The 63,505-nt window shown below is 44.6% G+C and overlaps 3 protein-coding genes across 4 annotated transcripts in view; 1 reads left to right on the plus strand and 2 right to left on the minus strand.

The window, feature by feature from the left end:
* Sycp2l (synaptonemal complex protein 2 like) overlaps nucleotides 1–4,105 on the plus strand; it is a 60,735-nt gene extending 56,630 nt beyond the window's left edge. Inside the window, 4 exon segments of the mRNA XM_021181021.1 lie at nucleotides 1,265–1,339; nucleotides 2,406–2,509; nucleotides 3,578–3,675; nucleotides 3,952–4,105. Of these exon segments, the coding sequence (XP_021036680.1) occupies nucleotides 1,265–1,339; nucleotides 2,406–2,509; nucleotides 3,578–3,675; nucleotides 3,952–4,105 (431 nt within the window).
* An 8,094-nt stretch (nucleotides 4,106–12,199) lies between these two features.
* Nucleotides 12,200–49,263, minus strand: Elovl2 (ELOVL fatty acid elongase 2). 2 transcript variants are annotated; one of them, XM_021180182.2, is made up of 8 exons: nucleotides 49,193–49,263; nucleotides 26,250–26,313; nucleotides 23,964–24,151; nucleotides 21,192–21,269; nucleotides 19,648–19,819; nucleotides 17,155–17,279; nucleotides 16,595–16,729; nucleotides 12,200–14,990 (listed from the first exon to the last, which is right to left on the minus strand). In XM_021180182.2, the coding sequence occupies exons 1-8, from the start codon at nucleotides 49,193–49,195 to the stop codon at nucleotides 14,877–14,879; spliced, it is 879 nt and encodes a 292-aa protein (XP_021035841.1). In that variant the 5' UTR covers nucleotides 49,196–49,263; the 3' UTR covers nucleotides 12,200–14,876. The 2 variants fall into 2 exon arrangements, with proteins under 2 accessions (XP_021035841.1, XP_021035842.1); XM_021180183.2 differs by lacking the exon at nucleotides 49,193–49,263 and adding an exon at nucleotides 48,875–49,035.
* Nucleotides 49,264–56,664: 7,401 nt separating this feature from the next.
* Nucleotides 56,665–63,505, minus strand: part of LOC110308505 (40S ribosomal protein S17-like) — a 9,144-nt gene continuing 2,303 nt past the window's right edge. Inside the window, exon 3 of the mRNA XM_021180948.2 lies at nucleotides 56,665–56,794. Coding sequence (XP_021036607.2) covers nucleotides 56,665–56,794 — 130 coding nt within the window. The remainder of the gene's footprint in view (nucleotides 56,795–63,505) is intronic.

Below are 63,505 nucleotides of genomic sequence, written 5' to 3' on the forward strand. Positions count from 1 at the left end.
ACAAACAAACAAAAACCAAAAACCAAAAGCCAAAACATAGAGGCCAAAGGAATAGAGGAATCCCAAACAAACCCATGGCTACAGCCATTTGGGGATATCTTTGTTGTCCAGTGCTCTGGCTTTATTTAGAATACTGTGTCTAGTGAGTCTGTCTATACCTTGTGAAGCAGAGAATTCCTAAATGTGTCTGAGCACATCAACGGGATGCCTGTGGCCATGGCTTCCTTCAGGCATCAGCAGACAGCATTGCTTTGAGTCTCAGGCAGTGCTCCATCCACCTGCCAACAGTACTTAGTAATGAGAAGGAGATGAGGTTCACTTGTGTTGTATCAAGGTTGGTTATTAACTGGCAAAAAAGAGGCCCATGGCCAGTGAAGTGCCATAAAACAAATGGCTGAAGGAGTGCCTGTCCCCAAATGTGACAGCTACAACACAATCCCTATATCTGAGACCAAAGCAACATCACAGAAGTGGAGAAGGAAATGTCTTTTAGGGGCCGAGGTCTGGGACTACCATCGCATAACAGTTTCTTCAAGATAGGACAGAGATGCTGTTCCCATGAACTCTCACAACATGGCTGTCTGCACCAAACCTGCATAGAGCACACTGACACCCAAGCATAGGTGCAGGAAAACCTTACAAGGTCCACCCCACGTGAAGAACTGCTGGCAATCAAAGGCTGCGGAGCAAGGGAGAAATGCTTTGTTTTTTCCTTCAGGAATGAGACTCCAAACCTAAGGAGTCAGCCCCAAAGGCATGAAAGTAGATGTAATACTAAATGGCCTCAGTAGGATGTGAATGTGTGTGTCTGTGTCTGTCTGTCTATGTGTCTGTGTGTCTATATGTGTGTGTGTCTGTGTTTGTGTCTGTATGTCTGCATATGTGTATGTAGGTGCATGTGTGCGTGTGTGTGTGTGTGTCTGTGTATGTATGTGTATGCATGTGTATGTGTGTGCATGTGCATGTATGTGTGTGTGTTTCTCTGTGTGCAAGTGTCTCTGTATATGTGTGTTTATGTGTATGTGTCTGTCCCTTTGTATGTGTGTATGTCTATCTGTAGATGTTTTGAGTGCAAGAGGGGATGGGTTGGGGAATGCAAGAAGAGCTGGTTGGGGAGAGGGATGTAGAAAGACCTATATCAATATAGGGTGATACAGATACGGTGGACATATATGTGAAGTCCACAGACCAAAGAGGACAAGATTCATTGGACACGAAAGAAGTACACATGCAAACGGTTCATGACAGTGCTGTTTATGTTTAGAGATGCCCGATGGGAGCGTTGCTGCCCTAAAGCAATCAAGATTAGAAGATGCTCCGGGATCCCCCGTCATGACAGGTAACTCCATGCATTCACCTAGCAGCTGAGGAGGGAGGGGTGTGATGATGGATGTGTCTGTTCTTAGTGTACTCATGTGAATTACAAGAGCTACGGTCTAAGATCACCGGGACGGCAGTCAGCCTACGTACTAAGCATTTTGTTCTTTCTGAGATGAACAAATTGTTGCACACATTGTGGATAAAAGCAAGCACTGTCTTCTTCTAGCACTTTGATTTCTGCTCTGTAGCTCTTCTTTAAGACCAGCAGGTTCTAAAATAGGAGGCTTCCGCTTAGCTGACAGTTATTATGTTTGTGTGCACACATAATTTATAATCGAAGCAAGTGATAGATCCTGTCTATGTGAGCTTGGCTAGATTTCTGATTGAATAGTACCATAGATCTTTAAACGAAGGGCTCCAAAAGAGACAGATTGGGATGCCTAGAGGCACAAGATTGTCATGATTTGAGAGAACCTGGGTTCTATTCCTGGAGCTGCTGGTGTGAAGCTTGCAGAAGTCAGATGGTATTAGTGTTTTGTGTGAATCCTAGAAGCACCTACGATGGTTTTTGTAAGGAATGAACAAGTTGGTGAAGGCAAATCCTTTAGAACACAGACCTTATATGCCTAGCTAGGTAAGTCTGAGATTCTGTGTCAGGCTATCCTCACTGACATACCCTGTTATATCCTTAGTATGTACACACATGTGCATGTCATGCATGTATGAAGGGTGGTTTTCTGGTGTCAGTTCTCTCCTTATATAAGACCCACAGATTGAACTCAGGTCATCATTAGTCATGGTAACAAGCACCCTTGCCCACTGAGCTTCCATGGCGTGTGTTCCTTACACCTTCCTGTAATGCCCAATCCTTCCTAGACACATTATCAATTGATGTGATTTAAGGTGGTCAGGGTCAGCCATTTTGCAGAATCAGATGCAGATAGACAGTTGGGGGAGTCTGTGGTTTACATTTATGCTTCTCACAAATTGTTGCATCCTCTGGTAAGCAGAGACCAAATGTGTCCACTTGAGTATTTATTTATTTATTTTTTAGTTATCGTTAATATTTCATTTTTGTTTATCAGACATTTCTACTCCATCTCAAGAAGACGTGCCAGAAGGTGTAAATGGTTCTGCTTTTAAAACGGCCTTTGAAAACTTCACTAGAGACCTGAAAAGAAAATTTGAGGTACCGGTCCACTAAAGCGGGAAATGTGGACCGGGCCAGACAGACACTGCATGACATTACCCATATACGTGAGATCTATGAGAGCTGAAGTAGAAGGCAGAGCATGGCGGTGGTTACTTGCGGCCAGGGAGAGGCGGGGAATGGACAAGTACTGGTCAGAGGGCACAAATGGACTGAGCAATCTCTCTAGTTCCCACATTTCTAACTTGTCAACTGTATCTCTCAACAGAGTTGGGTAGAAAGTACCAGAAAGAGAACTCAGCCCATTCTGACTTTGCTATACTCCTTTCATTCTCTAATGGTATAATATCCTACATGTATGAAGGTCTCCTGAGCACAAGGCAGGCACATTCCTCTTGACTCTGGACACTGACTTTATTGCCATTCTGATGGCAACTTTGAATGGATAAGACTGCTCCCTGTCCATTCTCTCCAGTGGGACCTAATGTTCTTGGCAGACCCACTGGTGACATTCTCAGAAGGCCATGGTTTGAGCACAGTGACAGGCAAATAGATGAGGAAGGAGGGAACCTTGTAAAGAAGATCAGAGTCTAAGATACAGCAGGAGGGGATGTGGAGGGCATCTGTTTAATAACAGCAGATCTTTGAGACATTGGGTGTGCAAGTCATCTTGGTCTTATCTCTGGGCTGCATAACATGGCAATTTCAGTCTTTTTTTTTTTTTCTGACTTTGCTTTATTATTGGAAAGTCCCTAATTCTGTTCAGTATCGGTACATTCAAGACAACTATCACACCCAGCCTACATCTATCTCCGGAGACATCCAGAGTATCGCTTTCAGCAATAAGCCAAAATATAATGGACGTGTGTCCCTACTACCTGATACATTATATCGATAGCATGAGTATAGGCTTTCCCGGTTTCTCTTGTTCTCTACAGCTCTTACCCAGAGATAATGCCTGAAGTGTACACAGGATGATGCTTTACTGGCCCCTCAAGAGTGCTTCCTGTGGGCCTCACTGTGTGTGGGGGTGGTGACTTTTGAAGACGGTAAACACTCAGTATCATGTTTGCCCCAAATGCCCTCACTTTGTTTCCGTGTCAATAGCTTGAGCTCAAGCAGAAAGAGATTTCATTCTCTTTAGAAAAGGCAGAGGAAGCGCCAGCTTGCCTAATAAGACTTTGGAATCAGACCCACATGTGCAGGTAACTACCTGAAAAGCCAAACTGTGGGGGGGAAGCAGCATCTGTGAGATCCAGGAGATAAGTGGGTGGAGACGTGAAACTTCCTGTATCTCTGAAACTTTATGGAGTCTGGTTCTCCATCTCCAAGATGAGCTCTGGAACTCAGTTCTCCCCTCCAGCCTCTTCATGAGCTACCAGTGCACGAGGCTAAAGGATGCCCATTGAAAATGAGAACCCATTTGCCAAGATGGGGCAAGCTTGTGGAGCTGTGAAAACAGACATTTTCTTGTTTGGCAGACTAGACACGCTCGAGAGGTTTCACAGCTCTGTCCTTCGGGAGCTGAGCGGCTTGGAGAAGGATCTTCAGACACTGAAATACCTCGAGAAGGATGCTCTGGCGAGTTTGCTGTTTGTGCTGTCTCTGGGACGAGAGAGGACTTTTTCTAGGTAAAAGAAGAAGTGTGGAGTGTTTAGTCAAAATCTCTGTTTCATTTCAGGAGTTTTGGGAGAGACAGCTGACTTGCAATCGTTCTGCAATCAGCAAGTGTGAAGGTACTATGCGACTATTCTTTCAAGAAATGTCTTTTGTTGTTGTTTTGCTGTCTCTCTGTTTGAGACAGGGTTTCTATGTGGAGTCCTAGCTGTCCTGGAACTTACTACATTTTCCAAGCTGGCCTCAAAGTCACAGAGACCTGCCAGCCCTGCGTCCTATGTGCTGGAGGGTTCAAAGTGTGTTGCCACCATATCTGGCTCATTGTGACATTTTGAAAATGTAAAATTTTTATTATGTGTGTATGTATGATAAGGGGGTGTGTTTGTGTGCTACCACACAGTGAGGGTTAATTTTGTGAGGACAGTTCTCCGACTTTGAAATGGGCTCCAGGGATCAAACTCAGGTTGTCAGGGTTACATAGCAAGCATCCTTATCCGCTGGACCATCCTACACCCCCGTGATGACATTTTCATGGAAGTCACCTTCTCTTGTCTGCCTCTTATTCCTATTGATCCTTCCCTCTCAAGAACTAGTCTCCCTTCTGCTTTCATGTCTTCTGACAGGAACGAGGGTGAGGTTGAGGGTGAGGAGGTTGTTCATGGAAGCACAGACACCTGCTCGGTGGCTCCCTGCTGTGTCTCGCCATCTTGTACCTGCCTTTGTGTAGCTGCTAGGAAACACCACTTTGTGGTGGTGACGTTACAATAATGAAAAAGGCAAATAATGTGTTAGTGTTATTCCCACGTTACCAAAGTTTTGGCCTCACAGGACCTCGGACTCCTTAAGGCACACCCCAGCCCACACTCTGAGAGCAACCAATTGAAAACAACTCTGCTTTGGGCTTCAGAGACGTCTTCTAAAACACAAAAGGTTCATTGATTTCAACTGCCCCCATTCCCAGGCCAGGTGACCATCTCTTCAGTTAACACTGCTAGACAGTAATGACGGTAGCAACGATTTTGAAGTTTGGCTTTCTTTTTAAAAGAAAGCCACAAATATTATGGGAATATGTTTTCATTTGGATCCCAGCTGTCAGCCACGGGGCTGCTTCAGACTGTTCACAGCAGCTGACCGTGATTTGCAGTGTGCTTTGGTGGGGTAGTGATTTTTGCCAGCTTCGGATAGCTTCCGTAATTGTTCGATGATTTGGAATTCTGGGGACTTTTCAGAGGGTGTATAAATTCTAAGACCCCAAGAGGTGGTTATTGGTTGTGGTTGGTCACAGTATGTCAAGTAGTTAAGAAATAGCAACAAGCAGAAATTAAATATCCTGATGGCAAACACCAACCTTGCCCCAAGGAACTCACCCCTAATCAGAGGAAGTAGGCTAATGATGTCGCCCCCTTCCAACCCCCTGACTTTATTCAGGGATCTCTTTCCTTCCCCTCCATTCTTTTTTCTCTAGTGTTAGGGGTTTGAAAGGGTGGAAGAGAAAAGAAACCCACAAAATAGCCAAAGATGGCTACAAAACACTCTACAGTTATCTCCCTTTGATTCAGCTCCTTGGTGAATTTAGGTCTCTTCCAAGTGTGCTTTCTTAAGCTGTAAAAATATAAATCCATTTCTCCTCTAGGTCAGTTAGTTCTCAACAGCAACAACTCTGAGACTAATTACTTATTATGAAATGCCTAAGCCATAAGCTTTGGCTCACTCCCTGACTAGCTCGTAACTTATTTAACCCATTCAAATCATTCTATGTCTTCCAGTTGGTTTGTTACCTCTTCTTCAGTTTCATGCTTCCAAGTCTCCTCTTCCTTCTATCCTGAGTTCAGCCACCTGCTGGTTTGCATCCCTCTCTCTTGAGTTCCTGGGCATTTCTTCCTTTTATTCTCTATTGCCCAGAATCCTCTCTCTTCCTGCTCATGTCCCACCTCCTATTTCCTGCCTCAGCTCATTGGCCATCGGCTTTTTTTACTGACAGGTGGTGCTGATAAGCGATTTGTTTTTCCACACTAAGCTTTTGCTTTTATTCTCTTTTCTTTCTGAGGTGTAAGAAAACCGCCCCCCCCCTCCACTTGCAAATGACAGAGAAGGACACTGCTTTTAGCTCACACTGAGTGATGACTGGGCTTCCTGTTCTAGACTGACTGTTCAGTGTTTAGTATCCATGTTAGAGGTTAGTTAGCTCAATCAAGATCACACAGGTAGCAGTGGCTGCCCCTCTGCCAGGTATTCATCTCGATAATAGCATTATCTCTCTTCCTAGGTCACCCTTAAACATGATTATTTCCACCTCTAGCCTACAGCTTCGAAGAGTTAGGGATTCCAGGCTTTGAGTGGTGCTTGTGAAATCCCCATGCATGCGGACTTGTAGTAGTTTTATAGATACAATTCCTAGAACAGACTTGAGTGGAAATATATGTAAAGCTTTTACGTTGATAACTTAGGTTGACAAACCCTCCTTGGGCATTGTCAGGGAGCAATCTACAGAATAACATAAACGTACATTCTTGTTTTTTAACATGCCTAATATGAACTTAATAAGTGATGGACCAATTGCTTCCAGGTTTGACTCAACTCATCCTTAATAAGGAGAGCCAAAGCTTGGCTTTGTGACCGCACCCTCAGGTAGGTACAGAAGTTGACATCATTCAGTCCTTGAGACCTGAGGTGGGAGGACGTAAGCACTGAAAAAAGCACTGATGCTTTATGTCGCCTTTCTGCTGTGAGCATCCTCTAACCACACAATTAGGCCTCGGGTTCAGCCATTCAGTTTTTAATAATTGAGTGCTTGCACCAAACATGTGGATACAGTGGCTGATCTATTCATATTCCTACCATATCAAAAAAGGAGTTCTAAGCTTACTGAGCCTGAAAACCAGAGCTCAATACCTGGAACCCACATGGTGGAAGGAGAGAATTCTAAAATGTTGTCCTCTCATCTAAACACACACAGATACACTTATATACACACATACACATATGCATATACATACATACAGATAATATACATACACATAGATACACATACACACACAAACACACATACACACATGCATATACATACACAGATACACATATACACACATGCATATACACACACAGACACACATACACACATGCATATACATATATACACATATACATACACATAGATACACATATATACACACATACATGCATATACATACATACACACTTATACACATACAATCCTGAAATTTAAGACAATAACAACATGGGATGAGACAGAACTAGAGAGATGGCTCAGTGGTTAAGAGCTCTTCTAGAGGACTTGGCTTCAATTCCCAGCACCCACAAGGAGGGCCACAACCCATCTGTACCTCCAGCTTCAGACTCTGATTCCTTCTTCTGGACTCCTTGGGCACTGCACACATACGGTCAAGCAAAACACCCATACATAAAAATATCTATGTAATTAAGGGGCCATCTACAAAATAACTTCGTGTTTGGATAAGTACATTAAATTTGGTAAGTTACAGCATATGGAACATATTTCATTTATAGCTTAGCTTGCCTAAGCATGCTAGTTGGTTTCCAGTCTTTCTGTTTTCTTAGTAATAGCTTAGCATAGAACCGAAGGGCTGTGTTTAAGCTTGTGATCCCCCAACATATCAAAGTCATGGATGTAGCTCTCAAAAAGAGTGATGGTCTTGTTGGCTATGAGTTTCAAGGGCCCAATATGTGTGCTGGTTGCGCCTTGACTCATGATCTTTTCCATTTCCTTTTTCACCAGGTGCAACAGCCTGGGAGGGAGATGGAGATGGAGTCTGGGGTGCCTTGGCCCAGGAGCTGTCCTTCAGAGCTCTGCTCAGCAGCAAACAGCCCTTAGTAGCTGCTGAGCCATGGTGGGATACAGCAGGATAGGGCGGGTTTGCAGCTTGTTCTGTTCTATCCAACTGTTCACAGAAACTAACCTTCCTATTCAAACTTCGGTCCAGTAATAGAAAGATTCAAGATGTTCATCAATTCCAAGTGGCTTACTTTTCGTGCAGTTTTTAATGTAAGCTTTATTTTATTTGAAGAATGCTTTCAAGTTTTGTAGAAACCAGAAATTCAGTAGCACCAGCATAGGGATTATTTCATAAACCCCCTTAGAGGAAAAGTAATCTGAAAAGAGAGTAGATGAAAACCACTGGGCATGAAATTATAAGGCAGGAGGCTCTTTTTTGCTCTTCAGATACCTCCATTTCTCCAGGCCCTCTACCCCAAAGCACAATGTCAACTGCGGAGAAATATTCCTCGTGAGGTCACTACTAAGTCTGTCCGCAGAGGGCTGCATGTACACTGGGACATTTGAATTCATATAATATAAATTACTTTGTAAGTAATTTAAGTGCACTTACAAAGTCAGAAAGGTGTGTGGTTGGATCAGTAGAGACCATTCACTGAGCAATATGTTCTCGTTATAACACGGTGAGCTATGTTATAGCTAGCATATTAGTTTGTAGTTTTTTCCCTAATACAAATATATGTAACCTTAATTGAATTGTTGATGGATTTTTTTAATAACATTTAACAAAATATGCTTTAGTGCGTTGCCAAGGTTTTGCTTATAAGAGCACACTTCACAATTGGAAATAAAATCTTTCAAAGGGGGTCAGTTAATGTGGTTAATTGATCTCACTTCAGTTAGACAAACCCAGTTCAAGGCTCACCTCTTCTGATGACACAATATTTTGTGGGTTTCACTGCTGTTCCTGATGGACATCTATGAGCACATGCGACTTCCTATAACTAGGGAGCACACATTTGAGCACTCTTTTCTAGAAAAAGCCTTGAGTTTAGCATATGAAGAAGCCAGAATATGTTGTAAGATGTGACTGTAGATGCTAATGACTTGTCTGAGGAGGACAAAAGAGCATCCAGATGACCCTGCGTGTGCCACACATTGTCAGGAATAACTGGCCCCTGGCAAAGTCACAAGAAAAGGGTGGTCATTTTTACTGGGTGGAAAAATCAGGAATGGTTTTCTAGAGGAGAGGTACTATTTGAAATAGATCTTTCAGGATAAGGACAGTTTTCTTAGGATGCAGAAGAGAGAAATGTGGCTCTAAGAACCACAGCAGGAAAAAAAAAACCCAAAACAACAAGAATTTGCTTAAGACCATAAAACTACAAGAGTATTCTAGGGAAGGGAGTTTTGTCTGGGCCCACACTAGCCTGCCTTCACTCATGTGACTGGGAGGACTGACTCTGTAGGTGAGAACATCTGGTAGGGAATGATGAAGTGAACTCAGTGGCTTGGGAAGTTGAGAAATTTTGCAGTGGAGAGGCTATTGGCAGGATGAAGGCTTTGACTGTGAAGCTCTTCCCGAGTATGTTAGCTGTGTTTGCACTGCTGTGAGTCAAGTGCATGACAGAAACAGGAAGGTTGACTTCAGCTATTGTTTTCCGGGAGTCAGTCCAGCCTGGTGGGAAGAGCATGGGAGAGTTCAGTGGCAGGTCTGCCCTTCATATCACATACAAGGGAGTAATAAACATCTAGATCATGAGCCAGGCTCAGTCCTTCAAAGGCCCAGGCCCAGTGGCTTACATCTATCAGATAGCTTCCGTCTCCTAAGGGTACCACAATGCCCTAAGACAGTGTTTCTCAACCTTTTCAGTGCTATGACCCTTTAAAATACAGTTCCTCATATTGTGGTAACCTCAATCATGAAATCATCTCATTGCTACCCTATCATTGTAATTTTGATAATTTATGAATCATAATACAAATGCCTGTATTTTTCAATGGTCTTAGGCCATCCCTGTGAAAAGGGTTCAGCTCCCAAGGGATCATGATCCACAGATTGAAAGCCACTGCCCTAAAATAGTGCCACCAGACAGAAGACAGGTGTTCAAAATGCGAGTCTGCGGGAACATTTGAGACTTAAGCCCACCAGAGGAATGGAAGAGCGACAGTGGTAGGCGAGGGAATTAAAGAGCTGATCTAGAGGCTGCTTAGATGAAAGATGGCTAATTAAACCGTGAGCTTGAGCACTGGGGACATGTCTTGGAAAAAGCCCACCGAGTCTTCTCTGAGCTTGGTCGAAGATGCAGTGTCGATGTTGCCCCGCTGGCAAGGGAATGCCATTCTGATGAGATCAATTGAATTAAACACTTATACCAATAACCAGGAGAAACAGCTTGTCAGGTGCAGCGTCTGACCTTTGATCTCCAGCAGCAGCTTTTCTAAGTATCAGCTCTGCCCTGGTAACTCTGCCCACTGCCTGGCATGTAGCATGTAGCATGTAGCATGTAGCATGGTGCCTCCTGGCTTTTGAGCATCTAAATGTAAGCCCAGCAGTTCAGCATGGAGGACCCTATCCTCTCGGAGACCCCCCCACCCCCAGCTCCTGCACCATCCCCTTTCTGTGGCTAGGAAGGAATAAAGACAGTCCTTCCCGGGGCTCAGGGCTCTTGGCAGATTTTCTGTGCATAAGGTTGGAGACAATAAATGAGCAGAGTGTTTTACAGGGAAGTACGTTTTGAGTTTATTTTCTGGGGTGACAGGAGCCCAAGCTGCCTCGGACCTCTCTTCAGACTTTGTTTCTGCCTCTCTAACTCGCCTGGTCCTTCCCTTTACCTTACCGTGAACAGTGATGCAGAATTGCCAGCTGAGTCCTGGTGTAAGTAAGGCGGGTGAGGCGAAATCCTGACACCGGCTGATGTCATAAAGGCACATAGTCATCTGGATAAGTTTGTCTCTACTACAGTGCATAACATTATATACAGTGTTGATTTTATTTTATTTGATAACCTTTTATTAAATATGACATTTTCAGAGTTAATCTAAAAATCTGTAAGTAAACTACGCTTGAAAAATAAAGGCTTCAGTATGACTTGGATGTAATGTCTCCCATAGGCTAATGTGTTTAAATAGTTGATGCTCAGCTTGAGACATGATTGGAGGAGGTTGTGGACTCTAAGAATTTGTGCCTTGTTGTAAAATGACTTATACTGCTCCACTCCATGACCAAGTCACATTTACTAAAGGCCAAGGAATATTTAGGTGACTAGAGTCTTAAGAGTGAATGTTTTCTTACCTGTCTCAGAAAGGAGCTCGAATATGTGAAGGTCATGTGACTTGGAAGAAGGCCTTCAACAATAAAAATATATGCTGAAGCTTCTCTTCAAATGGAGTGTTAAAGAGACGTTAGATGTTTATTACAAAACACTTTAATTTGTAGTAGCTAACTTATCACAGAAACATAGGGTATATTATATATTTTTGGAGACAGCCAAATTTTCTAGGAACCAACCTCCTGTATCCTAAAGTGGCTTTAACTCGGAGACATCTCCCTGCCTCAGCTTCCTTTGTGCTAGGATTGCAGGGATGGGTCACCCCTCCTTGCCTTTTAGTTTTAAAAACAAAGTTTGAATGAGATTTATCCCCCTCCTCCCACATCTTAAAAATCATGACGTGAAAAAAGGCTCTTCAAAATGTTCACCCTCTCCCTAAACTCTAGTCCCCACTCACTCCAAGTTCCCTCTGCCCTTCCCTGACCTTGTTTTCCTAACTCCCCTGCCCTCCTAACTCCCTTGCCCTTACCATTTCTACCTTGGAATGGAAGCAATTTTAAGTCAGATTTTGAGCATAACTATTGAGGCTACTTCCAGCCTTGGGGTCTTCATTGTGGTGGATCAATGTGGCCTCTGTGCTGACAAACACCAGACTGTGGCCCTGCTTCAGCTCCTGAGAAGAAATCGCCGCTGACACTGCAGGTGCCCAGGGTATTGGTAACCAATGTCACTTGTGCTCCCATTGCATAGTGTAGTGTGCTATGGTATAGTTACTGTACTATAATATATTTAGTGCATCACGATATATTTTTATTCTTTATAGTAAGTAGTTTCTAATAGTTGTAGCCTCTGCTTATCTGATTGCTATTAATTTTTCCTCCTGAGATAGTTTAACTGGGTATATAAATATTGCATTAATAATGTTACTTTAACATCCCACTGCTTGTTGAAATGAATTAAGAATCTAAGATTAATCACTAATATATCACTTTATTGGTAAATAATCTCTGAATAATAGGCCACTTGGAATACTGCACAGGCCCACATTTTAGTTTCTTTGAACCAAATAAGAAAAGTTGCAAGATGTTTTAGTGTAAAAATCAATTTATTATACAACAATCACACAGAATGCTTTTCATCTAAAAGAAAAATGGCTTCTGCCTCCCTTTCCACCCGAGTCATGATACTGTGTTCTTCAGATGCCATACTTTCGAAGGAAAAAAAAAAAGTCCTCAATTTCCAAAGAAGCGACCTCTACTAACATTCTTAAGTGACACAGGAATGTTTGGAAGGACTAGAAAAGAATGGTCTCTAACATACAAAATGCTATTCTGCCCATTTTGGTTAAAAAAAAAAAATTCTCTGATGTGGGAAGACAGGAACTTATCCACCAATATGTATAAATTTAATTCTGATGGGTTGACATTTTCTATGCTTAATTCATTCAGCAAATATTCCATTTTATTTTAAAAGTTGGGGAAATTAAGGTTTGATAGCATCTAAGAACTTTTGTTCTCATGAATAAAAGGGAATTCACTTGGGAAAAGACGGTTTTCTATCAGATTATAGAGACATTTCTTTAATACTTCTATTTTAGAAAATTCACACTAAGAATGAATGGGTTAAAAATCTTTCCAGATGGCATTTTCTCAGCACAGATTTCGTAGTTCTGCATGGTGTGTCAGCCCTTGGGTGGCTTAAGGCTTAGTGCTGCGCTGGGCTTTGCACTGGGAGGTCTAAAGCTGGCTGGTACTGTGAGCTGCCACTGTTGATCTGCTATAGGAGGATAACACCCTTTGTGCTACACAGATGTGAGGTCATGAAAACAGCCTAAACTGAAGGTACGATGCACAGCGCGACTTAAGCGCCTCTCACTGGTGAGCAGGAATAATCTGGTGCAATGGCCAGTGATGCCTCTTGAGTCTCATTTTTACCCAGAATTCATTTTACTAACAGATTTCAGATTGTGTTTGAAAACTAAAGCTGAACTCCAGATTCACCAAGGAGTTTGTTCCTTTGGTCTTGTCATAGAAGGACAATAACATACTCAAAGCTAACCCTTAAAATGAATTCTTGGGAAAGAATAACACTCCACTTTGAGTCTAAGTCACCAGAGATGGTGGTAATAAAGCACCTGGGAGCAGATCAGTTTGAGAAATTGTTTAGAAAATGCACTGAAGCATAGGTGGTCACCAGACAGGAGGAGTCTGTTCAACAGGAATGACAGAAATGGCACAGGACATCGGACTGTGGTGGTTTTCTAAATACACCAGCGAGAAGGGTGGAATAGTTACGAGTTGAAAACATCTGTACAATTTTTAACAGGGAAAAATTAAAATGGGAGCTTGCCCAGAAAGGAAGACAGGGGTGGGCAGGCCCCGCCGTTGGCACTCGAGGAACGCCTACCTGGTGCCCATGCGCTGGGTGCCAGTGCCATGAGCCAAGAATACATTTGCTAAAATGGAGGGGAAATAGAGTAAGTTGTGTTTTGTGTATGTTTTGGAAAATGCCCCTTTTCACGCCTGGTATAGTTTAACAGTGGTGATCCATGAGGAAAGGGAGGTGGTTCACTGCCTTGCTCAGGCTCTGTACTAGGTTCTCCACAGAGACCACAGTTCTGAGCATGGCTTAGTCCCACCCCACGAGATCTTTCCAAACGACTGCTATATGCTTTTCTCCTTTCTAAAACTTAACTTTAACTCATGAAGAAGCTTGATAGCAACTACTTGCAATGGTGCTCACGAGCAGGCTCAGCAGCAACAGTTGACAAATAGAATGTCTATTTTGCCCCTGGGGCTCTGTTGATTATGATTTGTAAATATTCCAATTGCGTTTCTGTGCCAAGAAGAACTGCAATTGGCCGACTCCAGCCTTTGTTCAGAAAGGGCATGGCAGCTGTATGTAGACACTGGCTTTGGACGTGGGGAACAGAACTCCAGGAATCCAGACTAACAAGGGAGGTAGACAGGAATGGATGAGCAAGGATGCCAATTGAAACAGAGACAGCTCTGTTCAAAGCCCCTGAGTTATGATTTGGCAAACACATTTTTCTTTTCTGGTTGAGACAGGGTCTTGTGCCTGTGTACCCTAGGCTGTCTCAATACCCAAATGCTGGACTCACAGATGGGTGCCACCATACCCAGCTCAAGAGGCTGTTCCTTCATGGAATGAAGACGAGCAAATTTCATTACCACATCACTAAGTTGGAAATCAGAGGTGGTTAAAAAAAAAATGTAGCAGATGAGACTCCTGGCTTTCGAGGGGAAGGGGTTTTGCTGGATTCTGTCTTGCTAAGGATCCCGTTTAAATGCTGCCTGGGGCTGCTGCCTTGAGCAACAGCAGACTAATCGATTTATGCACGGACAGTTATTGCTTGACATAGACTAGAACAGACCTGACATTTACACTACAAGGAACAGTTTTACACATCTAATCTAAAGAAAATTAACTCTGAAGACTTGCCACGAGGAAACAAAGCCCGAGTCTCCTGGATTTCGTCATGAATAAGGCATTACAAAGCGCTCCGGAGAGGGGGCTGTGCACCTGCTCTGAGGTTTGTAGAGGTCGGCATGGCTCCAGTTAGTTGAGTAACCTAATAGCAATATATTATAATACATTCTGGGTACAAATGATTTACAAACTCAAAAGGAATTAGTTTATGCTAAAACTTACAACTTTCTATTCAGTCTCTGCTTTAAAACAAGCTCATCTGTTCGCTGCCGCCACCGCCACCACCTCAGTTTGTGTTCCCCAACACTTCACTTTATTGAGCCTTCTTGTCCGTCATGCCATTAGCCACAATTAAGTGGGCTTTGGGGAAACCATTCTTCACTTCTTTCTCTTGCAGCTCTTTCTTCACTGGCTTTTTCCGGTATGTCTGTCAGAGTGTAGACAGGAGAAGAAGCAGGGAGGCATTTTAATAAGGCCTTGTCTCTAACTCCCGACATAGCATGTAGTTTAAGTTCTACACAGTTTTCCTTGGTGTTGGACCTTCTAATAAGAATTTGTTCATTTTTAAGCCTCTGCTGCAAAGCTCAGGTAAAAGCCAACACAGACACATGAATGTCAGACAAAGCTATTTCACTTTATCTGAGTGACATCATAATTTGCTAGCGTTCAATCACTTTCATTGGTTGCTCACTTGGAAAAACATAATAACTTCCTTTAAAATTCAGAGTAAAAGGAGCTGCTATTTTATGTTTTTTATTTTGAGACTGCAATTTAATTACATCTTCTGATTCTGACAGGGCTTTAGTACTGTAGATGGAAAGCAGGGCTAATACATGGTAAGGATGTCAACTGCCACAGAACTCTACACCAGCCCTGGATGTCCCTCTCTGTCATTCTAATGAAATACCTGGTCTGTCCTCTCGTGTTTGCTTATTGAAACAAAGTCTCACACAGCTCAGGTTCGTCTCAACTTGCTATGTAACCCACAGTTACCTTGATCTCCTGCTTCTATATCCCTAGTGCTAGGATAGCGGTGTTTTTACATTTTAAAAGGCAAAGATGGTATTAGCAAGAGTCAAGACTGGGATGATGTAAGGTCAGAACTAAGATTCAGTCGGAACCATGTGTGGAGATAGTTTCTGTGGCCATTGCCTACCACTATGGGGCTACAGGAGTCTTGCTCTTTCTTCCATGTTTGGTGCACATGCATGGGTCTGTTTGGTCCTACTGAAGGCCCTTTCTTTACACATCCTCAAAGGAAACTTATTTGTTACAAGAGGCAAAGGCCAGGCAGTCCAGTCCAGAAACACAAAATCTGAAAATCTGTCAAAGGTCCAGTTTCCACAGTGGTCCTTCATATAAGAGCACTATAGAACAAAACCTAAAACCAAGAGTAATTGTCTGGAGAAGAAAAGCGTTGAATAGAACTTCAAAAGTACTGTTTTAATACAAATTATGTGGTTTTGTTTGAAGCAGCCTTTCCATTTCTCTAGCCCAGCAATTTAAAATCCATAACCACCTGAGACCTTTCCTACTGCAGCCTACACGGCCTCTTATATAACAGAGTCACTTGGAAGGACTCTCTCATTTAAATTGTTAATTGAAAAGAAAATGTCACTTGACAAAGAAAGAGCCAGCATGCCCTTTCCATGCTGTTTTGCCTTAAAGGAATTTTCCCTAACACTGCCCTAAACCCTAGAGCAGCTGATGGAGGCTTAAAGATTATTAACTGCCATTGTTCCCTAGCCTTTCTCTGCTCCCAAAGCTTTGTGTCACTACACCTGCTCAGCCTTCAGATGTCAGATCTGGTGCCATGATGCAAATGCACACGTACACATGACACAGTCCTTCTGAACAAGTCAGCAACAAAGGCCAACTGGACTGTTAGTGGGCTGTTCTTGGAGTAGGAGGGTGTGGGGAGAGGAGTTAGGAGGGGCTCTCCCTCCTCCTGTGCACACTGTTACCTTAAACACCCAGGGCAATGGGCTGTCTGATATGTTGCCTGCCCCTGAACACTCACATCTTACTTACCTGAATATAGAAGTTTAAGAACAGGATGACCAGCGTCATCATATAGGAAGACTGGAAGATGAGACAGCCAAAGGGGAAGCCACAGGGCTTCACCACAGCACTCAGCGTGTGCGTGATGGTGAGTACGAACTGCACCTGGAAGGCAGAGAGGCTGCGGGTGAGGACAGGTCCTGTGCTGGGGGCTCTAGTGGTCTATATGTGACTGCTGTCACTTGCTATGTTCTGTAGAAGCAAATCAAGAAAACTGTCTCAATGGCCCACTGCCCTGCTCAGAAACTTCCTTAGAAATTATCTAAGTACATATTTGTCTATAAAAGGAACAGTTGAGATTATTTTGATACAAATGACCTAAGTTGTACATATAGCGTTCATATATACTTCAAAGAAGGAAGTTTCCATTAGAAGCTACAGGTACACACAGAGGATATTGTAAAGGCTGAAGTGTGATTCCCCAAGGCAGTGACAGGGATAAACAGGCAGCCTCGCCACAGAAAAGCCCGAGTTGCCTGTTCCTTCACTGTCTGTGAGCCACATGGAAAAGCAAAGAAAGGACTACATACCAGCTGAGCCTGCGTGAGGTACTTCTTCCACCAAAGGTACTTATGCATGGACGGGAACACAGACAGGCCGTAGTAGGAGTACATGAGAATGTGGATAAAACTGTTCAGGGTTGGTCCAAAGAAGCCTGTGGCAGCGGAGCATGCGAGTTAGAATTCTCAGAAGAGAGGCTCCTCCTTCCTCCTCATGTGGGTCTGTATCCTGACTAAAAAGCGCTAAGAGGTCTAGACACTCAAGCAACAACACTCACACAGACCCATCCCTGGCTGCTGCCATCTCTCCAGGCTTATAAAACCTAGACAAGAGGTGTGTTGTGGGAGAGGTGTCCAGCCAAACGAACCGGAAGCAGCTCCTCGGGATCCACAGAGGGCTTGCTTTCTCTACAGTGATGATCCTTACCAGCTAATCAGGGAGGCAGAGAAAGGTGAGCTTAAGTCTGGCTGTAGAGCGTTGGTGGCAGAGCCTCTTGTGGCTGGGAGAGTGGCACAGTGTTGCCTAGTGGTTAGTTACAGGCTTTGTAAGCTGTTTTCCCAGTTTGAACCCACACTCAAGGCTGTGGTGGGATTGAGAGCCTAGCGTGCTGCATGAACTGAAGAGCACTGCTGGCTGCTACTTAATTGGTCAGTTTAAACTGTTTAGTCCCGGGTTCTCACCCTACGTTAGTAACCCAGGATACTGGAAAGGAAAGGAGCAGCAGGAGGCGTGTAGTAGATTCTCAGCAAATGCTTGCGTTTCTATGGAAACAAACACTTAGGGAGTACTCGGCACTGCAAGGTGAGATTTATTTGACCGTCTGGGTTCTCATTTCTGAGTAGCTCTGTCCTTAACATTTTTGTCATCATCTGAGAGATACAGATATTCACAGGACCACCTCTGCACTGTATAGTGTGAGTTTTAAATCCCCAATGAAACTGTTAAAATTGAAAATAAAATTTCTCCTCCCTTGTGGCACTGTTCCTTTCCACCATACGTATGCCATCTGAGGCCAGTGACGGCCATCCGAGGAGGGTGACAGCCACTGTGTTCTGTGCACTTTCATTCCCTGCATGGAGTTTTCATTTGTACCTTGACAGCCAGGGATATCATACAACTTCACAATGGCTCTATTAATGATCTTTCAACCCAATAACAGGATCAAAATGATGCAGGTTCGGCAAAGCCCACACTCTGAGCCTTGCCTGCTGACCTTAATGTTCGTGATAGTGGTCTAGTGCTCTTTGTGGATGATGAGTGATGGAAATGACCATAGCTCATTCCGTTAGGCAACCAGGAGGTGAGACCACAGGCATCTGTACCCTGTACTGTGGCTATGATGGGGTGCGCAGTAGGCCGAGCACATTACACGCAGCTTTAACTTATGGCACTTTCAATTCAGAGGGGATTGATATATCACATTTGTCTCTTTGGTAGGTCAAGGAGTATCTGCATCCCATGTGTCCTTGGCAGTTACCATCATTGATACAAGACCCCGAGTCCTAAGGAAAAATATAGGCATGTCCCCCCACATCCATTTAAGACAAATTTAAAGCCATCACTCATAATTTGATTGTGTGTGTGTGGCACTGGTGATGGAGTGTCCTTGTACATTCTAAGCAAGTGCTCTACTGGTGATCTATACTTTGCCCTCTGAAATAACTTTTTTCTTACATTTGCCCCATCTAATTTTTCACAGAATATTTTTAAATTCATGAGAACATGATGATTTAAATGAAAAAGTACCATTCTTTTTAGTTCGCCCACACGTGAGTACCCCACCCCCTTTCCCTGTGAGCTGTGAAGAAGACTTCACACACAGGGAGACTTCATCACGTGCTCACAGTGAAAGTTAAGCAGGGTTAAAGCCAGATACACAGCATGACATGTAGGGCCAGGGTCAGTGCTATCCTGTGAAGCTCTCGATCCATGCAGAGTCTGTGATATGAAGGAGCACACTAGTTTATTGTATAACACGCATCCTATGCGTGAGTGCAGTTAGGCATGGACATGTGTTTTGAGGCAGCCTCTCCTACCCCAGTGCTAGGATTAAAGGCATGCATCATCCGTTTCCTATTGTAGTTCCCTCTTTTTAGAAGTTGAAGGCTAGTGCTTTAGAGGGTTACACAGAAATGTCTTAATTTTTCAGACTGTCAAGTCAAGAATCCATAAGAGCTCAAATGATAAATGTGTGTCCCTCCCAGTGAGGTGGTGATGTGGCAGGTGTGGCCTGAAGTGGTATGGACTGCCTTCTACGAGTTGGGTGGCTCTGCCTGAGGCCTTTGTCTCCATGCCCATCTGACAACTGATGCCTGGTGAAGAAACAACTTTTTAAACTTGAGGTCTTGCTCAGGTTTTGCCAACATAAAAATCCAGACATTAAACAGCCATCGGCAAATGAGCTGCCTGCGGTGACACGACTTTAGGGGCTCCTGTCTCTCCTGAGCAGCACATAAGAAGAGGTGATCTAGTAGTCTTGAGAGACTCATTCCATAGAAGCAAGAGTTACCACAATGACTTACTTTGACCACAAGGTATCCAGTTCAAAACACACCACCAGATGTTAAACATGGACGCGTGGTGATAGACATGAAGGAAGGTGATCTGATTGGTCTTTTTTCGAAGAACAAAGAAAATCGTGTCCAGGAACTCCACGAGTTTGGAGAAGTAGTACCACCACAAGACCTTGGCTACCTGTAACAAGTTCAAGTTCAAGGAGGGGGAGGTGACGTCAGGCCAAAGCTCCGCCTCCTGCCCGTGTTCCTCCAGCCCTTGGCAGGTAGCGAACAGATCAGCCAACAATGCTGATCTGCTGTCTTTCCCTCAGTTTCCTCTGCAGGCCTGCCCTCTCAAGGAAGGATGGCATCTTTCCCAAACATCCATCCAAACAAATTACTCCTCTGCACCCACAAGCTAGTCATCCGTGGAGCCCTAAAAGTGGTCTCGTCGCCTGAATCTCCGTCCCCCACTGCATCTCGCTGGAGCCTTACCCAGCTACCTCCGTTCTTTTTCTCAGAACCGTTTCAGTCCAAGGCTGCCTTGTGAATCCACCAATCTGCTGCACAGCACCAGAGGGGATGCGCGCTTGTTCAGATGATAAATATTTTTACAAAGTGATGTTCTGATTCTACTGTGACTTAAACATTTCTTTTCTAACATTTTCCCCCTTGTGTATTTGGAAAATCACATATAAAAATGAGACATATGTTTAATTCTTTGCCTTAACTTTTCCCTGCACTGACGTGGTGTCATATCAACTTTGAGAGGTGACAATGATGGTCCCTTCTTCCTTCTGAAGCCTGCACTCGGTGTGCGTCAGCTCATCCTAGACAGTGTTTTTCCTGATACCTGACTGCCCTTGATAGCCAATTGGGGGGGGGGTCCTCTCAAGATGGTTCCTGTAACCATGCATGACCCCAATAGTCATGTGCAGTCCTGAGGCCTTTTTATTAATAACAGCAACAAAGAACTCTGGATTTTGTAAAGATGCTGCCCACCGTGGCAATCCTCTCCATGTAGTAAGTTCTGTCAGGTACCTTCCTGTGTGTGTGAGTTTATTTACCTTAACTGATTCTAACGTTTGGAGGAGAAAACTTGCCTTGTTTCCTTTTAAGACTTAATTTAATTTTACAATTTATGTGAGAGAATGATTCCAAAATCAAAGCCAGCACGAGGTGTGCTGGGGCAGTGTGACTTCCATCTCATCCCTCGCCCGCTGCTTCCTCAAAGGAGGCCTTTTTAACTAGCTTCTGGTTGCTTCGGCCACCATTTCTCTTTTAAAATGTGTGTAAATGCAAACACTTTCTCACAACAAGGCATTCCTGATAAATAGAGTCTGCAAGTGGCTGGTTTCAGGTAAATATTTTCTGAAGCAGCAATGGCGGTTCTGAGGCTGTCTGTTCTCAGTGCGTCTGAGACAGGCACCCATGACAGGGATGTGCCGGGTAAGACATGGGCATCTCTAAGTCTTCCCATCAGAGCTAACATCTCTCGATGCAGCCCCAGCTTCCTACTGTGCAGACGGGAGCCTCGGCCCCCTTTCAATGGAAACAGTCTCAGGACTCACCCGGACATCACCTTCTCCTGCACTGTCGAGATTCTGACACTGCAAGTTGTAACCTCCTTCCCAGCTGGAGAGGATGAGCTGCCAGAGCACCAAGAAAGGGAAAGAGATCAACACCAGGATGCAGCGATACTGAACAACACGTCCCAACAAGGCTGCGGTGATACGGAATGACACATCCCAACTAACATCACCTCGTACTCAGGGCAGAAGCAGCCCAGAATCAGACCCGGTTTTGTCCTCCAGCATTAACAAGGGATCAGCGCTCACAGTGAGCAGATCCCAGCACGTGCTTCTGTCTTCTAACTGTTCAGGCCACCCCAAAGCTGTCTGTTTCTCAATATAGTGAAGTTTCCTCACATTTGTTTATAATTCTAATCTTTTCAGTTTCAATAATCCTAGGAGATGTACATTATAATTTTATAGATATTTAAAGAGATCAGACACTCCTTGTATTTTTTTCAGTGTCTGTGTTACTTGATAATCAAATAATTTGCGTGACTACCTTCCCCACTATTCTCTAATAAAAAGCAGGTCATCTAGCCATCTTTGTCCCGTTCCCAGAGACAGTGAGACAGTGGTGATGAGCGATGTGCTCAGGGCCACAGCCAAGCAGTGGTGGGCACAGCACTGCAATTCAGAGTTCTTAATTCATTCTTTTTTGTTCTTTCTGTGACATGAGGAAGCATGTCTCACAGAAAATTCTACAAAAGCAGCTCTCCCCCTGCAACAATTTTAAATTCTAGAAGATAAAGTTTTCCAGGACGAGGCCAAGCCTAGAATTTTCCTCTGCCTTAATGATACTGATGGCTAAGTAACTGATGTTTGGAGCCTTGGCCTCGTCACTGTCCGGACGTAGTTGGTGTCTCTCTCTTCTCACAGCAGTATCATCAGGTAATGTGGTTCTGAGGGCCAGTAAGGCCAGCGAGTGCAGAAACTTGGAGTTTCCCAAGGCACTCTAGTATGGACCAGGTCCTGGCAGCCTCCTGGGCTTTCTGCTCATGTCCCTGATGCCCACCTGCGGTAGGCTGGAGACCCAGGATCCCAGAAAGGATAAGTGAGGGTAAGTACGTTTATTGTGTGTGCTGATGCAGTTTCAGACTAAGAAAGCTACATTGCATACAGATATTTAAAACACCTGAAGGATAAGGGTTAAGACACACACACACACACACACACACACACATACACACACACATACATACATTTGCTTTCTATACTAACAGTGCAGTGTGGCCCTTAGCGTGAAGAACGGGATATTCTGTTTGTCAGGCAGTCATCGATCCTGTTCTACCTTTCTAACCACTTGGTAGCTGTAGCAGAATTAGGAAGCTGCTTCCTGGGCTATTTATTCACAACCCTCTAACTGGCTTGTGTACCAGAGTCATCTAATCTGACCTTTGTACTGAAAGAAATTAAACAAGCTTGTCAAAGCAGAGAAGCCTTAAGCTGGTGTGGACGCAGGAACTCCAAACCTCACCTGAAGTCAGTCTATTGGCTTCAGCCCCCCCTCTTCACCTCAATCCAAACTACTTGCAACTGCAGCCTGCATGCAATGCTGGGGGCTTCCAGGCTTGCTCCTGATGTGTGTGTGTGTGTGTGTCTGCCTTCAGCCATGTAAAGAAACTACGTCTAGCATGGCGACACACACTTTTATTCCCAGCATGCAGGAGGCAGAGGTAGATGGATCTCTATGAGTTCAAGGCCAACCTGGTTTACATAGTGAGTTCCAGGACAGCCAGGGCTATATAGAAAAAGTCTGTGTTAAGAAAAACTAAATCCATCACTTTATCTGACCAGCTTACACCTACTATACTAAATATGCTTTAATAAAGAACCCAAATTTGTCTTTCTGTGTCAGAGGACGTAGTGGCCCCTGTGTGCTAAGATACTGAGACTGTTTATACAGCTTCTCTCTCCCCAAATTCCACCCACCAGCACTTCATTTCAGTCACTATGGCAATAGCTAATGGCTACTGTTAGCGTGGTGAACATTAGCTAGTGCACAAGTTAAGCCACAGCGAGAAACCTGCATTTTAAGACAAGCATGTACCACCTTCTAAAACTCATGGACAGTGGGGATGTCCGACATGGTGGATCATTACTACCCATTTATAACCTTTATGGATGGGTGGCTTCATCCTAATTTTTCCTTAAAAATGACTGGTTTTGTCTCCTCTTTATTTTTTGCTAGAGCAAGTTGAATACTTTCAGATTTCTCCTGGTAGTGGGCAAAGTGACCATTGCATCTGCCTTTGGTTTGATGCTGTGCAGGCTGAGAAGCAGCCAAAGGGTGAAGGCTTGGTAGGCAGCTGAAGCCGACTAGCGTCAACCCAGCCTTGCCAACACATTCCAAAGACTGGGTCGGAGTCTGCACAGGAGCATCTGCGTCTCTGTACATGAACTTGTACAATAACTGCATGTGAAACTTGATCTTTACAATACAGAGTACTCTTCTAAGCCTTAGAATCATACTGTATATAAGTGAAGAAAAGTATAAGACATGACCTTCCAAAGCCCTTTCAAGCCAAGTCATGATTCTAATTTTAATTTGGCTTAGGAACACAGAAATAGGCCCAAACTCAAGCTGGAACAAGGGCTTCTGACACTTCGGACAGGCAGAGCATCAGTGCTGGAACGACGTTCTCGGGTCCGGGCAGGGTGGAGAAGCAGTAACTGCAACCTTGCACAGCTCTGGAAGGTCCACCCAACCAGTTCTCAAACTCAGACACCTGCTGAGTGAAGCAAGCCAGAGTGCAGGCCACAGCCACTCACCTCCACCAGCATATATGCAGAAAGAAGTGTGATTGCGAGGTTATACAAGGTGAGGATGCCCCTGAGAGACAGAGCAGGCCTGTTCTTCATGTACTTGTTACCCAGCCATATCGAGAGCAGGTACGTGATGGTGAGGATGAAGGTGGGAAGGTAAGAGTCCAGCAGGAACCACCCTCGAACTCGAGAATCTGTAAAGAAATGCTTACGGTGAGGAGCCCGAGGAGGGATGTCCCTGTACTTAGCAACTCTAACACACATACTCATCTGTGCAATGGGCGTCCTCATCGATGGTGCACGCCCCACGGTCTTCAGTGAACACAAGCCCCATCCTCACCGAGTACTCAGTGTTTGAGATGAACTCACATAAACAGGTCAAGTTGCTTTTCCCTGAACAAATTCTCAGACACCCCGGTTCTTTCTCAGCAACCTCAGCATTGGAAGTTTTCTTATTCAGTTGGGAACTTCCATCTTTTCACTTAAAGAATGCCGTCTATGGATTGCTCTGTGTGAACCATGGCTAGCATCACTAAAGCAGGTGCTACTTTGATACAAGCCCTGTGCTACTGCAGTCTTGACATGGACACACTAGACAAAGGGATAATTTCAGGTTCCACAAAGGATGTGCTACTTAAGACAGTAGGTAGTTTTAAACACATAAATTGTTACTTCTGAAATTTTCCATTAAAAATTTTTTTGGGAGTATAGTAGATTGTGAGTAACAGAAACTACAGAACAAACTTCAGATAAGGGCACTACACACACACACACACACACACACACACACAAAGAGGGGAGGAGAACAAAATGATTCTGAGTTAAGCAAGCTGGAGTTCAGCCGGCTGCACAGTTACGTTTTCATAGGGCTTAAGAGATGATTCAGTAGTTATCCAGCTTCATTTGAATGGACACCACAGGCATCTGACCTTTACTGTACATATTCATATACTCACAATTAAAAGCAGAAAAAATAAAATCAAAAGTTTCCATGGGCAGGGAGTGTTATATACATCTTTAATCCCAGCATTTGGGAGGTAGGGGCAGGCAGATCTTTTATTTCTAGACTAGCCTTGTATATATAATAAAGACCCTGTCTCAAAACCAAGAACAAAAGAAAACCTGATATTTAAGGGCTGGATAGATAGCTCAGAGGTTAAGAGCACTTGTTCTTGCAGAGTACTCTGGTTCAGTGCCCAGCACCCACAAGGCTACTATGACCGTTGGTGAGTCCAGGTCTAGAGGCTCCAATGTCTATTGTGATCTCTGCAGGCCCCTGTACATACGCAGTGCACAGAAGCTCACACATGCACACACATACACATATACAGATACACACAGACAGAAACAGACAGACAGACAGACACACACACACACACACACACACATCTTTAAATTTACAAAGCTTCCATGGAACAGATAGCCCCAGCTGACCCTGAGGCTACATCAACTCCAGCTCCCACCAATCTATCAACAGCAAAGTTCAGTGTGAACTTAGTGCAGAGAGATCAATGTTTAACTCTGCTGAGAGAATTAAACAGAAAGCTGTGGTCCCCAAGAATGCACAGCTCCTGTGGCCTCCTGCCTAAGCAAGAGGGCCAGTTCCTCCCCCCATGTCACTAGAACTGCAAGCAGAGAGAGCAGAGGTTACAGACTGCTGGCCCACCACGAAGGACCCTCAAGGGGAAAGAATGGAACATCTAGACATCACCCAGTCAGAAATACCAGTTCCTCTGTTCCCGAGCTGTTGGCACCCCCATGTCAACCAGGAAGCCTGCGCAGGAGAGGGATGAAGAGACGAGAGTAATGCGGTGTAGCAGAGAGGAAGTCACCCAAGAAAGACAGCCTTCAGCTGGGGTCTGCAGCAGGAGGAGCTGACCAGACGGGGAAAGAGGGAAACAGGAGGGAGGGATTCCAGGCCCAGGAAAGAAGCAAATAAAACATGTCTGCATATGTGAAGAGTGAAAGGATGTCTGGAGTGGCTGTGTCCACGAGAGCAAGGAAGATGGGCTGTGACTGGAGACTGGTGGGTGACAGAGAAGGCACAGGCCACCAGGCTTCAGAGCTGGTACCCTGGAGGAAAACATGACATTTCGCCTGCCCCTCATCCCAGGAGACACAGTGAGGCAGAAGGAACTGGGCTTCCTCTATTCTGGGAAAGGGCCACCTAGTGGAAGGCAGCCTCCAGTTCATAACGATAGATGCTGCACTGTTCACAGAACCCCAGAGATAACACTGCTTTTTCTACATGCAAACGACAGCTTCCAGCATGTTCCCAAGTGGCTTACTCACCTCGTGGTCCAAACATGTTGTCCAAGAAAGCATTGACTTCATTATCAAAGGCCTTCAGCTGCTCCTGAAAGACAGGGAAAATTAAGCAGCCTTTAAAACAAAACAAAGCTCAACATCACCAACCTGTCCCTCCTGAATATATGCGTGCCTCAGCTTCAGGGTCTGGGACTGCAGACTTGAGAGAGGGCAGGAAGCACACACAGCCTTGCCGTAACCAACTTGCAAAGACTGTGGAGGAAACAACCCTCTTGTGTTTCCTCAGTAAGAAGAGTCCCCAAACAGGCGGTGGACTCAGACACGTGAGGTCACTCACCTCAATTCCATTCGCCTCTCAAATGCTTACAGGCAAAGCTGTTTCATAAGCAGCTTTCATGGCTGCAATGAAAGGTTCTATAGGAAGTGGGGAGTCTGTGGCCTGGGACACAGACGGTTTTCCCCAGGGACTCTGCAGTTCTATGCCTCACAGAGCCAAACCTGCAGCTTTAACGGACACTGGCTTTTCCGGTCCAGAAAGAACCTGAGCATTAGAACTCTTTTTCTATCACCTTTATGTTTGCACAAAGCGCTAATTAACATGAAAGAATGTTACCTGGGGGTGTTGGATTAATTCTTGTCATTCAGATGCAGACTGGGACTAGGCTGTTGCTAAGCCATTTTAAGGTGAACACCTTGGTTACCACCACCTTGGCCTACTCCTTGTCCTTGCCATCTGCTCTTAATGGATGCTCAAGTCTCCCTGCCCTATCACAAAGCTCTGCTTCAAGCAATGGGAGATGAAGAGTAAGATCCAGGGTTCTGGGAAGGAATTTCAGGTGATGGCTTTGGTAGCAGTTGGGGGTGACAGCTTCAAGACTGTCCTGTATGGAATGAGCTCCGGATTCAAAGGGGAGTCATGACCCCAAGCTCCTCATGACTAGACGCTCAGACAAGCCAGGCTGAGAGAAGAGGGCTGGTGTGCTGGCATCTGAGGACAGAACCTGTGTATTTGTGACTGTGGAGACTATTTTAAGGGAAAAAAAAAGGTCTTTAGGACCCTGAAGAATCTTGGGATGGAGGCTGTGGGGTAGACAGCACTCATGAGCAGCTGCTGCAGAGCCAGTGAGTTAGAATATCTTTTTATTTCATAATATCTCTGTAAAAAGTGTTTTGGCTAAAAATGCAAAAAGTTGTAGGCAACTTTTTAAAATCTTTGGCTTCTACATGGAGCATCTTAGGATAACTTCAGGTCTGAGAAAGGGCAGTGACGTGGCTTCTTGGTGGGACGGAATACCCGTGGTGCAGCTATAGGTACACAGGTCTGGTAGGACCTCTCATTCTTCAGTAGATAACGGTAGTAACCTCACAGATGGACTCGTGGCAGTTGCCACACCATGAACAAATGTTTAAACGTTTTTGGTTTGTTTGCTAAGGTTCAAAATCCATTTTCCAAAATTTACACAGCTAAGAAAGAAAGCTTCAATTTAGTAGGAGACAAGCTCATTGTTGCTGTAAATTTGCAGACATTTACTTACAATGTGGAAAGAAACAGGAGAAGATAGGAAGAGGGAGCAGAGATGAAAAAGGATAAAGGGCACCTAGTCTTTCATTCTTTGTTATGCATTGACCAGTCACCAAACACTGATGCCAGCGTCACATTAGATGCCAAGTGCTAAGTCAGGGCTACACAGGGCTCATCTCCCTGGACTTCTCAGTCTAGAGAGCAATTCATAACTCCAGGGCAAAACATATTCTGAGGCTCCCAGAACTGCACTAGAACAGGACAGAGGCTTTAACTCAAACATCCTTGTGACACACCAGGAAGAGATGAGAATTCTGATGCTGAATTCTGAACCTCTAGGTGACTCAGAGGGGAGAAGGAAAGGCATTCAGGAGTCCCAGATGTAGGCACACAGAGGGACAGCTCATCTGGGAAACACTGATGACCAGGGTCTTCAATGGCTCGTATGATAGGAAGGCAGACAACACTAGGAAATACTGGGATGGCAGCAGAAAGCAGATTGGTGTTTGCTTGAGGACCATGGGTGTGTGTGTGTGTGTGTGTGTGTGTGTGTGTGTGTGTGTGTGTGTGTGTATGGGGGATATCCTTCAAGAATAAGGGCTAAATAAGGACACTTGCACATACACCTGAGGAAGCGTCTGTAGGCAGCAGGACTGCACTTTAGAGTGTGCTGAAGATGTCTTCAAGCAAAAGGAAAATGCTGTCGTATGGAAAGTGGTGTGTAAAGAAAGCCATGAGCATCATAAGAAGCACAGAGAAGCCATACTTCTGCACACCCTAAGCAAGCTGGACTCACCACCTAATCATGTCCACTCCCAACACAGCACTCCCTGTGCCACCTCTCCCCCGTGCTCCCCTCGCCAGGACCCACTGGAGGCAGCACTGCCTGAGACCTGCTTGCTCCTACTTGCCTACCTGGAGGAGCGGTGTCTCACTCAGCAGTCCCACTGCACAGACTACAGAAGCCTTGGCAGCTTGCTTGAGATACGCCCTCACCCTAACCACTGGCTTCTGTGAGCACTCAAGGAACCAGAGACCAGAAAGCTTAGCTTTCTGCCACCTCTGTGCTGACTGGATGTCCACCCATCCCAAACTGCCCCAGTTGGAGGTCAGGTCAAGCAAGTTTGTTTTTCAGGCATTTTACAGGTGTGAACATGCTCACACTCAGGGTGTCTGGTCTGGCAGCAAGCTCTGTCACTGCTGAGCCGTGTCACTGGTTCTGTTGTGCAGACGTGAGTTTCTGCTTATGGTGGCATTTATATTTTACTTTAAAAAGCGATTCAGAATCTTGGTGTCTCTTCAGTCTTATTAGCTGAGTTTTTAGAGAGTGGTTTAAAGACAGAATAGGCAGTTTCACCAGAAGTTCACTGTTTTTCAAAGCAAGCGCATTGAGACCACAAAACAGATGATTACATTTGAGTGTAAAGATATAAAAAACCTTTACTTCTCTTTTTATGTGTTTGCAAATACAGTAATGCTTGAGAGTTGGGTGACAGTAAATCAGGAGATAGGGTACGACTCCAGTGCCAGAAACTTCCCGAGAGCCTCAAGCCAGAGCCGAGGTGTAGGGAACTCAGGAGGAAATGTGTCCCCTCGGGGACAAGGGACTGTAGAAAATGAGATTTTTACCTTGTTTGTGCCCAGGGCTCAGGATGACTGACCGCTGAGCCTGCTGGCCGAGTCCTGGGATTATTCCCACTTAGTGGACTGCAGTAAGGCAAACCAAGGGATAACCTATGCAAACAGCCCCAACTCCTTGGCATCTATTGGTCACTTCAAGAGGAACTTGCTTTGGTGGCACCTTGCTATGCGGCCTAGGCTGACCTGGAATTTGCAGTGTCCTGAGGGTAGGCACGCACTGCCACACTTGGCTCAGGAACCAGCAGTCTTACTTGGCATAAAATCTGGAGAATTTGGGAAAATCAAGTCACTGTCATTAACTCCTTTGGCTGGCTGGACCAGAGTTCCGTGGCCTCTGTCTGTTTCCTTGCTCGCTGTCTCGATGCTCTTCTGTGCACCCTGCCCCAGGTATGCCTGATTATTAGTGACCCTGTCGCATCACATGCTTCTTCTATGCCACCGCATGGAGTCAGCTTGCCGATGCCTGGGTGCCTCTTAAGTGAATTATCTTTTCTCCGTGTTTCCCTCCTCCCAAGCTCCTCCAAAGCCTCTTTGTCTAACACACATGAGGGGTTCCACAGCACTTGTGCAATGACTCTCTTGATGAATGAACTCTCCAGTCACCCTAGAACTGGGACTAGCAAACTGTGGGGCTCCACTGGTGACCTCTCTCTCCCCGGTGACAGCATTCCTCCCCGGTTTGACAGTAGGAGGACTGAGCACTAGGACTTTGTCTTTGGCAAATGAAGAATGGATCAGAGAGGAGAGAGATGCTGGAAAACCTCCAGCAAGCAGAGTGATGCTGAAGCCGCAGGTGCCATGTCTAATGGAAGCTTCCAACTAGGCAAGCTCTAAGCAAACTAGGAACGGAATCCAAGGCTTTCTAGATTCTTGGCAAGCCCTCTGCTGCTTATCAATGCCCACAGCTCCCAGTCTTTTTTTGTTCTAGGTTTTATAGTCATTAATGTCCAGCATAATCTCAATAATGGGCTTTAAAGGGCAGTGAGATTTCTGGAGTGTGACAGGGCATCAGTGTATCCCTCTATCTGCTCTGTTTGCATGTGCCAGAGTGGGAGGTCTCGCTCTCCCTCTGGCTCTCAGCATCCTCTGTGAACTGCTAGGACAGCCTACCCTGCACAAGAACCCGATGTTCTGAAATGAATTCAGCCCAAAGAGGTGGATTGATGGAGTGGCCATATACTGCCCTCTGAGTGCAGAACACGGGACATAAAAGGAGTGATGTCAAAGATAGCAAGGCTCTGTTTCCCAGGATTCCCTAATGGCTGTTCTTCAGGGAACACAGTTGGAAAGAAAACAGTGCTCAGAAGGATCCCAGTGCAGTGGAGCCTGCCTGCAACGCTGACCACTCTCCCCCACGCACTCCCCATGCTTGAGAAGCCAGGGAAGGAGGATGGCTGAGTTTAAGGCCTGCCTGGGCTGAGTAGCAAGACCCTGCCCAAAGAAGGAAAAGAACAAGAAATGATGCACTGTATTTGCAAAGACACTGGGTTTACAATGTAAGCTAAGAACATAAAAGGAGGTAGGCTTTCTTCTCGACTTTTCCATAGAACACTGCAGGGAGATCTGCTATTAAGGGATACAGGACCAGCACCCAGCCCAGGAGAGTCAGGAATACTGGGCAGGGCAATGGCATGGCCCCACAACAGAGCGCAGCAACCAATCAGCATCCACAGATGGGGGAGATGTGGACATGGTACTTGCCCAACAAAGGGGGTGTGATGTTGCAAAGCAACAGGCCGGAGTCACACAGGACTAACCCTGGTGGCCCCCTTAAAAGACATGATCTGGTACGAGTGCCTCTCGGCACTGGATGCTTAAGAAAATTTAAAGCTGGGGCTAAGAACAGATGAACCATAAATTACACATGCACCAAGGAGTCACAAGGTTGCATCAAGTGGGCATCCATGGAGCACAGGACGGTGCTTGGATATCAAAGATACACTTCAACAGTAGAGCTTACTAATGCATTTCCAGTCACACTGGTGACTGGATAAAGGGCCGTATGCATAGCACTGTACAACTGAGCAATTGCCCTAGCCAAAAGCAGACTTGAAAACATATTCATAAGACTTAAATGATTTATATATTAACTCAGAGGTTAAAGAGTTTTATTAAATATATTTCATCAAGTATATTTCATAAAAACATATACAAATTTAGTTACTACCTAGTCAATTTAGAAGTCACGGTTCTTCACTGAATAGCAAAGAAACGCAAATGAAAACGATCCGGAGACTCCATCTCACCCAAAGCAGACTGGTCTTCAGGAGGACAACAAACATTAGTGAGGACACACAGTTGGTGGGGTGAAAGCTGGTCCGTCACTGTGGGAGTCAGCGTGGGGACTCCTCAACAAAAGAAACTAGATCCACCATATGACCCAGCTCCTGGAGCTCAGGGTTCCCGAAGGACCCCAGTCAGCAACCCCAGAGACCCAGGCTCATCAATGCTTCCGGAAGCACACCACTTACATAGCTAAGTAACAGAAAACACAGAATATGCACAGGATGACTTTGTTTTAGCAATAATGAAAAACTAAGTTGTTTTCGAGAAAGAGATGTGACTGGATATAATCACAGTAAGCAAACTAACCCAATCTTAAAAAATACAAATATTAATGTTTCTCTCATTGGGGTTGGTAGATTTTACAGAGATATGTAAAACTGTCTATACATACATGATGAGGAAACAGGGAAAATTCTAGAAGAAAGTCAATCAAAGGGAGGAGAGATGGGTGAGAAGAGGGGGGGAGGGGGTTAGCGGGACATGCTCAGTATATGGCGAGTGCCCTATGAAACTGTCCTCATGTAACATACTGTGTGCACTGAATGCAAACAATCAAATTAATTTAAATAATTACAAAAAGTGTAAGCATGGAAATAAAATGTAAACATTTTTCTTATAACACTTTGGTCTTATTAATAGATACTCAATAACTTAATATTAACAGAGTAAAATGAAGTCTACTACACATTAAACAAGGAGCCCCAGTTTCACAACAAGCAATTCTACTAGGTCAAGATCTTTGCCACAGCATTACAATCTCTGCTTCCACAGGAAGTCCGCAGCTAATATAAAACTCCTTGGAAATTAAGCCAAAGCCAGATTTCCGTACTCAGAAGAGCCAGAACGGTGCCAGTTTCAGAACTTAGGGGACACAGGAAGAATGAGGCTCTTTCACAAGCAGCAGCAGCAATGAAAGGAAATTGTGTTCGCATGTGCTCTGGTTGTCAAGTGCAGAGCAGAGGGAAGCAGACGGCACTTCTTAGGGACAAGTGCTTCTCGGGGACAAGTGCTGTCCCTTTGAATATGAAACAATGCAAGGCTTCTAATGATTTCATGGGAAAATATGGGTCAGGTTTTATTCCTAATTCTCCAAGCAAAGGTCAGATCTGTATTATTTCTAGGCAAAGCTCTAGATTACAAAGATATCCACAGCATTCCAATATATTTTTGACAAAGTCAAAAAGATGTCTTTTTAAACTGCTACTTCAGACAAGAGAACCCGAGAAATACCTTGTATTTTAACTCAGGCTGTGAAGTCAGCTCATAAGGACTGCTGAGGAACAGGCTCTAGCCCTGCTGAGTGCAACCCTGGGGACACATTCTTCTGCTTGGCAGGATATCATCACTAAAGTGACAGCTGACCCTCACCACAGTCTCTCCTACAAGCTGAAGGAATGTTACACCTCTCCCTTAGCTTTTCCATGGAGACAATGTCAAGTGGGCACCATTAGTGGTCGCTGCCAAACGAAGCTTGGGCTGTGGGTTCAGAGGCCAGGAAGTTCATTCCCCTTGGCCTCTGTGACAGGGTAAAGCAAGCCAGCTCTAAGCACCATAAGGGTGCTACCAGCTCATGTATCATTTGTTCATCAGTAAGGGGTCAAAGGCAATGTGGACAATAGATGTGACCTCTGTGGGCGGGAAGAAGGAGGTGGTGACAGGTGTCTGTCTATACATGATGGGAGCAGAAGACAAAATTAATATGAGCTACACACATGTGACAAAGCCAAAGTCTTTGCCAAAATATTGTCAAAATCATATAAATGCAAGACTTTGATGCCCATTTTCAGAAATCAGCAACATCAGCAATCCTGTCGTAGGTTTTCTCTTGGCTACTGTTCTGATGCTGTCTAAATAAGCACGCTAAGGAACTATGAGTGCCCCCATTCTTACTATAAATATTTCTATTCATTAGGCAGTAGAAAGCGCTGTGTAGTACAAAATGATCCTAATTAAACAATCATTTTATGTCTCTTACTCAGCCTCTGGAGGCTACTTTTTACAATTACTGTACAAGAGTCGTGCATTGTTATGAGCATGGGATCTCCCAGGCCCTCTCCGGCTCGCAGTTTTAAAGAGACAAGCTAGCAAGTGTTTGCTCTCCTCTTGTTCTTTCTTATCTCCCAATCTCAGAGCTGGTAGGAAGAGTGCCGGGCTCAGACAAAAAGAACTGACCCTGAGATATTGCTGACCAAGGAGCAGAAAATGCAAAATTATCACGGATTTTGAAACAAACACACAAAACTCACAAAAGGGACCTTGAGCTGATTAATCAGCTATGTGGAGAGAGGTTTGTTAGCATGAAATGCCTGATAACTTTGTTCCCAAATCCCACAGGCCAATGTTTCAATTTCCTGACTAGATATTCCAGAGAAATCAATGTATAGTCTTTCTCTGTATCTGCTCTCCATGTCTTAGAGGAGAGGGCCCCTCCAGCTCAGAAAGAGAATGCTTCTGCGGCCTTAGTAGCAATGATGTGTGCCACAGCAGCAACGTGAGTGGCCTCACAGGGGCTTCTGTGGCCTGCAGGAACCCTGCCTCACTCCTCCAACGTCGTTCAAAAGGGAAAGCTTGTATGTTCCAATCTTCTTTAAAGTGCTAAGTAAAAACAGCTTCAAGCCCACCCTGCCCTATCTCAAAGTTATAAATGCAACATAAAAATTGAAAAAAGGAAAAGCCCAGCTGTTCAAAGCCACATGTATAGGAAAGCATTACCAAATCCCCTTTGTAAAGTATGTGTCTCGATCTGTTCCTAAAGGAACCACTGGAAACTACCTGATTCTCAAGATAAACACACAAGTACACTACTTGGTACATTATGATTTTATGGTTTTAAGGTATTTTCTACACAGAAATCTTCATCTCATTTTTCAACTGTCAACCTTTTTCCTTTTCTTTTCTTTTCTTTTCTTTTCTTTTCCTTTCTTTTTTCTTTTCTTTTCCTTTCTTTTCTTTTTTCTTTTTTTCTTTTCTTAGAACTGTGTCATTTAGAGAATACCACTGCTGTGTCATTTAGAGAATACCACTGCTGTGTCATTTAGAGTATACCACTGCTGTGTCATTTAGAGAATACCACTGCTGTGTCATTTAGAGTATACCACTGCTGTGGTTAGTGCAGCTCTGAAAGCTTTGTAGTGTTTTTTCTTCTTCCACCTTGGAAAAGAGAAGACATAAATCCAGAAACATCAACAGGTGGTGGTGGTGACAAAGGAGAGAGAGGAGGGACAACCCTGCCTGGCTCTTCCTTTAGCAGAAATGTTTTCAGGACAGGGTGCTTTGTTGCTGATATCTCAGTCTGATCAGTGTTCTAGTTGCCTCTCCAATAGGAGCCAAAATTAGTCTCTGGAGCAGCAGGGACCTGCAGTTACCATCTGATTGGGTAAAGAAAATGTGTGTTGGGGTTGGGTATATTAGAGAAGCCAAAGAAAAAGATGCGAGACTGACTATTTTCTCAAACTATTGCTGGTGAGGAAAGAGAAAGGCAAAGTCATTTGCGTAGCTTTAATAAAACAGCCCAAGGGTTGAAATGTAGCTGTCTGTGGCAGCCGGCAGCAAGCCTGGCAGAAAGGTCAGGCTGAGCAGGTGAGCTGCCAGAGCAGGTGCCCTCTGTGACTCACAGGAGATGCAGGGACAATCCCACTTACAGGTGAAGCTTGGTCAGGGCTGCATGCTCCACCACACATATCTGAAACTGATTTTAAGTGGAGTCTCCTTTGCTGCTCTAGACAAGCGGGCAGTGTGGGAGGAGGCAGCTGGCACTGTTCACATGCCCACAGTCTCACTAGTACAGGGCCTCTGTCTACTAAAAGACGTGGGGAGAAAAGAGGCTTGGGGTGCTCACTACACAGTCACTTCTCACCAAATTGTTCATCTTAGTCTGCTCTTCTCCAGCATTTAGACTCCTCTAATGGAGGACTCGTTCAACTTCAAAGAGCCACTTGACCACGCCAACAGTGCTTACTTCTATCTAGGAGAGCATCCTTAGAGCAAAGGCTATTTCTGTTAAGTCTGTAAGACTTGCACACATTTAACAAGAAGTCAAGATACAGAGGGGTGCAATGTCTCATATATTAAATAAAATTCTACATAGTCATAGCTTCTCCTAACTCCACAGGAGCCTTAAAAATGAATGTTTCACTGTGACACTGATGGTCCCTCCTATGACAAGGCAGAAGCACCAGGACAGGAAGCAAGAGATCTAGGTTCCCCTCTGGACTCTGGGTGAAAGCCTTGGACTTCAGTTATCTCTTCTATACCTCCTTCCTGTGATGGTGGAAGCAGCTGCCGCTAAAACATTTCTCACCAGGAACAGGGATTATTATTATTATTAAGAGTTCATGGAACACCAATCTATATCACAACATCCATCCCTACCTTACAGTCCCTAAGAAAGTATACTTCAGGGTTATCCTTCACACATACTTCTAACATGGTCGCTGACTCAGACTAGGACCTCTGCCTTTACCAGTGTCCAGCAATGGAAACAAGAGGGCAGGATTGCACCAGTCTGCAGATGGTAGTCTGATTACACGTGAACTTTACATAGAGTATTACCAGCATAGCTAAAGATCAAACCTTCCTTATATTCAGATTTATATTGTGAATTAATTTATAATTCTACTTGTCAACAACATAAGCAAACACTTTCAGAGTGGGCTAGAACTCTCTTGTTCTAAGTACACATTTCTATGGATAGAACCAATTCCTTTGCCTGAACCTAAAACTCGTCCTAATATTCTTCCTTCAAGTGGACCTAACTAGGGTTAGCTGTAGGGTAGGGCTACAGACAGACTTTGCTCACATCCACCAAGCCGATGGTGTCTGCAGAGTTCCTTGGTAACTGTTGCTTCTCTTAGAGGATGTTCCTTCTTGGGGATTTGGTGCCTAAGCTTTGTGACTGTATGCAGCACTTTAACTCTACAGTAGATGCTACCCTAGAAAAACACACCCACATCTGCCATGGCCTCTTTTCTCTGAGCCTTCTGCTTACCGAAGAGGTATTACTGCTGGCTAGAAGCAGGCATGGGTGGGTCCATGACTGAACGTCTCTGGTCATAGCCACCATCTCCGTCAGATGGGTCCAGCGTCCCTGCTGTGCACTAATGGCTGTGAAATTTGCTTTCCATCCGTTTCACATTTTCACTGGTGTTTTCACAGCTGTTAATTCTCCGGTATTAGCTACTTACAGCCATCATGAACCCACTTCCTGTACTTTGTTCATTTTAAGGTGAGGTCTCAGAGTTATAGGACACACAGATGACTGATAACACTGCCTGAAAGTGTTCACTGTATTCAAATGAAGCACTGACTTTAACACAGGCCACCACTGTATTCAGCTCTACTCTCTGTTAGACGGGCATCGCCATTCCTCCTTGGCAAGTGAGGGAAGCAGGCCTTAAGCAAGGAGACTCCCCTGCTCCCTTCACAGCAAGGAGCAGCTGCTGTCTGCGGGAACGGTAATTCTGCTCAGCACCCATTCACAAAGAACAGCATACCCGTGGCTCTCACATGAAGAGCACACTCGAAGAAACATTCTGAGTGGGTCCTTCATTCTCTGTGAGATAAAAATCACCACCTCACAACAGCATGGCTGGGAGATTAAATAATTTGCATGTTTGTAAAACCATCTCTGACAGCTCCAGGCACAAAGTTGACATGGAGGAGACAGGCATTTCAGTGTTCTGCGTTTTCAAATCCCAATGTGAGGCACACTGTCTCTGCCTTACAACTCCACCGCCACATGAATTAGATACAAAAAGGAGTGGCACTGTAGAAGAGGAAGAATAGCCTTTAATTAACAGCCCACCTCAAAAGTGATGGCCTTATTTCATTCTAATGAATAACTTAATAAGGTACTACTTTTATTGTTATTATTATTATTGCTATTGTCAGGGGATGAGTGTGTTGGGGCATATGCATGCCACGGTGCTGTGCTGCGATCAGAGGATAACTTTATGGTCCTCCTTCCACCTTCCCATGGACTCAGGAGATTGACTTCAGGTCAGCAGGCTTGCATGACAAATGCTTTAGCCCAGCCCTCAACAGTGATGTCCTTAAACAATCGAGAGAGGATACACAGTGGTGTAACGAGGAGAGGCAGACTTTGCAGGTGAAGTATCTTGGTGTGTTAGTTCTTGTTGCTGGCACCAGTCCAGGGCCCTGTGCCTGCTAGGTAAGCGTTTTAGCACTAGGACAAATTCTCAGCTCTCTGGTTTAACTGGGGAAGGCAGTCATGGCTGTTCTCAAAACCAACACAGTGGAGAATTAATTGTGGAGGAGAACAGAGAGAGGACATGGCTTCCCCGCCTGAATTCAAAGGTGTAAAGCACATGGACTTTGAGTACAGAGCTCTCCTTGTTCTATAACCTCCTTTCTACAGCTTGCCTCAGTTTCCCTGTCGGTAACCAACTCCCAGCTCGCTGTGGGAGTGAGTGACAAGTATGCTTCTTATCGCTAAGGTGAGATTAATTGCTTGTATATCTGGTCACTCTCTTTCCATATAGGGGGCAATCAGCATTCAACCATGTTGTTCAGTTTTCTAAAACTTCCCTTTGGACACTGATTCAGCCAAGAGGCCAGATGAGAGTCCACCGAGACAAAAGGCCGCCTCCTGGCAGTGGCTCATCCTTCTCAGATATGCTTACCCAGGGCAGACCTTGGACCTCAGACATGACATATATCCTCAATGTAAATTTATGTTTAACTGTGCAGAACGATGCAGATGTGTTTAAATGTAGAGGATAAAATATATCATCAGGGTTGGGGAGCTCGTTCAGTCTGTAAAGTGACCAGCTGTGGCAGTATCCACTTGAGGTTCCAGCCTGGAACACACCAAGAGGTTAGTCTGCATGGCCATAAAGTTCCAGGGATCTGGTTGGCCCACCTCCAGATCCAATAAGAGACCGTGTCTCAGAGACCAAGATAGACAGCTCCCAAGGAACAACTTGAGGCTGTCCTCTGGCCTCCACAAATGCATGCATACATGCACACACATATATGCACAAAATGTATCGAGGATGTATCATCAAGGATGAGTGGCACGAACAGCAAAGCTACCGCTCGCTCCTTTGCTCAACTCCCCAGTCTGTGACAGACCCATCATGACAGTCAAAATGAGCAGCTGGGTGGAGGCCCCACACACCGTCACAGCTCAGCATACGTGTCTACAGTGTGTTCTGTCATCCAGTATCTGATGGAATCTGCTCGTGGTGAAACCTGAAATCCAGTTCATTCATCCATGGGCTGTATTTTACCACAGGAATAGAATATATATTTCCTGATGGATATTTTAGGTTGTTTCCAACTTCGTGATTACCAAAAATGCTGCTTTATATAAAATCTCCAATACTTATAAGTAAAGGCTTCCCTGGGGAAAATCTAGATGTGCAATTGCTATGCTGTTTAGGAAATGCATTTACATTTTTTTCTGTGAAAATGACTATATTGCTCTAAAATATTTATGAAATTTTCTGTCAGTTTTTAATCTTAGCCAGGTTCATGGGTGTGACGTGTATGAGTCTGCATTTCCACATTACAGCGGGACTTGTGCATGTCTTTTCATATTAATTAGCGTGCTACAAGAGCTGCTTCTTCAGTGAGCTGTCATTTCTATGACCATCTTCCACGCGTTTCACCGACTGCTGGGTCTCCTGCTTTAAAGTCATCGAGTATCCTACTTGCTACGTCTTTGTTACAGTCACTGCAGTTCCTTCCATCATCCTCATGGTTGACCTGTGGCCTCTTCTCACCCAGGCCAGGCACGCTCCCACTGAGCTACAGTCCCAGCCTAAATGTCATGTTATAGTTTATGTCAAGAAATTACCCATCCCATATCCTCTATTTCTAATGGTTTTTAAGTTTCATTTTCCTTTAGCCTTTTTAATGATCTAGAGTTTACATCTTGTCAGGTGGAGAGCTGACGGGCCCCACGTGGTTCCATATTCCTCTGTGTCATAACACATCTCTCGTTGGCACCAATCCCTTTCCCCCTGCCCTCCTCATCTGGTTGTCTTCTGAGACCTTTCACGCTGCTAGAGCAAATCCAAGAATGCTCCTTCCTGTGATAATCATGACCAGAAGTCGGGTCCTGTTTGTTAATATGCTAGACATGGCCCCATTCCTGTGCTTTGGCTTGCCCATGGGGACAGATGTATACATCTGTCTGTCCACTTGTTCCTTGGAAGAGGTCTGAGCCATGAAGGCACTTGAAGGTCCAAAGAAAAGGTTTCTACCAATTCATTAAAGTCACAGAACGTTGTCTCCCAAATGACTATACAAACTAATTTTCACATCTCTACACAATCTGGATAAAAAAAAGTTCCTAAAATATTGAAAAGTGAAGAGACTGCATTTGGGTCTGTACAGTGGCACAAAAATCCAGTACTAACCTGTTTTTTCCCAATGGCATACACCAAGCCTCAGAAATTTCAAATACTGTATATTTTCACAATGCATACACATCCTACACGTGATTACAAAGTATATAGTTTCCAAGATACCCCTGCTGCTAGCAAGCTGGCCTAGGTTAGCATGTTGTTTAGGAAAGGTTTGCAAGCATGCAGGTAAAATACTCAGTTTAACTTCTGGAAGGAAGAAAAAGTACCAACAAAATTCCTCTGTGAAAACTTTTTTCACTTTTCTTTTGGCAAGACCATAGAATATTGGATATCCAAGCAATGACGTGTTATCCTGGAGGGCAACATGGACTTTGTCCAGAGAACCAGAGGCTCCATGCTGCATGATTCAAAGTCCCCCCAACCCTTGTCTTCCCCCAGTTCTTATCCAGTAACTCCACTCCAGCCAGGCTGCTGGGTTCTGGCTCCCAGAACACATTTCCAGCAATCCCTCCATGATAAAAGCCTCTGCCTCTTCACTTCTTTCATTCCCTCACATCTTAAAAATCTCCCCAGTGGTCATCACCTCTACACTGACAGACAAGAGAAGGAGAAGCAACGTACTCCCTTAACACACACGTCCCATTATCTGCTATGCTTAGATTTAGTAACTGAAAAAGCGTGTAGAGTCCAGTGGGAAAGGCAGAGAACGGAAGACCTGTTTTCTAGAAGGCTGTTTTTAGGGGTTAAGGCCTCAGGCTAAGCACCACTAAGACGCTCAAGTCAGGCAATTTGATGTGGGAGGTTGAGTAAAGAGCGCTGGCTTAGTCTGATTACCAGAGGCTTCTCTGGATTGCCTAAAGCTGTTATTCAAATCCACGGCAGTTTTCGAAATGCAGGCGCTTGGCTACAGTGTGAGTGCCTTTCTGGGAGAACCACTCACTAAGAGGATGGCTTTGAAGAAGCATACGTGGGCGAGCTGTGTTCCAGGTTTTCCTTTCTCACCAGTTACTTTAAAAGAATTCTTGAAGCCTCAGGGATCTGAAGAAGAGACAATGAAACCTTCCCATATTTTTCATTCTTGGGGGGCGGAGGTTCCTGAATATTAAATTTAACATCACCTTCATAGGGATATAGTGTTTTTAAAATGCATATGTCTTTAGATAATCAAGAGAGTTGAAAACATCTCTAGTTCATGCATACAGGATGTCACCGCTATGAAGATGGATATGCCTCAGCAGCAGTGACCAATTGCCCACTTCCTATCTGGAAGGGCTTTGCATGCCCTGTCTTATCTGGCTGACTCTTCACTCAGTATGACATTTTAGAAAGGAGGATGCTGGATTTCACATGGCTAAACAACTTGGGAGACATGGAGACCAAGGAACTGAATCCAAGAGTGTGCAACTGAAGAAAATTAAAAAAGCAATCATGAAAAGAAGTAAAAAGAATCAGCACATTAGCTCAGCCCCTATATAACCCCCTCCTGATGTTCATCCACACAGTATGGTAGCTAGGTTAACCTCTCTAAATCATATCCTTAGTACATGACCATTCTCTACCTCCTTCAAAATCTAACAGCAACAACGTACTCTCAAGCTTAGCACTCATCTAAGTCCGGCCTGAATCATCTCTCCCTGTCATGAAGCCCACAGTGTCCACATTAAAGACCTTACTGAACTAGCGTGAGCTAGGCTCTGTGTACACACAGCCCTGTCCACAAAGTGCTCCCAGGACAATGTCTCTCAAATCCTTTTGGGTCATTACCTTCTGAGGCCTTAGCTGGTTATTTCTTCTACCTGTGACATCTACTGTAATGTCTTTCCCCACACATTTAAATCAGCCCAGTCCTGTTCCCGGACAGATCCTGACTCCTTGCAGTACGCACTGAACACTTTACAACAAGTCAGGACCTCTTATTATTTGAGCTCTAGAGCACCAGATTTTAAATCTGTGTGTGCCTGGATTCCTGGCATGCAGCCCCCAGGCTCTTCCCTCTGGAGACAAGATGTTTATGTTTCTCTGAAAGCAGTTTTAAAAAATAAGTTACTCAGTTACAGAGAGTGTACTTCATTCCTTCAAAGGAAGAACAAAAGCAAACTATTCACTCCAAAGCCTGCACTGAGGGCTGGGCTCCGTTACAAACTCGAGGCCAGTGCTAAAAAGATTAGAGTTCTCTGTAGAAAGTCCTGACAGAGGGGTGTTTCCACTGTTTCAGTTATAAGAGTTAAGACAAGAGGAGCGAATAGTGTTCTAGCAGCAGGGGTAGGACTTTCCGGCACTGGTGTCAAGAGCAGGCTGCTGCTGCTCAGGCATTTGAAACTGACTTCAGACTGTAAATCGAAAAATGACTTGTGATGAAGGACATTTCTTTTTAGGAGTCAGGACGCCAGAAATGAAGGCCAGAAAGGAACCTGAGAGTCCTGCCAGTAAAAGGAATAACAACTGTTCAGCCTCCGGAGTAGGATGGGGAAGACCCCAGGAAAGATTTGGGTGGGCTGCCCTTGAGGCGTTTCTCCAGGGCTGAAAAGCGCCCTGCCCATTGCCACTGACCCACCAAGGGCTAAAGAGTTTGATCTTCAAACCAGGAAAGCTGTGGGTATAGGGGGGAGGGGCTTCCCTCGGGCAGTCTAAGGAAGGCCCCAAGAACGAGGCAGAGGGATTCCACACAGGCTGCTTCTTTCTCCAGACACAGAGGGAAGCAGATGGCCAGGCACGGTGCTCACACCGGTCGGTCATCCCAGCGCTGGGGAGGCTGAGGTAGAGACAAGTTTCAGGCCAGCCAGCCTTGTAAACTGCCTCAAAACAAACGCTGAGCAAAGCCAAAGGAACAACGTTTCTGCTTTACAGACACACTGTCTTCTTTAAAGGCACGAGTTCATTTAACTCTAACCCCTTCGTGTGATGGCTAATAAATGTTCTGATCCTGTCAAGTGGGTAAGAGTCTCCAAGTAGTCCTAATACCTACGGAATTCAAAGATCTCTCTAAGTTCTGCTAAATCACATGAAAAAGTCAACATATTCACATCTTTAAAACACCAGAATTACGACCAAATGATAAGCTCTTAAGACATGAAATATGTGCAAAGCTACCGTTGGTTGTCCTTTCTGGCCGTCTCAACATTACAGTCACTAATCAAACCAGGGACTGCCTGATTTCACGTGAGAGCTGTTCGTCTACCGTACGGCTGCTCCAGTTACACAAAAAACACTTGTGTGTTCCACTTCTGTGTGTACTAAATTAAAATGGAATCCTTACGTATTATTTAAATGTGTGTATGTATATATGTATAATATATACAATCTATAAATAATATGTCAATATATAATCGGCTTGACTATCTAAAACATTTTAAGTGCTAACATAATGCCACAGTAGAATATTCCACACTTGACCCCATGCAATAGTTGAAAGAGAAGTATTTGTAAAAATATGTGTATACAAGGTACATTATGAAAAATAAACAAATCCTGTGTTTAGAATTACCACCCTTAAGATCTATCATCATGCTAGGATATGTGTTTACAAATACTTAAAAAAACTTCTGAAAACAAAAACAAAGAATCCTAAATCCAAGCTACTTCTGTTAGGAGGCATGTTAGAGAATGAACCTGCATATGTGTCCACATGCGTGCCCACATCTGTCCAACCATAACTCACAGGGTGGAGACTACTCAGGAAACTTGCCCGCTTTTTATAAACACGCTGACTTGTTTATAAACACGTAGGAAAGCACATTCAGACTGGCTTGTGGATAACGGTATATGGAGTAGCGAGAAAGGTACACTGGGGCCTGAAAATTCAGATCTCTGTATGTGACCTTGAACAAAGCATTTCTCTTCTTTCAAACTCAGCTTTCTTATCTATGACGTAAGCTCAGGTGCTGTAAAATTTAACTTTCTTCAGAATAGTTATATATAAACTTCAAAACTTCAAAATAGTTTTGTAGAAAAACACAGTGAAAGACATCTGATGTTCTAGCTATATTAAAGCCTAATTATGTTTAAATGAGTTCAAATATAAAATATTCAATAACACAAAATAGTATTGCCACATATGCAGAGGGAGGGCAGAGGCTCATGTCAGAGATGTTCCTAAATTGTCCCTGTGCCATGTTTGGAGTCAGGGTCTCTCACTGAATCTGGAGCTTTCCAATGCAGTCAGATCAGCTGGCCAGCAAGCCCCAGGGTGCTCCTATCTCTGCCCCCACAGTACTGGGATTGCAGGGCTCAGCACCAGGCCTCACTTTAGGGTTGTTTGTTTTATGTGATGCCAGGAGTCTACATTCAGGTCCTCAGGCTTCACAGAAGCCCTTTACTGACTAGCCATCTCCCCAGCCTACTGTGCATTTAAGTTATAATTAAATGGCCAACTACCGAAAAATAATGTAGAGTGAAAAGCTTCCCAGAAAACCCATGAATCGTGGCTTGGCTTCTATTAAGAAAAATACTCATTTTTAATCTCAGTAAGAAAGTAGCACTATAAATTTCATTATGTGTAAACAAGAATATAACCTGATCTCTTCTGCAAATTATGTTATTAGATGCATTTACAGAAATGTGTGCTTTGCTTTCAGTAAGAACTTATGATTCAATTATAGATTTTGTCTTTTAAAGTAATAGTATGACCACAAATGTGACTCTGAAATGCAAATGCAGCTTCAGGATAAAATATAGGTTACTTATTAAATATAACTCGGGCGCAGGCCAGGCCTGGCTGCACTGTGCTAAACCAACTGTTTCTGAGGGCTAAGACACGCCACCAGCTGGAGGAGTATTCTGCGGTTTTGCAAAGCAAATGGTTATCTCTTAGTACACCCTTACGGATAAGGAGCAGGAGAATCAGCATGGGAATAAGGAGTTCTGACCTTCAGACTATCAGCATGCAGTAATGGTCAATGCTTAAGATGTGCCAGCCTCGGCCTTATGTGATCACCTGATATTGATACACTACTGAATGACACAGACAAAGCCTGTCTGTCCTCAACCAAGTCTGAATTCAGAAAGAGATGCAAAGACAAAAGACATCACCAGTTAAGTACAGGCTTAGAAAGGGCCAAGAGTGCTTGAGTGGATTGCTAGGTAGCCATGCTGAGGTGTGAGAGGGTCTGGTGTGTGTACAGAAAAAGTATGGCTCTGGTTTTAGGTAGCCTGGTTACAGGAGGTCTAACCACAGATGCCATAAGAACACAGATACAGGAATCTGCAGGCCAGAGCCCTGCCCTGGGAATCAATAGCTACAGGACTGAGTCCCGTCTGATGCTTACAAAATAATCTCATGCTAAAGATTAACCCCACTTAGAAAGTGGGTGAACAGTGTGTCAGAGTGACCTGGCCAGGGGCACGGAACTTGTGGGTAATCCAGCCAGCACTGAAAGCTGGACTTGCTGACCACCTGTCGAGTGTCTGGCTTCTTTGTATCTTTGTGCACGCAGCACAGAGCAGAGCACTCCATTTCTCACAAAGTATCAGTGAGAGGTCACCACTGTGCTCGTGATTATTAGTAGTTGACGCCACTGATGTTTCAAAGATTAAATAAAGCTCACATTCACTAATGTTTTTGAAGTTCTTAGACTAATTTCATTTTTTTTTCTTTCTGGGCCTTCCCTCCCCCCCCCCCTTTTCTTGGGTGGATCACCTTACTACAAGGCTGTCATTTAAAGTAATGAATATTCTTTGAATGTTAAAAATGAGCTATACAACAGAAACCACTATGATTTAACAAGGACAGAGGGAACAATAAGGAGACGGGTAGACGTGGGGTCCAGAGATTCAAAGAATGGCATTTCTCTGCAGAGAAATGAAGTTAAAAATCAAAGAGACCAAAAAAAGTAGAGACCTGTAGGAGTGGAAAGTATGGAAGAAAGAGAGCAGAGGTGGAGGTGAGAAAGGCAAAGAGCTATTTTCAAACAAAACCTGAGAATATTGGACCAAAAAAAAAAAAAAAACCATGAAAGAAAAAAAATGGACCAAGAATCAGCTTTCTGACACAGTAACCTAGACAGCAGGTGGAATTACCAGCAGCGTTGGGTGGAGGCTGAAAGGTGAGCAGGCTTCATCTGCCTAGTGCTGGGTCTAAGGTGGCAGCCAGGTGCTCACGAGTGGAAAGGGTCTCAGAGATAAGAGATAACTTTGGATGTGTGTGCTACTGAGAGCTGTCTGTCCAATCTGGTGACCTCCAAAGCATCTGCCTATGAGCAACCAAAATTCAGCCACCCTGACCTGGCATGTGCTGTGAGTATAAATACTAGGAGGAAGGTCTTTCTTTTAGATAGGATCCCTCTTTATAGCCTTAGACAGGATCCCTCTTTATAGCCTAGGGGAATCTTGAACTCACAACCCTTCATTCTAGTCTCTTTAAGTGCTGGGATTACAAACAATAACCACCATGCCGAGGACGTAATTTTGAAGATTTTGTACTTGTGTAAAATCCCTTAACCTTTTTGTATTGGTTGCATGTGGGAGTGACGCTTGCCCAGAGAGGGTTAAATGTTGAAATGTATTTTGAGTCTCTACTTTTTCAAATGTACCTGCCAGAAATTGAAAGTCACCTGTATGCTTTCTGTTCTATTTCTGTTAGATAGAATGGATTCATGAAGTACATGGTCTTGCTTATTCATCCTCCAAACCTTCTAACATTGTATTTTGAGACAATCACTGCTGCTCTGTCTGGTCTTGAACTCGTATGGAAAACCCAGGATGGTCTCTATCTCTATACCCTCCTGCATCAGCTTCCTACATATGATATTTCTATACACTTCAATGGCCTGCTGTACCATCACTTTTTATGGAAGAAAATACCAAGGTCTATATAATCACATAGTTCAATATGGGGCTGAGATTCAAACTTAGGAATAATAGTAGATCACGTCAACTTAGAAACAAGCCATCCTCTCAAGTTACTAAGTGGTTACAAATTAAATGGTGGAAGTATCAGTCCATTAGAATGGTTCCTTGCCAGAGTTAGTGACAGCCTAATATTATTCATAATTGATAACCTAAGGTATGACGAGCTACTGATGATGTTCACAAAGTTTCACTCTCTTGGGCTAACAAAGTCTCCATTACACTGGCAACTCCACCTCTCCCAAGTCAAATGGCCCATATCTAACTGTCCAGCAGAGAAAAACATCCTTGACACAACCCTCAACAGAAGGCCCCTGGTTTCAGACCATAACTGGACACATGACACAGGCGCACTTAACACATTTCCACCAAGTTGTCTTCACATCATGGCATCTGAACTTCCCCAAGTAAAATGCATTTCACTTAGCCCTTCACTGGAGAACTAAAATGTTGAGCTTACCCAGCTAGATAATTAAGAATACACTGTGTCTGTATTGTGGTTCCCTCCTGTAATCCCAGCACCCAGGACATAGAGCCAGGAAGATTGAGAGTTTGTAGCTAGCCTGAACTATGAGGCTGTCTCAATAAACATAAATAAACAGATAGATAGATAGATAGATAGATAGATAGATAGATAGATAGATAGGTAGGTAGATAGATAGATGATAGATAGAAAATTCAACAAAACCCTCTTCCTTTTTTTTGCTAGAATACTAACAGTAAAACCTTCTGCACATATGAACTGAAATACAAAATTAAGCACCATTAATTTATGTTTAGTTCATTGGTTTTGATTTCAAAAACAAAGCTTTCAGTTCTACTACCTATCTGGACAAGATTAGCTGAGGACCACCAGGCAGTACAGTCTTGACTCTATCATCTTCAGAATTTCTCATGTAAATGCTCTTCAAGCAGTTCATCTCCAATGATAATAAACACACTCCCCTCACCAGTCACAACCCACTGACACCGTGCTGCAAGTGGGGAAAAGGGAGACTTGAATAGTCTTTTTTGCAATACGACTTGTTAGCAGAGACATCTTGGTATGGGTGTAGAAGAATGTATCACCTGACCCACTTACTCAGAACCCAGCCCCCCCACGCCCCCACCCTTTCTGCCTCTCTGCCCCATTTCTCAAAAGTGATATCGTTTGATTTGGTCACAGACTTGAAAATGCTTACTGAGCTTGCAGGGAGATAGGATAAAGATTGTAAGGCTTGCCCTTGCCAGCTACAGGTTAATGTGCACTGACTTTCACTGAGTTGAAGTATTCTTGGAAGTTTTCCCTAACTAAAAATCTCTGTCTACTTTGGAAGAGAGAGAGAGAGAGAGAGAGAGAGAGAGAGAGAGAGAAAGAACCAGTTAGCACTAAAAAAGCTCTGTCTACTCAGAAGATGTCAGGAGACTCAAGTGGCCGAGGAAGCATGAAGCGGCCACTAACATTCTGCTCAGTGTGTCCCTCCTGTCCAAGAGAAGAGCGTGTCTCTCCTCCCACACTGCACTTTAGATTCTGATCGCTCCTATTAAATCGACAGTTCTTGTAGTGGTTCACTTCAAGGAGACTGCTACCCCCCACTTAGCATAGCATAAAGTACTTTCCTCTACTTTTTTTTAAAAAAATAAATGATGTGTGCCAGGCACTGTAGACAAAGACTGTTCACCAAAACTTGCATTTTGGTGAGGGAGACATTCAATACACTAAAAAACAAAAAAAACAAAAACCCAGATTATATCATGCTTAAATAGAGAAAACAAAATGGGGGGGGGGGAGGCAATAGGGAAGGGGGGGGCTGGAATTTTAGTGCTAAGACAATATCCAACCAAGAAGAGATGGTGAGCCGAAAACAGTGTGGGAAGAGGGGGGGACAATCTAGGGCTGCCCCGTGTCAGGTGGGACAAGGAAAGGGGCATGCCCTTCACATATTTAGCAAGCCCTTGCGAAAAGACAAAGACCAATGAAGACAAACGCAGGATCTGCGGCTCTCTTTAACGAGGAGGTGCTCTTTTGAGACAGGGTGTCTCACCGTGGCCCAGGCTGGCCTCGAACTCGCGGCAATCCTCCTGCCTCAGCTCCCTCAGGGCTGCGATCGCTGCCTGCCCAGGAACCCGCTGGCTCCCTGCGAGCTCAGCAGCACACAGTCTCCGCCTTTGTGCCCAGGCGCCGGGTTTCGCGGGGTCCCTCGGCGAGCGGCTCGTGGAGGGGAGAGCGTTGGGCCCCGGCTGCAGCGCCGACACGCCCCCGCGCCCGGTTACCCGCCGGCGCCCCGGCCCTACGCCCGCACGCCCCGGCCCCAACGTCCGCCGCCATCCGGGACGAGGCGCGCGGCCCCCCACTCACTCACCATGGCCGCGCGGCCGCGATGCGCTGTCCAGGGTAGCCGCCTTCCTTCTGCGCCGCGCCACGCGCCGCCCGCGCTAGTCACTCGCCCCCGCCCCCTCGGGCGCGCGCCGCCCGCCTCCCCGCCCCCTCGGGCGCGCGCCGCGCCCTGCCCGCTCCGGGCCGTTTCCTCCGCCCCGCGCCGCTGGCCCTCGGAGGGGACCACGGAGTGGGAGGAGCCCCGGCGCCGGCCGCGAGGCCGTGGGCCCCCCCAGAGGCCTGCGCGTCCCCGCTCCGCGCGCGCCCCCGCCGGCGCTGGCGCGGCGCCCCCTGCCGGCCGGGCTGGGATTTGCAAGCCCAGCTGGCGCCTTTTGCAGGCGTCTGGGCGCGCGCGTCTATCACAGCATCAAGCTCCTGGAGAAGCCACCAGCAGCTCCTCCGCTACTCCTGGGGAGTGGCTGGGCGAGCGCAGGATGATTTAAATTGGGCACACGGGTTTGCAGGGATGACCAAGGGCTGGTCTGGTCTTGCACCTGTATAATCCCAGCACTTGAGAGCAGGGCCAGGAGGAATAGGAAAGAGTTCAAGGTCAGCCTTGGCTTTTTAGGGAGTGTTCTGCACCAACCTGAGCTTCGTGAGACCCTGCTTCAAATAAACAAACAAATAAGCAAACGATAACCATTCATTCTAGGTGCCACGGGGAGCAGATGAGCACCAATACTCTGTCTAAACTGACTTTTTCAGAGCTTGCTTCCAGAGGGGCTATCAGGGGCTCAGATGGCTTATTCAATGCTTCGATAATGGTGTACAGAACTAGATTCCAGGCCTTTGAGTGTCAAATGACTGCTTTTCACATTGCCTTCAGAATGAGCACGCATTTTTCTTAGCTGATGCGGTAAACTTGAAACGCACACACAGGTGTTAGGTACCTTTGTGGACAAAGATAAGAATGATCTTTAAACAAACAAACAAACAAACTTGGAAATACAGATCTTCTCACTTTCTTTGTATAGCTTCTAGTTCACATCCGGACAGTGTATCTGAATGAACTTAGAGAGGACTGGGAGCCAATAGGAGACAGTGTTAAACCACAAACCCCTGCAATTCAGAACCAGGATTCACTTTATCTCCATGGCAACCATCATCATCAAAATTGGGAAGTAAAGGCACTAGCTGATGTCCTCCCCCCGCCCCGTAATTTTCATCTGAAGCATTTTTTCCTTGGACACCTTCTGTGATGGTTTGTCTTTCCTGTCAACTTAACAAGTTTTAGAATCACCTTAGGAGACCCACCCCTGGACATGTCTGTGAACATGTTTCCAGAGAGTTTCAGATGAGGTGGGAAAGACAAACTCCAAATGTCGACAGAGCCATCTTACTGTGGACACAGCGAGATCAACTGCTTTCACAATCAATTCTGCTACCATGATGGGCCATACCTTGGAGACATGAGGCAGAATAAACCTCTGGTCTTAGTTGGGATTTCTATCGCTTCGATAAAATGCCCTGGCCTTTATCAACGTGGGGAAGAAAGGGTTTATTTCCCCTACACTTCCATGTCAAAGTCTGTCTGGCTCCTCTCAGGCTCCTGTAGCCTGCTTCCGTAGCTCACTCAGGACCACCAGCCCAGGGACCTGACTGTTCTTACAAGAATCATCAACCAAGAAAATGCCCCACAGGCTAGTCCGCAGTATAATCTGGTGAGGATATTCTCTCCTTTGGGGGTGTTATTTCCAAATGTCTCCAAGTGAAGTTGCTATAAAACTAGCCAGCATCGAGGTAAACAAAACAAGATTCATCTTAATGTATTTAATTAACATTTTTGTTGTCCAGTGGATTAGCGACAGTAGAGATGAAAAACCTAATGATGCTCAATGATTTGAAGAGCCTTCTTGGTTATCCTACTAAAATTAGATGGGAAAGCCCCATGGCTGGAGATATCACAAGGTTGGGTTGTAGAAAACAAAGAAATAAAGCTGGAACTGATCTGGAGGCTTCCTTCCTGGTGGCTAGCTCTCATAGCTCCCAGAATGTGCTGCACAGGCTACTGGGGAAGAGCATCCCTTTGTGATCTTGCCCAGAAGTGGACCTGAGTATTATAATACTGAATTCTCAGGACAAGGGTGACCACTAGTGCAATAGTAGTGTCCCCATAGACTCACGTGTTTGAGTGCTTGGCCCATAGGGAGCAGCATTCTTAGGTGTGGCTTTGAGGTCTCATACATGCTCAAGTTAGGCCTGGTATGGCAGTCTCTTGCTGCCTGAAGATCAAGACGTAGAACTCTTAGCTCCTACAGCACCATGCCTGCCTGGATGCTACCATGTCTCCCACCATGATGATAATGGACTGAACCTCTGAACCTATAAACCAGTTGGAATTAAGTGTTGTCCTTATAAGAGTTGCCTTGGTCATGGTACCTCTTCACCACAATAGAATCAAATAGACAGGTGGCCATGACTGTTGTGGAGCATAACTAATGGATTCCTGATTTGATTTGAGGCCCATTCTACAGGAACAAATCCATACCATCGGATGAATTCATTGTAAATCTTGTCAAAAGCCAATATGTTGGGAGATCATCGGCCCTCGGGGAGAACCTGCTGCTAGTGTTTTGCCAAATGTACTTGTTGTCCAGTTGCCTTCCACGTATTTATGTTCAGCCTTGGTCAGTGTTCTCGTTTGCTGTCTGTTTCTGTGATATAATTCTCTGACTGAAATCAACTTGGGGAGCAGTTTATTTGGCCTACCTTTCCCAGCTGCAGGCCACTGCTGAGGGAAGTCAGACTAGGAATTGAGGTGGAAACTGTGGAGGGTTGCAGCTTACTGGCTTGCTCTCCAGCTTGCTTAGTTGGCATTCTTAAGCATCCCAAACCCACCTGACCAAAGTGTACTGCTCTCTCTAACATCAATCGCCAATCAAAAAAAAAAAAATTTTTTTTTCCACAGATGTGGCCATAGGCCAATCTAATTGAGGCGATTCTCCAACCGAGGTTCTGTCTTCCCAAGTGACAATAAAAGAACTAACCAGCGCAGTTGGAGAAACTTCTTTTGGCAGAGGCAATGGTTAATGCAGAGATTCCTCACTGCTCAAAATGCTAAGAAAGGTGACTATCGGATACTCAGCCCTAGATGTGACATCAGCGTCACTCTTACCGGTAACCCACCCAGTGCCCAGGGGACATCACAGAAGAGGGGTCAACAAGAAAGTTAACACTGGAGGATGGAGAAGAGACCCCACGAAATGGCATCTTCTAGACATGTCGCGGTTGTTAGACTCATGAACTACAACAGCTACAGTTACCTGCCCGAGACCGGTACAAAATCACAATACTGAGCTCTTCTACACACACAAGGGGCTCCTGAGACTCCATCCCTAGCTGAAAGGCTTCTGGTAGTTAAAGGCTGCTGGGATGGTGGGAGTCTTTGTTTCTTTAGAGGTACAGTCATATAAGAAGATCAGGTTTCAGTAGAGAAACCAACTTGTGTGCTCATTGACTGACCGAACCTCAGCAGCTCACTAAGATAAAGGCACGGAAAGAGGAGGAGCCATGTTGGAAAACAGTGGAGAGAGTGGGAGGGGGTTATGGAGGTTAGTGGGAAGGAGACTAGAGTCAATATCCATCGTATGCATGTTTGAAATTGTCAAAACATTTAAAAAAAAAAAAGAGGGTGAATCAAATAGAATCAAATGGACAAGTGGCCATGACTGTTGTGGAGCATAACTAATGGCTTCCTATTTGATATGAGGCCCATTCTACAGGAACAAATCCATACCATCGGATGAATTCATTTCCTCAGCACATGATTCAATCATCCACGGCTACAACCTGAGAGACTTCAGAGTCAATGTCTGAGAAATGGGGACACGGGGACCCAAAAGTTAGCGCAAAGTCAGAGCAGAGAGCCTCCACCCTTATTTTTCAGGTTAAATGTGGTGTTTTCTGGTAACGGTTGAGTTACCAGAGTGTCTAAGTCCCAACCGTGCTAAGGGACTTACAGCAGTTTAGTAACACTAGCCCCATGCTGGCCTGGGTTCCTTCTCCCATTCTGGGTAGCAAGGCCTATTGCTGACCTAGACTGAGGGCTTAGCATCTGGGGGTGATCTTCGTCAGTGGTGAGTATGTTAGTTAAGAATACACACTTGGAGACAGCTTCAGAGAGCTGGTTCAGTTTAATGGGGGAGGGGTATTTGTGACCCTGGGGCAAGGGTTGTATGGCTGTGTGCAACTGGCCAAGACATGGGTACTGGAAGGCGCTTCATCTGCCTGTGGGGAACTTATAAGGTCATACAAGGAGTGAAGCCTGATTAATACATTCTTACTAGGGTTGATGTAAAGGTAAAAGGTTGATGTTAAAGGTAGCCAACTTTATGGCGCCAGGTTGAGATGGGGGGACAGCCAACCCCTGCCATCCTCATCTGAAATATCTAGGGCTGAAGCTTTCCTCAACCCTTCCTCTGTAGTCCTGGACCATTATGATCTAATAGCCCCATTGTACAGTAAAGGAAACTGAGATTTGGGAAGGTCAAATAATGTATAGAGGGTCACACGGGCTATTGAATACTGGAGAGTCCAGGATTCAGCCAAAGGCATGTTGGGTCCTTCATACGGTACCATCTTATCTTTAAGGATAGGGGTTGGGAAGATGTCTTAGTGATTAATGTGCTTACTCTCTCCAGGACCCAAGTAAAAGCCAAGTGTGGCCATGTGTTTCTCTAATCCCAGCACTCTGTGACAGACAGACAGAGAGGTAGGATGATACTGAGGACTCACTGGTCAGCTAGTCTAGCTGGAAGATCAGGCTTTGGGTTCAGTGAGCAACCTTGTCTTTAAATAAGGTGAAGAAGTGATTAGGGGTGCTACTCCACACTTACTACTGTCTGCACGCCGGAGTGTGCGCTGCGTGCACGCGCGCGCGCGCGCACACACACACACACACACACACACATATACACATGGGGAGAGAAATGCCTTAACCAATTTGGACAGATCAGATTATCTTCCAAAGATCATTTGTTCATTTACTTGTTGGCAGTTGCTTCTACAATGCTCTAGGAGAGTCTCACAGCATTGCTTCAAGGATTGGGTTGAAGGCAAATGGACAGCTCTGCCTACATAGCTTAAAGATGACAGTGGCAGAGCTTCAGACTAGTTCTGTAGTCATAGCAAAGCGGAAATTCTACAAGATGGCCCAAGGTCCAAAATAAAAACTCCTGTGCTCTTTGATAGCTTGGTTGGTAGAGGGGGACTGCTAAACCCCAGCTCCTGTCACAGCTCCACTCCCCTGTGAGCATTGCAGGCGAGAAGAACCACGGACATGTGTGACTTAAAGTGGTTTCCTTTCCTCTCAATTGTGGAACTCTTTTTTAAAAGTAGACAGAATACGCTAGCCTAGTGGCACATTCTTGTGATCTCGCACTCGGAGGTGGGGGCAGGAGGATATTTCCAGACGAGCTAGAGCTATACAATGAGGCCCTGTCTCAAAACACAGTGAAAGTAAGACAAAAATCCCAAGGTGGGATACTCAGACAGTCATAATGAATCTCAGGGCTTCATCTACCACCCATTTTCAAGACTGGCAATGTGGGACCAATCTGGTTTCATCTTCACCTCAGTCATCTACTTCCCTTCTATAATTTTGAACCAGAAACCCAAATGTAATATCTTACCCGTAAGTATTTTAGTGTGTCCCAAAAGACAGAGCCACAGTCATAACACAGTGTGACATCTTGACAATTGGTCCTAATGTCTTACCATCACTAAACATAGACAAGGGATACATAACTTCCCAATTATTTTATGTCCTCTTTCTAACACTGTGTTCAGTTCTTATGTCTCTGAGCCTCTTTAAACCTCATTTCTTCTCATCCATCTTTTTTCATTTTTTTCTAAATGAATTGTTTATTTATTCATATGGATTGGAGATTTTCCAGCTGTTTAGAGTCCGTTGCCAGCATCCCACTCAAATGACCTTCTAAGCTCTGTGCTTTTTTGTGCACTGCTGTCTATAACTAAAGTTTGACTAGACTCATGTTAGAATTTTTTTGACAGGAATACTTAATGAGGCAGTGTTTTCCCCCAAAAATAAGGAGGGGGGACAACACAAAACCAAACAAACAAAAAACTGGTTGTCATTCTTCTCATGATGTTTTAAGCAATAGTAAGCACCTTTACCCAGCGATTCATTAGTGCTAGAGTTGAAGTATTCTATCAGCCCCACATTTCTTTTTCATGCTGGAAACACCCTCTTATCTACTCTTCAGTTACCTGAGGAATACAATTTAAGTAAGAAAACAAGATAAGATGAAAAGCAGACTCACTAACAGTGCAAAAAATGCAGATAGCAAGTCCAAAGCTGAGCCATGAAGACAGGTCAAGGATAAAGAGAATTTATCCTAGCTTGGGATGGTGACACCTGCCTGTTATACCACCATTTGAGAAGTGTGGGGCTAGCTGGTGATTGCATAGCAAGACTCTGTCTCAAAAGGGGGAAAAAAACCCAAAACACTAGAAAGAATAAATAGTATTTGGAAACGCTCGCCCATATCAACACTGCCACGTCAGCTGCTGTTGCTCAACTTGTTTTTGATTCTTTTCTGTCCATTCTGAAAACAGTGATTCTATCAAAGTAAGCTTTAGGGGGATGGTGACCAGAAGATTTTACTGTGACTGATGATGCCTTTAAAGAGCAGGAATCAGGATGCATGGGAGAGGGGGTGAGTCATGACGACGGCTTTATTTATTTTAGTTTTTAATAAAATCCTGTTGGGCTGCCTCTCTAAGGTAGGTAGATGACAGAATTCCTGGGATAAAGTACAGTCTAGTATCAGTGTAAAACTAGTTCTGCTAAAGGAAAATTTAGTAATGGGTTAGTTTAGTATTTACCTGAAAAAAGAAACTTCCAGCTGTCTTAGACCTTCAGTTCATACAGGAGACAGACTGATCTTTTTTTTTTTTTTTCATTTCTTTTCATTCCTTGACACTCAAGGATTGTGTGACAGTCTAAAAACTGGGCTCAGAGATCTTCCAAAAGTAAACTGATTCTATTTGTTAATAGAACTATAGTTCCAAAATAAACATTAACTTAATGATGTCGTTTACACAAATGATATGAAATAAATATGGCTATTACTCCTTCAAGGTCTGCACAATGCAGAGCAGACACATTTGCAGGGAAAATAAGATGGATGCATGGCTGGCTTCAGTTATCACAGAGATAAGACAGAAGACATGCAAAAAAAAAAAAAAAAAAAAAAAAAAAAAACAAAAAAAAACCAACACCAAACAACAGCATCAACAACACAGTCTGTGTCTTCCCCCCAAACCCCAGCCTTGAGCGGGCTGAATCAGACCTTGTTTTGCCACAGGTAGCTGGCCCACCTAGGGTGGAGTCTTCTGACCTGCCACCTCTGCAGCTTCCTGCAAGAAGCCACTACCTGCTGAGCTTGTCTTCCTGGGGAGATCCTGGCAAAGTGGGGGATAGACCCCCCTTTATATTCAGACCTTAGAATTAAAATACTGAGCCTCGATCAGAGAACTTTGTCTTGGCTCGTTACTTCTCTCGCTGACCTTCCCATCCAACCCCAGCTTTCCTTTCAGGAACCCAGTGACCTGTGGCTGCTGGCAGCTATGACAGTCAAGTCACACAAAATGTGTTTAGCACTTTTGCAAATGTAGTACCAGCAATGAGGAAGCCATAGTGCCACCTGGTGCCTAGGGGATCTGTCCAGGTCTAACAATAGCCTAGATTCTGAGCTTCAGTGAGCTGGGGTCTCATTTCTAGGAAGCTCACATATTAAGGTTAGCTAGCAAGGGAGGAGCCAAGTCTGCTTCTTGCCATTCAATGGACACACACACATCATGGGATCTGTCTCAATCTTTTTCCCTGATGTAAAACTGGGTGAAGCCTGGTGATGTTTCCAGTTGAGTCTGAGCTCAACGACTTTTTTTTTTTTTTTTTTTTTTAGATTGATGCTTGCAGCTTCAAAGGCAACAGGACATGTCGCCTGTTGTTCCTAAGGAACCGAAGTCAGTAAATCTTGACTTCTGATTCACAGAAGTCTTTACTAGCCCAGCATTTAGAAAGTCATCTCTTATTTTGCAACTTTGAACTCACCCAGTTCCCCTAATTGTCCTTCCACCTCCTGTCTCCCTAGCAAACATTGCATGCTTTTGGACTTTGCTAGGTGATGCTGGACACAATTTTATCTCCCACCTTAAGCTTACTCGCTAGCCAGACTCGCCTTCCTACATACAACATTTCTCACAAGATACAACATACTCATAAATGTTACTGTCTAGCCATATTCTTTTTTAAAGCAAACCACCTATGTTTTATTTTTGTGCCTGTGCTTTGTTTTGAGACAGTCTAGTAAGAGGTGACCTGACCGTTTGTGTGTAGCCCAGCCCGACCTCAAGCTTGTAGCAATCCTCCGACCTCAGCCTCCCAAATCAGGATCACAGGTGGAAACCACCAGTCCTGTATCCACCTGGATTTTAATGAGAGTAGTTTCAATCTTTATTTCCCCAGAAAGTAAGTTGCAAATTAAAATTTTAAACATGAAAAAACAGCCAGGTGTGTTGGTGCATGCTAATAATCTCAGGCCACGAGAGACAGAGGAGGTAAGACCAGGACTTTGAGGCTAACCTTGCCTACCTAACAAATTCAAGACACCCTAGGATATACATACATTATGTATATATATATGTATACACACACACACACACACACACACACACACACACACACACACACACATATATGATGTCAAGTCTCTAAAGAAGTGGAAGAGAAGGCTGGCGAGATGGCTCGGTGGGTAAAGGCTTGCTGTGCAAGTGTGGGGATCCAGAGTCGGATGCCAGATCCCATGTGGAGCCAGACACGTAGTGAGCATGTTTAATCTAAGCACGGAGAGATGAACAGAGAAGAGAGGAGAGCCCCGGTAAATTCCCAGGCCGGTTAGCCTGCGGTAGGAGTAGTGAAACACAGATCTTATCCAAAACAAGGGAGAAAGCAAGCGTCAACGCCCAAGTTTGCTCTCTGACCTCCACCCTCACACCCTGGCACGTGCACACCCTCATGGTGAACAATCTGTGTCTATGTAAAAAGAATATATATTTTCCCCACTGAATAGGTATTTATGTTATCCACTTTAAGTTAAATCACGTTGTTTACAGTGTTAGGTCTTCTACCTACTTGTATTGCCCTCATCTGTGATTAATCACAGTTGATTTTTAAATAATATCAAACTACTTCTCAATTAGTAAAAGAACTCTAAAAACCAGTTGTGAGGGAGCAGACCTAATATCCTGGCACTTGCTTGGGAGAGTGAGGTAGGATGATTGTGCAGGAGAGAAAACACTTTGGACTGAATAGAAAACCATGTCTCCAAAAACCAAGCAACTAGCTGGCCGTGGTGGTACGTGCCTGATATGCTAGCGCTTTAGAGGTAGAAGCCAGAGGGAAAAGAGTTCAAAGCCAACCTGGGTCACATGAGACCCAGTTTCAAAACAAAACAATCAGCCAATTCAAGAAGCAAACAAATTTTCTTATAATAGTATACTCCCACTGCTGGGTTTCCTCTTTTTCTTCTTTGTTATTTTTGGTGTGTATTTTACTATTAAATATTCTGACATCCTGTAAGCCATTGATCTTATTTTTGCCTTAGACAATCAACGAACTTTTAGAACATTCAGACCTGCTAGATGAAAGTCTCTCTGATGGTGTACTTACAGGTTAACTAGTTAACTTTATTTACTTGTGAAGATCTAACTTCCTACCTACTGCCATATATGCCTGTGAGCAAAATTTCCTTCTTCCGATAGTGAATTCTGTAACTTGTTTGTCCCATATGCATGTGAGATTTTGAATGTATTGCTTGAAGCAGATAAGTTTCTAAAGATGTTTTTTGTTTTTTGTTTTGTTTTGTTTTGTTTTATTTTTTCGAGACAGGGTTTCTCTGTATAGCCCTGTAGACCAGGCTGGCCTCGAACTCAGAAATCCACCTGCCTCTGCCTCCCAAGTGCTGGGATTAAAGGCATGCGCCACCACGCCCAGCAAGTTTCTAAAGATGTATGGTATCATTTTCTTTTCTTCCTTAAGCATACCAGGAAGTAGAATCGATCAACTTCCCTTCTCCTTAAGCCTGTTCTGACCTTGTGGTTTGACATGACCAATAAACATGGCAGAAATCCCCATCCACCCATCAGTGCTGTGTCTAGGCTTCAGTGTTCCAGCAACTTCTGCTTTTGCTTGAGGAAGTCGGCCACCATGAGCTCAAGTAAACCTTAATTATGAAAGAGTGTGGGAAGAGAAAAGCCAGTGGAAAGGAAGAACAGATGGAAGACATTTGAGCAAGACCTTCTTGGACTTTCCATTCTAGCCCATGAACCTACTAAATTCAGTCATGGCAGTGACCTTAGCTGGTTCCCTGAAGAGCAGAAGAATGGACCGGTGGGTCCCTGCCACAATTCCTGATCTTATGACTCTGAAAAAGAAAATTCAGTTAAAATATCTAAAGCAGTAAAAGATATCTTCCAGACAATTGTCCCTTGGTCTGGAGCCAACAGAGCTGAGTTCCCCTCCAGTGACATGCCAGGAGTTAAGAGAGTGTGTTGGTTAACTTCCATTGTCAGTTTGGCTGGACTTAGGGTTGCTGAGAAGACCAGTGAGGCACATCTCTGGTCATTTATAAGGTCATTTCCTAAGAGGGCTAACTAAAAGATGAAGATTCACCCTGAAGGGTACCATCCCATGGGCCAGAGTCCTAGAGCAGAGGGGGAAGGAGACAAACAGCAGAAGGTACATATCCCCACTCTGTTTCCTGACCTCCGTGCGAACTCTTCAGATAACAGAACTGAACAGTCCCAAGCCAAGAGCTAAAATAAAGCTCTTTGGCCAGGCATTTTCATCATAACTATGAGAAAAAGGAACTAATGCAGGCAGAAAATTTTAAAACAATATGGGATTAGTTTTACTGTTTAATATTTATTCACGGTTATTCCATATCTAGAAGTCGAATATGTAGACTAGCAATAGTAATTTTTCAACGTGCATTTGGTTAACAGAGTTTCATGAAATATCTTTGCTTTGGGTATTCCCGCCAAGACTTCCAGATACTCAGAATCTATGGGCATGTTTACTGAATAAGCAAAATTTACTTTTATCTCCATATTCAAAAATGTAAAGTAATTGCACTCTGTGGCTAACGGGAATGAATACTGTAGCCTCGACTAAAACTGATCCAGCACCTTTTGGCTGTAAGCCTTCCTCTGGAGATGCACCCAGATGGCTCTGGGCTCAACAAACCGCGGCTTTCTTGTGTGATGGAACGGGCAGCCTGCCAGTCAGACATGGGAGGAAACAAAACTGGATGAGACAACGTGTTAATTACTGTGGCTATGGAGGAATCGTCAGTGTTTTTATTTACTTCTGCGAGCTTCATCTCAAAGATGGTGTAAAGAGCAAATTGCTTATTAACACACTTTGCTAATCATCTTTCTGTTGCTGTGCAAGAAGAAATCCGGGGTTCAGTCCATGGTGTATTTGTGGGGCGGGACATCCTGTCAGTCTGAGCAGAAGGGAGCACAGCTATTACCTCCAGCCAGGAAGTGAGAAGAAGAGATCAGGGTCTGCCTCCAGTGACCTAAAATCTCCCGTTAGACTCCTCTTTTTAAAGACCCTGCTACCTCCCTAGAGTGCCAGGCTGTAGATGAAGTCCCTAATACGGGAACCTTTGAAGGACATTCAAGATCCAAATCCCAGTACAATCTAAGAAAGCCCTTGAGCACATACGCTCTCACGGATAGCCGTTTGAGGAATCTCAGAAATGCTTTCTTGTGATACCACTAATAACTAGTAGGTTGACTAGCATAGAAAAAGGTGACTTCCTTAAATATGGGGGAAAAAAAACCTACGTGCATGCTGGAACTGAGGCAGGGACTCAGTCCGTAAAGTGCCTGCTTTACAGGCACGAAGACCGGAGCTCCATCCCATGAGCCCTTGTGAACCATGAGGCCGCAATGAGAGAGTCACCGTGAGGACACAGATGAAGAAGGAGGTGCCAGAGCGAGACCAAAAAGACCAGTAATGCCATGTGGCTGGGAAGGAGGCCAGGCCTGCAGAGCTGGGTTAGAATAGCTCAGAACCTGCCCCGTTTAGTGCTTGCAGCTTGTTAATAATTACAAGCTCTCTGTGTCATTAATTTGGGAACAAGGGGGATCCGTAGAAGCGCTCTCAGAATTACCTGGTGGTGTGTACCTGTAATTCCAGCACTGGTGAGGTGGAGACTGAAGGATTCCCCAGAGCTCCCTGGCTAAGCCAGTCGAGGCTAATTGGTGAGCTCCAGACCGATGGAGACTTGGCTTTTTAAGAACAAAGTAGACAGCACTGAAGTTGATGGGTAGCCTCCGTGCCCACGTGCACACTGGCACAAAGAGAGGAGAAGTCCCGCTTCAGCCCACCCCTGTGAAAGAGATCTAAACATCTGGTTTCTTGCTACTGAACACAATTCAGCACTGTTCTTTGATCACTTTAGGTCCCTGTGTTGTCTGTGAGTCTCAGCTTCAGAACACCAGCTGTATTTGCCCTGGAGAGCTGCCCCAGGCGGAAGAAAGCGAAGCCTTAACCCAGACCTCATGCTCCTTTGCTGACATTGTCCCCACATGCTCCCTGGAAAGCAAAAAAGTGCCATCCAGCTCCCTTGCCTAGTTTTGATGGCTCTCCTGGGGATAGACTGGCTCCATCATCTAGATTGTCCAGTCTGTCTCTCTCTCTCACACCCCTCCCCTCTCCTGTCTTCTTTCTAGCTTCTCTTTGTCTGTCTCACTCTTTCTGTTCCCCTACCCCCAAATTAACACATACAGAGGGAGGGAGGAAGAGAAATATCCTGTCCCTTACAGCACTTATTTTTCATTCGCTTCCCAAAGGAAACCAACCCACACTAAATATATCTGATTGGATGTGCCCCTCCATGTTTTGAAAGGTGATGGGATTAAGTGGGCTCTCTTTGGGAGCTAAGTGGAGCTCTGTGAGTCTCTGCTCTGGGAATGCTCAAGGGAAGCTTCGTGAGAAAGGCTGGCTTTATTCTGGCCAACAAGCTGAAGGGTGGAGGAGGCGTGGTGGGGAGATTGCCCATAACTGTGGCAACAGGATCATGTGACAGCTGGTCACACTGAGTCTGTGCCAGGAAACAGGGAGATGGATGGATGCTGGCTTCCTCCTTTCCCTCTTTATCCAGACCTGGACCCAAAGCTATGGAGTGGCTTTGTACATTCAGGATAAGTCTCCCCTCTTGGAAATTTCTGTACAGACATGTCCAGAGTGTATCACCTAAGTGATTCCAAAGCCAACCCAGCTGGCGGTGAAGAGAAACCGCCACAAGAACTCTGCATCACATTTGAGATCGGGATTTGTATAAAACAGAGCCCAGAGAGTCCCCTGATCCTTCGGCCTGAGAAGATACAGCAAATCGATATTGTGGCCTACTGGGCCAGTGAGGTGATTCCTTAGGGAAAAAGGTTTGTCACACACACAGGACAACCTGAGTCCAATCCCTAGGACCCCCGTGGGAAGGAGAGAGCTGACTCCCAAAGGTTGTTTTCTTACCTTCCCACCTGTACTGTGGTGCATGGACACACACACACATACACACATACACACATCACACATACACACATACACACATACACACATCACACATACACACATACACGCATACACACATCACACATACACACATACACGCATACACGCATACACACACACTATATATATGTGTGTGTGTGTATATATATATATATATCATAATACAGTACACATACTACATAATACAATAATAATAAATACATTTTTTCATTTTCTTTTTTTTCGAGACAGAGTTTCTCTGTGTAGCCCTGGCTGTCCTAGAACTCACTCTGTACACTAGGCTGGCCTTGAACTCAGAAATCTGCCTGCCTCTGCTCCCAAGTGCTGGGATTAAAGGTGTGCGCCATCACTGCCTGGCTATAAATACATTTTTAAAAGAAAAAAAAAAAAAGCAATGTGGAAAGGGGGTTCCCACCACATACCAATTTACTAGTACTTCAGGCTTAAGATTTCTTAGCTTCCAGAATTTAGGCAGATATTTCTGCTGTTCATAAGCCACTCCTGTTGTGTTTTATTATAGGAGCGCACTGGACAGCCAGTTTTGATTCACTAAAACACATTATCATTTCCCCTTCTTTGTCCTATATCAGCTAAATCCCACATGTTGCATATTTTTTTTGTTTTTTTTTTTAATTTTTTTTATTACGTATTTTCCTCAATTACATTTCCAATGCTATCCCAAAAGTCCCCCAT

This window comes from Mus caroli, chromosome 13 (genome assembly GCF_900094665.2).
Source record: "Mus caroli chromosome 13, CAROLI_EIJ_v1.1, whole genome shotgun sequence".
NCBI lineage: Eukaryota > Metazoa > Chordata > Mammalia > Rodentia > Muridae > Mus > Mus caroli.

What these genes read in the sequence shown, in the direction of transcription:
- Elovl2 (XM_021180182.2), bottom strand. An exon ending in CAACATGTTTGGACCACGAG is followed by an intron (nt 24,152 to 26,249) that starts GTGAGTAAGCCA and finishes ATTTCTTTACAG; the next exon opens with ATTCTCGAGTTCGAGGGTGG. An exon ending in CTGCATATATGCTGGTGGAG is followed by an intron (nt 21,270 to 23,963) that starts GTGAGTGGCTGT and finishes GTGCTCTGGCAG; the next exon opens with CTCATCCTCTCCAGCTGGGA.